Source organism: Bubalus kerabau, chromosome 23 (genome assembly GCF_029407905.1).
Source record: "Bubalus kerabau isolate K-KA32 ecotype Philippines breed swamp buffalo chromosome 23, PCC_UOA_SB_1v2, whole genome shotgun sequence".
In the NCBI taxonomy this organism is placed as follows: Eukaryota; Metazoa; Chordata; class Mammalia; order Artiodactyla; family Bovidae; genus Bubalus; species Bubalus kerabau.
In genome coordinates this window covers 8,878,253-8,950,341 of record NC_073646.1, presented here as the reverse complement: position 1 = coordinate 8,950,341, position 72,089 = coordinate 8,878,253, and the positions used below count along the sequence as shown (strand labels likewise).

The 72,089-nt window shown below is 46.0% G+C and overlaps 1 protein-coding gene and 1 non-coding gene across 2 annotated transcripts; one reads left to right on the top strand and one right to left on the bottom strand.

Moving 5' to 3' along the window:
* The first annotated feature begins 7,729 nt into the window (after positions 1–7,729).
* On the top strand, positions 7,730–7,802 carry TRNAR-CCU (transfer RNA arginine (anticodon CCU)). The gene has a single exon. It is a non-coding gene; the product is annotated as a tRNA-Arg (tRNA).
* Positions 7,803–45,173: 37,371 nt separating this feature from the next.
* Positions 45,174–70,972, bottom strand: HAPSTR1 (HUWE1 associated protein modifying stress responses). The gene is made up of 4 exons (XM_055562309.1): positions 70,294–70,972; positions 69,516–69,596; positions 59,416–59,691; positions 45,174–47,578 (listed from the first exon to the last, which is right to left on the bottom strand). The coding sequence occupies exons 1-4, from the start codon at positions 70,517–70,519 to the stop codon at positions 47,334–47,336; spliced, it is 828 nt and encodes a 275-aa protein (XP_055418284.1). The 5' UTR covers positions 70,520–70,972; the 3' UTR covers positions 45,174–47,333.
* Positions 70,973–72,089: the final 1,117 nt, after the last annotated feature.

Here is a 72,089-nt window from a genome sequence, read left to right as displayed (position 1 = left end):
ATGGGGGATTGGGTGGGTGATTCTGCAGAGCCCCACAGAGGACATGAGGAGGAATGGAAGAAAAAAAAAAGAAGGTGGTGAGATAAAAATAAAGAGCTTCTTATTTGTTTATTCATTAATCTATGGCTGCGCTGGGCCTTTGTAGTGCGCTTTGTGGCAAGCGGGGGCTACTCTTCACTGCGGGGCTCGAGCTTCTCAAGGCACTGGCTTCTCTCGTTGCGGAGCACGGGCTCCAGGCGCTCGGGCTTCAGGAGTTGCAGCATGTGGGCTCAGCAGTTGTGACTCATGGGTTTAGTTGCCCCACGGCATGTGGGATTCTCCCCAGACCAGGGATGGAGCCCGTATCCCCTGCATTGGCAGACAGATTCTTAGCTCCTGGACCACCAGGGAAGTCCTTAAAGAGCTTCTTAGACAGGGGGCACTGACTGGCCGGAAAGAGGCATCTGAGATGCGATGTGACCACAGGAAGTGATCCTCATGCCAAGGCAGTCCTGAACTGGTGACAGAGGGGAGCCCATCCTGATATCTGCAGCTGACACCTCCTAGCATTCTGGGAGAAGGAGCCCCAGGCCCACAGTTAGAGCATGAAAAGGAGGGGCCCTGAGCTCCACTCTTGGCTCAGGGGCAAATGCCCTGTAGATCACTTGGTTTTTGATGCTCAGTCATTAGGTCGTGTCCAAATCTTTGCAGTCTCATGGACGGCAGCACACCAGGCTTTCCTATCCTTCAATATCTTATGGAGTTTGCTCAAATTCATGATTTTTGTGTCAGTGATGCTATCCAACCATCTTATCCTCTGTCGACCCCTTCTCCTCTTGCCCTCAATCTTTCCCAGCATTGGGGTCTTTTCCAATGAATCAGCTCTTTGCATCAAAAGTGGCCAAAGTATTTATTGGAGCTTTGGTTCCAGCATCAGTCCTCCCAATGAATATTCAAGACTGATTTCCTTTAGAATTGACTGGTTTGATCTCCTTACTGTCCAAGGGACTCTCAAGAGTCTTCTCGAACACCACAGTTCAAAAGCATCAATTCTTTGGTGCTCAGCCTTCTTTATGGTCCAACTCTCACATCTGTACATGACTACTGGAAAATCACAGCTTTGACTATATGGACCTTTGTCAGCAAAGTGATGTCTCTGCTTTTTAGTTCACTGTCTAGGTTTGTCATAGTTTTTCAAGTCCTAACATTCCCAGACATCGCCTTTCTGGGTCTCGGTTTTCTTATCCCTGGAGTGAATCATAAAATATGCAACTGCCTGTATAGCAGACATGCTCCAGGGCTCAAGGGGGAAATGTGCAAAACCAATGTCTTTGTCATCCTCAAAGTGCCTTACAAATGGGGCCAAACGTCAGGGCCTTGTTATCAGGCACTCTGCTTTCCCCAGACTTTTCCTCAGGTTTGGAAATTTCCAGACACTTGACTCAACACTTCAAACGCAACTGTCTTTTCTGGGTACTGTCTCAAACGTGTAAATGCCCCAGAAACCATCTGCCCACTCTCGGTACTTTTACTTTCAGGCCACCTCTCAAGTCCACTTTTATGAATTAGGTCTTTCTGACACCTGGAATATTCATCAACCAGCCACCTAAAAATGGCATAAAGGAGTTAGCCACAGCTTAACTATGCGGCACTCAGCAGATGCCCAGGAAATATTGGATTAGCTGGACTGGTTCTCAAATACCCATCAAAATCCATTAGATTCCTTGACTGGCAAAATCAACAGGGGGGATTTATTTAAAAAAAAAAAAAATCATTGCATCTTGGGGCTTCCTGGTGGTCCAGTGTTATGACTGCACCCCCAGTGCAAGGGGCCCAGGTTCAATCCCTGGTCATGGAACTAGACCCCACAGGCTGGAGCTAAGACTGAGTGAAGCCAAAATAAATAAATACACTTTTTTAAAAACTCATTGCCTCTTGTAAAAACCTATAACGAAAAAGAATCTGAAAAAAAGATATATATGTGTATAACTGAATCACTTTGCTATACACCTGAAACTAACACAGCATTATAATCAACTATACTTCCACTTTCTTTAACAAAAAAAATCACTACAACAGCAACTGCTGCTGCTGCTGCTGCTGCTGCTAAGTCGCTTCAGTCGTGTCCGACTCTGTGCGACCCCATAGATGGCAGCTCACCAGGCTCCCCCATCCCTGGGATTCTCCAGGCAAGAACACTGGAGTGGGTTGCCATTGCCTTCTCCAATGCATCAAAGTAAAAAGTGAAAGTGAAGTCGCTCAGTCGTGTCCGACTCTTAGCGACCCCATGGACTGCAGCCTACCAGTACCAGGCTCTTCCATCCATGGGATTTTCCAGGCAAGAGTACTGGAGTGGGGTGCCATTGCCTTCTCTGCAACAGCAACTAAACTTCAATTTAAAAAAAAAATGGAAAACCAAAACAAGAACTCATGCACTTGAAACTTAGAAGAACAACAAATGTCTCCCTGTGTCTACAAACTAGAATGGTGACTTTTAGTTTTGGCCACGCCTCATGGGATCTTAATTCAAACCCATGACTTGGCCCTAACCACTGGACCACCAGGGAATTCCCAGAGTGGTGACATTTATAGCAGAATAGAAACACAATTTATAAAATACATGCATGCATGTTAACATACATCCATACATATGTGCTTGTGTGTGTGCTCTGTCATGTCCGACTCTTTTGACTCCATGGACTATAGCACACCAGGCTCCTCTGTCCATGGGATTATGCTTATATACACAAACATACATACCCAGGGGATGGATAAGAGCATCCTGGGAAAAAATCCTTGCACTCTTAAGAGTCACTGCTGATATCATTAGTTATATTCGGTTCAGTTCAGTTCACTCACTCAGTCGTGCCTGACTCTTTGTGACCCCATGGACTGCAGCACACCAGGCCTCCCTGTCCATCACCAACTCCTGGAGCTTGCTCAAACTCACATTCATCAAGTCGGTGATGCCATCCAACCATCTCATCCTCTGTCGTCCCCTTCTCCTCCTGCCTTTAATCTATCCCAGCATCAGGGTCTTTTCCAATGAGTCAGGTTCTTCGCATCAGGTGGCCAAAGTATTGGAGTTTCAGCTTCAACATCAGTTCTTCCAATGAATATTCAGGACTGATCTCCTTTAGGATGGACTGGTTGGATCTCCTTGCAGTCCAAAGGACTCTCAAGAGTCTTCTCCAAAACCACAGTTCAAAAGCATCAATTCTTTGGCACTCAGCTTTCTTTATAGTCCAACTCTCACATCCATACATGCTGCTGCTGCTGCTAAGTTGCTTCAATCGAGTCCAACTCTGTGCGACCCCATAGATGGCAGCCCACCAGGCTCCCCCGTCCCTGGGATTCTCCAGGCAAGAACACTGGCGTGGGTTGCCATTTCCTCCTCCAATGCATGAAAGTGAAAAGTGAAAGTGAAGTCACTCAGTCGTGTCCGACTCTAGCGACCCCATGGACTGCAGCCTACCAGGCTCCTCCGTCCATGGGATTTTCTAGGCAAAAGTACTGGAGTGGGGTGCCATTGCCTTCTCTGTCATCCATACATAACTACTGGAAAAACCATAGCTTTGACTAGACAGGCCTTTTTTGGCAAAGTAATGTCTCTGCTTTTTAATATGCTGTCTAGGTTGGTCATAACTTTTCTTCCAAGGAGCAAGTGTCTTTTAATTTCATGGCTGCAGTCTTTTAATTCCACCATCTGCAGTGATTCTGGAGACCACTCCCAAAAAAAGTCTCTGACTGTTTCCACTGTTTCCCCATCTATTTGCCATGAAGTGATGGGACTAGATGCCATGATCTTAGTTTTTGAATGTTGAATTTTAAGCCAACTTTTTCTCTCTTCTCTTACACTTTCATCAAGAGGCTCTTTAGTTCTTCTTCACTTTCTGTGAAGTTATATTAAGATGAGGTCATTCTGGAGGAGGGTGGGCCCTTAATCCAATATGACTGGGGTCCTCATAAGAAGAGGAGAAGGGATACAGAGACACACAGGGACAGGGTGGCAAGGTGATAACAGAGGCAGAGACTGGAGTGAAGCAGCTACCAGACAAGGAACGCCGAGGATCCCTGGTGGGGAAGAGTAACGAGGGGTTCTCCTAGCAGAATGCCCAAGGCCTGCTGACACCTTCCCTTTGGACTTCTAGCTTCCAGAACTGAGACTATAAATTTCTGTCGCTTTAAGCTACTGGCTTTGTGGTGCTTTGTTACGGACGCTGTAGGAAACAGATGCAACATCCCACAGTCCAAAAGATCAGGAGAAATTTCAGGCGGAAGTTACGCAGAATCTGAATAGCATACACCCCGTTCACACACCCTTTCCCACCTCCCGGCCTTTGCATATGCTGTTCCCTCCACCTGGAAAGCCTATTTCTCCAAATCCACGGCAACAAAATCCTACTAAAGTTTTCAAGGCATAGCCCAGATGTCTGACCTCTGACACCCGCGCTCCCCAACGCCACCAGCGCTCTTGCGTCTTCCACGCGGGATACTTGTCTGTTCATGGGGTGTGCCTTCCCCACGGGTCCGTGAGCCCACAGAAGCCAGGGAGCTCTCTTACTCCTATCAGCGTCCCCACTATCCACAAAGAGACCTAGCACAGAAATACCCATCGGAACCAGAATTCAACTGCATCCGTGATTAAATAGCTTCATCTCAGCTGTACCTCTAATATTTTCCCCACCTGTAAAGAAGGATGTGGAGCAAATATGACAAAATGTTAACATCTGTCAGCTCCAGAGGGTGAGCACACAGTGTCAGGTTATTTCCTGTACTTTTCGGAAGATTTGAAATAGTTCGTTACGAAAAGGTTTCCAACCTGAAAAACCAGAGGTAACGGGCTGTACTGGGACAGGACCAGTCCATTGGAACATGGTTTACACTGGGAAAGGCATTTCTAGTTCAAAACACGTCATTTGAACACATTTTTTAGAACTCAGCCCACTCATGTGTTCGGGGCAGAGTAAAACGTCTTAAGGACCCACCTCGAGCTCCGTTAATTATGCTAGTCTTGTTTTCATCATTACCAAAGTCTTAGGGGATTATGTGATTATTTCTTCTTTTCAGAAGAGGGAACTGAAATTCTGGGATTTGCCCAAGGTTGTACAGCTAATACACTTTGGATCTAGGATTGAAACCAAGTTTATGTTGTTCCAAACCTATGTAATAGTAGCAGTAATTTTGTCGCTGTTTAGTTTCAAAGTTATGTCTAACTCCTTTGCAACCTCATGAACTCTAACCCGCCAGGCTCCTCTGTCCATGGGATTTTCCAGGAAAGAATACTGGAATGGGTTGGCATTTCTTTCTCCAGGGGATCTTCCCGACCCAGGGATCAAACCTGCTTCTCCTGCATTGGCAGGTGAATTCTTTTCTTTACCACTGAGCCACCAGGGAAGCAGTAATTTACACAACCTTAACTCTGTACTGGGACATATTAGCTCATTTCAGCCTCAGAACAACCCTGTGAGAACCCCTGTACACTCTCAGTGGGACTGTAAAAACTGGTGCAGCCACTATGGAAACCAGTATGGAGATTCTCTCAGAAAACTAAAAATAGAACTACCATATCACTCAACAATTCCAGTCTTGGGAATATTAAAAAAAAAAAAAAAACTCAAACAATAACTCAAATAGATACATTTGCATCTCAATGTTCACAGCAGCACTATTTACAATAGCCAAGATATGGAAGCAACCTAAGTGTCTATCTCAGATAAATGGATAAAGAAAATGTGGTGTAAACATACAATGGAAATATTCAGTTCAGTGCAGTTCAGTCGCTCAGTCGTGCCCGACTCTTTGCGACCCCATGAATCGCAGCACACCAGGCCTCCCTGTCCATCACCAACTCCCGGAGTTCACTCAGACTCACATCCATCGAGTCAGTGATGCCATCCAGCCATCTCATCCTCTGCCGTCCCCTTCTCCTCCTGCCCCCAATCCCTCCCAGCATCAGAGTCTTTTCCAATGAGTCAACTCTTCCCATGAGGTGGCCAAAGTACTGGAGTTTCAGCTTTAGCATCATTCCTTCCAAAGAAATCCCAGGGCTGATCTCCTTCAGAATGGACTGGTTGGATCTCCTTGCAGTCCAAGGGACTCTCAAGAGTCTTCTCCAACACCACAGTATATTACTCAGCCATAAAAAGAACAAAATAATGCCATCTGCAGCATCATGGATGGACTTGGAGGGTATTATGCTAAGTGAAAAAAGCCAGATAGATATAGCCACAAATACCATATGATATCACTTGTATGCATACAGCCAACTCGTTGGAAAAGACCCTGATGCCTGGAAAGATTGAAAGCAGAAGGTGAAGGGGGCGACAGAAGATGAGACAGTTGGATGGCCTCACAGATTCAATGGATACAAACTTGGGCAAACTCTGGGAGATAGTGAAGGACAGGGAAGCCTGGCGTGCTGCAGTCCATGGGGTTGCAAAGAGTCAGACACGACTTGAAGACTGAACAACAACAACAACATCACTTATATGTGGAATCTAAAAAAATACAACTTGTGAATATAACCAAAAAAAGAAGAAGAAGCAGATTCATAGATACAGAGAACAAACCAGTGGTTATCATTGTGGAGGAAAACCAGTTGGGGGTGGGACAATGGAAGGTACAAATTATTGGGTATGAATTAGGCTACAAGAATATATTGTACAACACAGGGAACACAGCCAATAGTTTGCAATAACTGTTAACAGAGTGCAGCCTTTAAAAATCATATAAAAATTTTAAAACAAAAAAGAACAACCTTGTGAGACAAAGCCTGTTCATATTGTCATCCCATTTTTATGGATGAGAAATATGAGGACAGAAGGGTTGAGGCAGTTCCTGATGGCATTTCCAATCCTGGAGCCAGGATTGAACTTGAGCTGTCTCGTGCCAGGCGCCTGCATGCCTAGCCCCATGGCTGTACTCCTTCTCCCTGGGGTCTCTCCCACCATGGAAGAACAGGTTGCTTCCTTCAAGAAAGACCCCCAACACCAGAGATGACAGCCCCACACTCCTGGAGAGCTCCAGAGGTCATGGTTCTGCCTCCAAACCCAAGAGGAACAGGCCGAGAGCAGGTCTGGATAGGGGGCAGGGGAGTAGATGGGCAGTGATTATGCAGGGTGGATGTTTATAGAGCAAAACCATCTGATAAAGAACTATCAGACTTCCTCTCCCAGTTATAGATCCCCCTGTGAACACATTTCCAAAAAATAAAGAAAAAAAAGGGCGGGAGAGACTCTCCAAGGATCTTTCTCACCTTCCTGCTTACCTTCCTACAAGCCTTCTTTTCACAAACCTCATAGTGAGCACGGGGCTGGGTTTCACGTCCCACCATGTCCAAAGGCTGAAAACGGTGTTAAAGTGATAGGAGCCTGGGACTTCCCTAGTGGTACAGTGGATGAGAGTGCGCCTGCCAATCCCTGGTCCGGGAGGTTCCCACACGCCACAGAGCAACTGAGTCGTGCATCACAACTACAGAAGTCCGCATGCCTAGAGCCCACGCTCGGGACCAAGAGAAGCCATCGCTATGAGAAGCCCTCACGCCACAAGCAGAGAGCAGCCCCGCTTGCCGCAATTAGAGAAAAGCAGCAACGAAGACCCAGCACAGCCAAAAGTAAATAAATAAATTTTAAAATATAAATAAAGAAAACAGCGGTAGTGGGGGGTGGGGGGGCGGTGGCAGAGATGGAGAACCACTACACCCCCTGCAGAATGGCTGGAATAAACAATAAAAAAAAAACGACGGACTTCCCTGGTGGTCCAGTGGCTAAGACTCTGCACTCCTGATGCAGGGGGCCCAGGTTCGATCCCAGGTCAGGGAACTAAGAGCTTGCATGCTGCAACCAAGACCTGGTGCAAGCAAATCGTTTTTTTAAAATACAATACTCTTTAAAAAGAAAGAGAAAGATTATCGATGCCAAGGGCTTGCAAAAAGGCGGAGTGACTGGACACTCCCCATTCTGATTGGGGCTGCGGTTGCACAAGGATGAGTGCGGGCTGGTTCTTTATGACCAGTGCAACCTGGGAAGCCCCTACACAGGTGCACACATATATAAACACTCAGCAGGCTACATACTAAGGGGTACACATTTCGTACACACTGCATGGATGTTACACCTCAATTATTTTTACATTTTTTATGCAAAGTTTTAAAAAAGGAAGATGAGTAATATGCCTCAGGCAAAGTTCATAAAAGGCTAGAGGATGAGAACATCCCCAGGACATTCTCAGAGCTATTATAGACACACTTGCATGGTGCCGAAATGAGGTAACCAAGAATGAAGGGGGCAGACACGAGGGTGGACAGCAAACGGGGGCCATGCCCGAAGAAGCCCCAGTTGTCACGATTTGGGATTTCTCTAGGGCTTTTCACAAACTGCAAGCTCCTCATCTCTGAGAGCTGCCAATCAGAAAGGGCCTGTCGGGTCTCCGTCCATCCAAGCCACAAGGAAATAATGGCAGGATTTGGGGTCAGTGGCATGAATAGAAGAATGCTGGAGCTGAGGACAGTTGGATGAATGTGGAGGCGGAACCGGGAAGACGGGCAATTCTCTCTGTAGGTTTATCCAATGAGGGTGTCCATCGTGATGCCAAGGGAGGGGAGAACGGGAGAGAGGATGACTCCCACGGACCAGGCCGGAGGCAGAGGAGCTCCAGGAAGAGCTAATGAACGTCCCTTCCTTCCCATTAAACCAGGGACTTTTACATAGCACGTAAAAACCCCACCAGCACCTCCTGGATGGTAACTCTGCTCTGCCTGGTTCATCTCTTCCAAACTGAAGCAGCAGAGCACCCTTTTTAATTAACAAGCCGTGTCCCTCTTCCGTCATATGTGTATTTAACTGCTCTACGCACCCTCCAGATGCCTTCAGGAAAGGATGAAAATTTTAAGAAGGTGGGAAGTGGGGCGGGGGGAGAAGCAGATAAAGGATGTCAAATGAACAGGTGCAGGCTTGTTAGTCACAGGGAATGCATAAATCTTTGAAATTAATTTCACTGATGGTTCATTTTTCATTAACGTTTTCCTGACCATAAAAAAAAAAAAAGAAGAACTTTATTCTTCCTGCACCCCAGGGAATGAAGGCATATTCTTGGAGAGAGGATCAGACTCGAACACTTCACACAGGTTCTCAGAGATGGTGCCCCAGCATCAGGTCAGCGAGGCCCAGAACCCACCGAGAAGGGAGCTGGCTGCAGGAAGACCCTGGACCACAAGCTGGAGATAACAGACGTGGCTCCTTCACGCCCCCTGCTGGTAGACAGGCCACATGTCCTGGGCACATCTGGTCCTCAAGTCCTCCCAAGGAAGGGAAAGAAATCCTGCATCCCAGGACTGTTACAAACAGGAAATAAGTCAAAGGTGAAGGAGGAGAGCTTAGTCAACTGAGCACTGAACTCAGATATATTCATTAAGCTTTGGGTTTTTGTTTTTTTTTTTATTACATGCTTGATTCGGGCAGATCATAAAAATTAACTCCTACTAAAATTAGAGTAATCTTTCAAAAAGAAAGAAAGGAAATGTACCTGGAAGGAACCAAGGGCAGCCAAGGAACTGGGGCAACCTAAGCGCATTTATCCTTGCTTCCTTTCATTCATTCATCTTTCATTATTCAATACATGCTTTATGAGGTCCTGCCATGTGCCAGGTAGAATTTTAAGTGATGGGAACAAGATAAATATGATTGCTGCCCACTCTAAACACACAGCCTGTTGAAGATTTTGGAGAAGTACACATTTTTTTTTTTTTAAGAATCCGTTCAATTTCTGTTTAAATATGTGTTCATTTGGCTGTGTCGGGTCTTAGCTTTAGCACGCGGGATTTTACTGCGTTGTACTGGATATTTCACTGCAGGGCACAGACTCTCTAGCCGAGGCTCATGGGCTCAGTAGTTTCAGCTCACGGGCTTAGTTTCTCCACAGCATGTTGCATCTTAGTTCCCAACCAGGGGTCAAACCTGTGTCCCTTGCATTGCAGGGCAGATTCTTAACCACTAGACTAGCAGGGAAATCCCACACATCACATCTTTCTTAGTAATTGTGATAGTGGAGGAAAACATAGGTGAAATGCACACAGAAAAAGAAAAAAAAACTTGGTATCCATCAGCTATGGCTGTGTAACAAACCATCCCAAGAGGCACACCATAGTAAGTGATGATTCACATACTCCGCTGGAGCAGCTCTGCTTCTAGGTGCAGGCCTGCAAGGACCCCAGGGCCTAAGGTGACTCTGTTCCATGTCCCTCCTTCCTCGGGGACCAGCAGTGACCCAGGGCATGTTTCTTACAGCCACGCTGGAAGTGCGAGACAGTGAACCCAGCACAAACTTTTGCTCAAGCCGTGTTGGCTAACAAGCCTTTGGCCAATGCAAAGCCAAGTAAGTTTCAGATTCCACGGCCCCATCCCCGATGATGGAGGCCACCTCTCCAGGTGGGGCTCTAGAGTCTGCACGTCTGACAGAAGCCCCCTGAATCCTTACAACACACGAGTCCTCAGCACAGGGCTTGTCTGTTCCGTTCTGCACCTCATCGTTCTCCTCTGAGCTCCTCTGGCAGAATTTCCTGCAAGTCTACCATCCTCCAGAAATAATAAATAGGCAGTCTCTGAAACCATGTGCTTGGAGTCAGGACTTCTTGCATCCACCCCTAAACATCTCCAAGTCTGACCCATTTCTGAAGAGCCCCAGACATCTCTTCTGATGGTGGGCTGCTGCTGCTGCTAAGTCGCTTCAGTCGTGTCCAACTCTTCGCGACCGCATGGACTGCAGCCCATTAGGCTCCTCCGTCCATGGGATTTTCCAGGCAAGGGTACTGGAGTGGGGTGCCATTGCCTTCTCCACTGATGGTGGGCACACACACACGACTTAGAACAACCAGTTCTGCTATCTGCAAATACCACAGCACAGGACAGAAGCCAGGATACAGCCAAAGAGACACCCTCTCACATCCAGGTGACCCCCACCCAATACAGGCACCATTTTTCTCCATTAGGAAAATCTGGGAGGCATGAAAGTGAGAAAGGAAATGGAGTTGTACAACCTGAACCCCAAAGTTCAAGGTCACATTGCATTTTCACAACTCCAGGCACAAGTGTCAACTGTTGATCATTTCTATGGGGGCTGAACCTACAGGTAAAACAAAATCAAAAGCCCAAATATCTTGACTGTGAATTATTAGTGTGTAAAGATTTAACCCATGTTCCATTATGATTACCTGTGATTGATACAGGAAAACCCCCCGATTCCAAAATGGCCATGGTGGAAAGGAAAGTCTTGTATCTATCAGGGAAGTGTTAAAATATAAAGCACATGAAAGAAATACGGTTTGTTTTTACTTTCAAGTACAGGCACTAAAAAAGAAACAACGAAGCATCGCTGAGTGGAAGCCGGTTCAGACCTGCTTACTCCTAACCTATTTACATGTCACGCATCTGGCCCACTTCACCAGCTTAAAGTACAAAAGGAGGTCGGCGTCCCTTTTTATATTCAAATCCAATTACTCTGGGAGCAGAAATTGGTTCAACCTTTTTGGAGGGCAATTGGGGAAAGCAGCTCCCCAAATTTGAAACGTGCTTCCCTTTGAACTCAAGAATTCTCCCTCCAGGAATCCCTCCTACATAAAGATCTAAGAGTTTGTTAAAGTGTGGTTTGTGGCAGCATTTTCCGGGGGAGAAGCGGGAGCGACTTGACTGCCAGCTCACAGGGGATTGGCTGAAAAGAAGGAGGTGGGTAGACGTGTTCTCGGTCTGGAAAACTTTCTAGACAATCGTTGAGGGGTAAGAGAAAGTCACGAAACCACCCAGACAGCACAATGGCATTCAAAAATACACTCGCCGTATCTATTTATACCTATAGATACGTCTATACCTTTATGTCTGTGTCTTGATCCAAATCTGTATCTACATATATAGAGAAGTGCCTACATCTGAGCCATAGCGATCTATCTATATCTACATCTGTTTATATCTATCTGTGCCTAAATCTATATTCGTATTTATATAATAGTCTGAGAAAGAAATTATCATCGAGGGATAAGGAGAAAGGAAACATTTCACGGATCACACCAAATACCGGGTTGGCCAAAAAGTTTATAAGATCTTGCAGAAAAGCCTGAATGAACTTTTTGGCCAACCCCATGGTGGCGCTAAGTAGTAAAGAACCCACCTGTCAACGCAGGAGACTTAAGAGACGCGGGTTCCATCCCTGGGTTGGGAAGATCCCCTGGAGGAGGAAAGGGCAACCGCTCCAATATTCTTGCTTGGAGAATCCCATGGAGAGAGGAGCCTGGCGGGTTGCAGAACATGGGGTCGCAAAAAGTTGGACACGACTCAAGCGACTTAGCATGCAGTATTTCCCAGGCTGTCAGAGTGTTTTCATCTATTTGCGTGTTTTACATATGCATGAACATGTGTATGCATGTAATTCTCAAATTCACATGGCCCTGGGTCAAGCCCGGTATCCCAGGGAGAAGGTCTTTCTTCCTGCTGCAGGGTTCCCCAGGAACCATGATCGCACCAGGAATGCCAGTCCCCGTGGCTCTCCTGCCATTCCAGGAATGTCATTCCAAGAATGCCAGGAGTGTGTCACAGGAGAGAGACACAGGGCCATGCAGTGGCCCATGGAGGGATCCTTCTGGGCGCACACTGACCCAAGGCCAGCCGCCCGCAGGTCCATCCTGAAGGAAGATGCCCACTACGGGGCACAGGGCATGTGTTGGCTTTGCTCCCACTCCTGGAAGGAGTTCAGAGGTGGGGGGATCCCTTCGGAGGGCGGCTAGCCTCTCTGCGCAGCGGTGGAGCAGTTGAGGTTGACCTCTCCAGTGGCCGAGCCAGAGGTGAACCTGAAAGATGAGGCCACCTTGACCTGCATGAGCCAAACCGCAGGGCAAGAGCATCCTCTCAGCTCAGAGAGGTGGTGGTGCTCAGCTGTGACCCCATGGGGTCTGGGTTTACAGAAGCCTCAACCCTGGCGGGGAGGAGAAGGTGAGGACCCTGCAGACGAAGGTAATGGCTGGTCCATGGGGCCAGGGGCTGAGGGCTCAACTCAGACAGGAAGTTACTTTGCCTGCACAGTGGAAACTGTGAGCCAAGGCCTTTACAGTACACAGTGTGCACACATGTGCACACACACACACACACGCACACACACACGCACTCATGTTCACATGCACATACCAGCAGTCAGGGCTTGCCAAGCCCTGTCTCAGAAGCAGACCCTGGGGACTTCCCTTGTGGTCCAGTGGTGAAGAATCCGCCTGCCAGGACAGGGAACCTGGGTTTGATCCCTGGTCCGGGAAGATCCCACATGCCTCAGAGCAACTAAGCCCGGGAGTCATGACTACTGAAGCCCACGTGCGCTAGAGCCCGGGTTCCGCAGCAAGAAAAGCCCCTGCAACAAGAAGTCCCATGCAGCAAAGAAGACCCAGCGCTGCCAAACATCAATCAATAAAAACCATATATCGGATGAGGGCCCACCCTAATGACCTCATCTTAACTTGATCACCCGCTGAGTCCCTGCTTCCTAACAAGGTCATAGCCACAGGTACGGGGCTGGGACTTCAACACGATCTAACTTGTAAGATACCCACCCCAGCTTGTCCAGCCAAGCACAGGCCAGCGAGGGAAGCCCCAGGCAGGGTCCCAGGTGTCACAGGCACTCAAAGATCGGAGGCCCTGGGACCGAGGGGATGTGGCACGACACCAAGAGCGTCTGCTCCAGCCTCTGAGCTTGTGAAACGACTTCTCTTGGCCGTGCTTTCAAAGTCGAGCAAATTGGTTTAGGGCTGAAAAGGCCATCAAGCCCTCAAGCATGACTAAAAGATTAAGCGCTGTGCCTTAAAACCAAAACCCAAGTGTTTCCTCGGCTCAACTGCCAAGCGGTTATCTGCCAAGTGACAGGAAGTGCCTCCCTAATGGCCCTTCACATCATTTTATTAAAAGTTGCAGTGATGTCTACAGCTGAACCCGAGTCGTGCTGGGAAGGCCATTAGGTTAATTAAAATATGAGGACAGCTCACCATCTACTCTTAATTAACAAATGAGGTCCCACTGCCAACTCAGCAAAACAGAGAGCCGGCCCACGACCCTCTGGGGCAGTTGAGGTGCTCAGAGCATCCTTCCACCGCTGACAGCTGGGCAGAACGTAAAGGGGGACCTCGGGGCCTGGGCAGGAGGATAATTCTTACTGCATGCAAGTTGGAGGACCTCCAAGACAGGTCTTTTTATCACCAAATATCTATCATTCTGTAATATCTCTTCATCTGTCTTCCCCAAGCTCACATGCATGCTCCAGGACTTCCCTGGCAGTCCTGTGGTTAAGAATCCACCTGCCACATGGACACACTGCAGTATTTAAGATGGATAACCAGGGCCTTCCCTAGTGGTCCAGGGGTTAGAACTTCACCTTCCAATTCTGGGCTTCCCTTGTGGCTGATAAAGAATCTGCCTGCAGTGTGGGAGACCTGGGTTCAGTCCCTGGGTTGGGAAGATCCCCTGGAGAAGGGAATGGCTACCCACTCCAGTATTCTGGCTCGTAGAATTCCCTGGACTGTGTAGTCCATGGGGTCACAAAGTGTCGGACACGACTTAGTAACTTTCACTTCACTTCCAATGCAGGGGGTGCCGGTTCAATCCCTGGTCGGGGAGCCAGGCTCCCATAAGCCTCAGGGCCAAAAATCCAAAAAACATAAAACAAACGACTATGGTAACAAATTTAATAAAGTCTTAAAAAAAAAAAGCTTTTTGGAGAAGGAAATGGCAACCCACTCCAGTATTCTTGCCTGGAGAGAGGAACCTGGTGGGCTACAGTGCGTGGGGTTGCAAAAGGGTAAAACACAACTCAGCAACTCAACAACAATGGAGCCACGATCTCATGAGCAAGGGCACACCCACATTGGAACCTTATGTTTTGCAAGATTCATCTCTTGAGAAATGTACAAGTTAATCTTTTCTGAGCTTTTTTTTTTCCATTGACTCTTTATCCTGGTGTTTAATAAGATTTTGTTTTTATAAAATCTAACTTGAAGGCTAAAAAAAAAAAAAAAGGCTTTTAAAAAATAAATAAATAAAATGGATAACTAACAAGGACCTACTAGCACAGAGAACTCTGCTCAACGCTATAGGGCAGCCTGGATGGGAGGGGAGTTTGGGAGACATTGGATACGTGTTTATGGATGGCTGAGTCTTTTTGCTCTCCATCTGAAACTATCACAACATTTTGAATACAAATAGAAAATTAAAAAAAAAAGAAGAAGAAGCCGTCTGCCAATGCAGGGGACACGCAGGATCCCTAGTCCGGGAAGATCTCACATGCCACGGGGCAACTAAGCCATGAGCCACGACTGAGCCTGTGTTCTAGGGCCCATGCTTCATGACAAGAGAAACCTGTACCCCGCAACTAGAGGGTAACCCCGACTCGCGGCAACTAGGAAAAGCCTGTGCACAGCAACAAAGGCCCAGCCCTGCCAAAAATAAAATAAGTAAATGTTAATAAATGCAAAATGCGTGCTCCAGAGGGTGGCCACTCAGGCTACTGTGCTCAGGATCTCGTTCCTGCGAGGACAGAACCGCAGCACTGAAACGGGGTGGTGCACGCACGCACGGGACAGGTGGCGCGTCCAGCTGCGGAAAAGCAGCGATCTGGTCTGCTGTGTTCGCGGCCGTATCCCCAGGGCTACCGTGCCCGACACACAGCAGACCCTGAATCAATATTAACTGAAAACATGAATGAGCACAGGAATGAATGAGGTGATGAATGAATGAGTTCCTCCCGATCTCTAATCCCACAAAGAAAGCAATGCAAGAGCCTGGTTTCATGCTTGGTTTTTCCTTTATGCAGACACACACATATGAGCACACATATATTAATAACAGTAGTATTAAGGAACTGTTGATTGAAACCATCTGCCTTGGCCAGGCCCACTTGCCTGAGCTGTCTCAACAAAGAACGTGGTGTTGCAGCCAAAAACTAACCAGGAGAAGTCAAGAGGGGCCAAAAGAGGGAGGAGACAACCAACCTCCCAGAGTCCTTCTTGCCGGAACCGATCTTGGCTGAGAGATGCGCCACCAGGAAGGACCCTGAGTCAGACTATGGGCCAAGCAAGGCGATTGGCCAGAGACAACCCAGAAACTAACGCCATCTCCATAAACCCTGAGTCTGCGAGCCATGAGGCAGAGCAGTTCTGGGTTTCCTTACCCTCCTGCCCTCCACCCAGGTGCCCCTTCCCAGTAAAGTCTCTTGCTCTGTCAGCACGTGTGTCTCCTCGGACAGTTCGTTTCTGAGTGTTAGCCCCCGGCAGGGGTCTTCAAAAAAAAAAAAAATCACAGGCACAAATCAGCAATTTGCTTTTTCACTTAATAATATATAGTACATCTCTCTCCAGATCAATACATATAGATCCACCTACTTCTTTTCAATGGTTTGTGATGTTCCATAATATTGAATGTGCCGTAATTTATTCTATTATTCAGTTATTGGAAAAGTTATGTTTCCAATTTTTTTGCAGGCAAACAACGCACCAGTAAATATCTTTGTGCACATATCCTGGTTTCCCAGGTGGCTCAGTGGTATAAAGAATCCGCTTGACAATGCAGGAGATGCAGGAGACTCGGGTTCGATTCCTGGGCCGGGAAAATCCCACATCCAGTGTTCTTGCCTGGAAAAATCCTATGGACAGAGGAGCCTGGTGGGCAGCAGTTCATGGGGTCGCAGAGAGTCAGACATGACTGAGCACACATGCACACAACACACACACACGTCTTACGTGAAAGTGAAAGTTGCTCAGTTGTGTCCGACTCTTTGCAATCCCTTGGACTGCAGTCCATGGAATTCTCCAGGCCAGAATACTGGAGTGGGTAGCCTTTCCCTTCTTCCAGGGATTTTCCCAACCCAGGGATCGAACCCAGGTCTCCCACATTGCAGGCAGGTTCTTTACCAACTGAGCCATCAGGGAAGCCTCAACACGCTGGCTATATATATATATATATATATATATATTGGTATCATGATAGATTCCTAAAGGTCAAGGGGACCTTTAAATTTAAACAGACATCAGGGATGACCTGGGTTAAGACAAAGCAGAGAAAGGTCACCCCAGTCTGGCCCCAGCAAGACTGTGAGATAAGAAACCCAGTAAGTAAACCTCTTAGATGTTCACTTCCGCAGCTCTCACTCAGGGCTGAGGTATGTGTAAGGCACTGATAATGACCTGTTGTCGTTGTTTGTTGTTTAGTTGCTCAGTCGTGTCCGACTCTTTGTGACCCCATGGACTGTAGCCCGCCAGACTCCTCTGTCCACGAGATTCTCCAGGCAAGAATACTGGAGCGGGTTGCCATGCTCTCCTCCCAGGAATCTTCCCGACCCAGGGATCGAACCCACGTCTCTTATGTCTCCTGCACCGGGAGGCGGGTTCTTTACCAGGAGCGCCACCTGGGAAGCCTGTGCATCAGCTTACACTTCAACAAAATTGTTTTTTAAAAACCCACAGGTGCTGGTTTCAACCCTAGAGGGCCTGATGTCATGGGTCTGGGCTGTGGTTCCCACTTGCTGCTGCTGCTGCTGCTGCTAAGTCGCTTTAATCCTGTCCGACTCTGTGTGACTCCATAGACGGCAGCCCACCAGGCTCCGCCGTCCCTGGGATTCTCCAGGCAAGAACACTGGAGTGGGTTGCCATTTCCTTCTCCAATGCATGAAAGTGAAAAGTGAAAGTGAAGTCGCTCAGTTGTGTCCGACTCTTCATGAATCCATGGACTGTAGCCTACCAGGCTCCTCCTTCCATGGGACTTTCCAGGCAAGAGTACTGGAGCGGGTTGCCATTGCCTTCTCCGGGGTCCCACTTGAAGGCTTTTCAAAGTCAGGTGATTGATTCCAACCTGCGGCCAAGGCTGAAAACAGCTACAGGACGCCAGTGGTTTGCACACTGGTGGGGCGTGCATCACACCCATCAGAGGGCTGGTTAGAGGCCAAATGCAGCCCCAGAATATGCATTTCTTAGAAGCTCCCAGGTGATGCTGCTAGCCTGAGGCCCATGGTTGGAAACACTGCCCTCCACCATGAACCAATCTGTGATGTTTCTCCATCCCAACTTCACAGATGGAATCACCACCGACCAGGACACCACAGGCAGCCGTTGGGGGCTGTCATACGGTCTCACCTCGAAGCTTTCTTTGAGATTTTAAAGGCTAAGAGAGTGTCATTTGTAGGTCCTTGGTGCCCAGTTCCGGCTCAATCTTAACCATTTTCCTTCTGCCTAGTGTTTGTCATGTGCTTAATGAGTCCGCTTTTAATTAAAGAGAGCCCTGACTTCTTTTGCCATTAACTCCTCTATAGGCGCATACTTTCTAACCAAAAGGAATGATAAAGAGAGCACGCTGAGACTCCAGGATGACAGCCACGGGCAACAAGAGGAAGATTTTCCTTTTATTCCATCTCCAGGGAAAGGGGGCTGCTGCCAGCTAGTTCCAGGCAGCTCATCTTTAAATGTCTCCCTCTGCAAAAAAAAAAAAAAAGAGCTTGAGATTCGCCGGGCAGAAAAGATGCTCGGAGATCATCCGGTCCGTCTCTGGTCCATCTCCCGCAGGCCTCCGCGGTACCGCCTCCCGCCACCCAGACACCCAGAGGAAAGCGGTCCCCTTGCGCCCCCTGCTGGCTAAGTTGGGAATGGATGAACAGCCGAATTCAACAGAGACTTTCAAGGGTCTCTGGTACCCACACTCCGGCTCCCACTTCCTTGCGCCTCCTCTGGTAGGATGCAAATTCCCCTTGAAGGGGCTTCATTCTTTCCAAATGTGACTCGAGTACCTGCAATATGCGTGCCTGATCACATACCTATTCACAGCCATTTCCCACAATTGTATCTCACTGCGGGCTGCACAGGTCCAGCCTTGAGTGAAGCACAGAGAACATAATGGAAACTACGTACCCTTTTGGAGACACTCACTGTCTAACACAGGGGTCGGCAAACCACAGCCAACTGGCCACATCCAGCCTGTTGTGTTTTTGTGCAATCCACAAGTAACAAAATTTTTCTATCTTAAATCTGTTTTGTTTTGTTTTGTTTTTAATCAAAAGCGTATTTTGTGACATGAAAATGATTGGAAACTCAGATTTCCCCGGTGGTCCAGCGGTTAAGAACCCACCTGCCAATGCATGGGACATGGGTTCGATCCCTGGTCCGGGAAGATTCCACGTGCCTCGGAGTAAGCCCACGCACGGCAACTAGAGAGTAGCCACCGCTCGCTCCAACTAGAGAAAGCCCATGCACAGCAATGAAGGCCCAGCCCAGCCAAAAACAAAATAAGAAAATGATCAGAATTTCAGCTCTCAAAGTACACAGTGTTGAATCGGACGAACACAGCACAACCATTTGTTTGCACACTGTCTGTGGCTGCCTGCCTGCTGCAGTGGCAGAGTTGGACAGTTACGAAAGAGACTATATGGCCTGCGGAGCCTACAATATTCATTCTCTGTCCCTTTCCAGAAAAAGTGTGCCGATCCCCAGCACACGAGAAGGAAAGGAGCGTTAAGAGAGAACCAGGTTTAGGTGAGCACCCGCTATATGCCAATTTCTGGACAAGGCGCTCTACAGACATGATCTTCTGAATCCCCAGTATAACCAAGCAGGACCCTAAGAGGCCCTCCAAGAATAGAACTCCACCCAAGTCCTCTGCTTGCTTTTTTGTCTGTAGCGAAACTTGACTTAAAGAATAAATTTAATCGGAGAAGAAAACATAGAAAGGAGAACAGTCAAGCAAGACAAAATAATAATACTTCAGCCATTAAACAAAGTCAAGTCAAAGTCTTCAGTTCCTCCTCAAGGACTGCAGATAATATTCGGAGCCATATCCTTGAGCGGCTTTGCAGATACTGAAACCCCCACCAGGTGGGAGAAGTTGATTGCATGCTGCCCACAAGCACATAGATCCCAGACAGACAACTGAAACCAGAAGGTTGATGATGCTGACTCCTGATTACCTCACCACCAACCAACCAGAAGCGTGTCCACCAGCTGATCACACCCTGAACATATAAGACGCCTCACTATCCCCTCCAGAGTTGGACACGCAGCCTTGAGGGCATGAGTCCGCTGTGGCCCCCTTTACCTGGCAAAGCAATAAAGCTATTTCTACTTCCCTCAGAATTCTGTCTCTGAGATTTAATCCGGCACCGTACAGAGGCTGGATTTCAGCCACACCAGGACAGGCCTGGAGGCTGCCTTGATTTCCCCCACATGTTACAGGTTTGGACTCTGAATCAAGCTCAGAGAGGCCACCCCAGGTACCCAGGACCACACAGCTAAGAGGCGGGTGCACACACAGGTCTGTCCGACCCCAGAACTCACATTTATTCCACTCTGCTAAGCTGCCTCCCAGCTCACAAATCTTAACACCGATTCCCATGTCGCAGATGACATTTCTGTGAGCAATGTCAGGAACTTATTCACAGGACATTCAGCTCTTGGTGGAGGAGGACCTTGAACCCCAACCTCTGACTACAATCCGGAGTTCCATCCTAGACTGCGTCTCTGAACACGTGATTGAGAATCCATGCAAGAGGCCGATTCTCTGTAATAATGAAACCTTGAAACATATGAGTAGTTTACCAAAGGACTTCCCTGGCGGCCCAGTGGCTAAGACTCCGTGCTCCCAATGTGGGGAGCCTGGGTTCGATCCCTGGTCAGGGAACTAGGTCCCACACGCGGCAACTAAGAGTTCCCACGCCGCAACTAAAGATCCCGAGTGCCGCAACTGAGACCCGGGGCAGCCAAATAAACAATAAATATTTTTTAAATAAAAAAATAAAGGGACAGATGGGATCACAAAGTGCGGGAAAGGCCCAGAGTGTCCATGCAGCGGCCGGGGCTGTGAATGGCCAGAGCCGGGTCCAGCGTGGATGCCCTGATGCTCCGCCTGCTGGGCGCCCAGACTTAGGTGAACGAGATTTATCACCACACTCACCAAGGTAATTGGAGAGAAGCAGGCTGTCAGAGGCAGGTCCCCAGGACAGTATTTCAGCCGCCACTCCCCTGCCCAAGTCCCTCCACACTCCATGAGTTATCGCCCCACACCCCGGCCCCCACCCTCCATCCGGCGTCGTGCAAAGGTGGGTGTTCATTTTTATGAAGGGTATTTCAAGGTCACATGTCTGAGCAGCCTGCCCTGGTCACTCTCTCCGGGGGACACTGCTGACGGAGGGGCCTCTGGCTCACCCACACCCCCGGCAGATCTGATTGAAAGGATCTGGGGGTGGGGCTAAGGGTAACACAGCTTTTCCCAGGACCCCAGCTCCAGATCTGTGCAAAGCACCGCCCAAGTTCCCTCTCCTCTCTCTCTCATGGCAAGCAGGAGCCACATGCAAAACTCTCCATCTCCCCTGCTAGGCTCCCACTGCACCCCGAACCCCCTCCCCATCCCCCTCCTCCGACCTCTCCCTTTTCTATCCTCTCCACTCTCCGGGGGAGAGCCCACCCGCTCAGGCCTCCGGTTTGCAGCCCTGGGTCCCGGGCATCACTGGACTTGGATGGCCCCTCTGAGAAGATACTTCATCTGGGCTCTTAGCCCTGATGGGCCACCGAGTCGTGAGGCGGGGATCAGGAAGGCAGGGGGGCCCTCACATCCACCTGGAACCTCAGAATCTGACCTTATTTGGAAACAACATCTTTACCGATGCGATAGTTAAAGATGGGGTCCTATCGGATTGGGGGAGGGGATGGCCCTCAACCCAAGGATTGGTTTCTTTATAAGAAGAAGGAAATGTGGACATGGAACCCAGGGAGAGAACCATGTGAAGACAGAGGCAGAAATGAAGCGAGACCGCTACCAGCCCAGGAGCACCCCAGGTAGCCGGCACCCCGGGACGCCAGACACTGCGAGTGATGAACCAACTCTACGTGCACCCCGATCAGGGTTTTCTGGCCTCCAGAACTGTAAGAGAATGAATTCTTGTTGTGTTACACCCCGAGCTGTGTGGTCTATTTCTTACAGCAGCCCCAGGAAACCGATACAGGGCCCAAGACCTCAAGCAAAGCCGACCTCAGTCTTTGACAACCGAGGGATGGGAAAGAGGCCTTGAAAAACTGCCTGCGTGGTACCAAGTGGGAGGTACTAGGGCCCCCCACCCATTCGAAGACATAATTCAGGGGAGTCCTGAGGTCCAAACGTGGGGCCCAGAAGGACGTGGCAGCTGAGGGGTTTGTGTGAGATCCAGACGCTCACTCAACCTCAGGTGTTCCTCCCTGAATCGCGGCGTGGGCATCGGCCCCCCCAGGCTCTGGAGAGGACGGCAGGCAGGTGAGTGCGAATCTGATGCCTGGCACCCCGATCATGATGTGAGGCGCAGCTCTGGGACTGGGGAGGAGGGGCTGAAAGGATGGTGTCAGAATTTCATTCAGTATTAAATTACTCCAGGACACGGGAGCCCTGTGCACCCAGGGCGTCACCCCCAGCCCATCTTTAAATATCCAGCGGTTCCATTACTGTCTGTAGCAGGCAGAGGTGGAATTTACTTTGAGGATTTTAATAAAAAGGGGATCTTACATGAGCTTCCACTGATATCCCCAAAGCAGAAGGCTCAGAGCAACATGGATTACTCGGAAAATTGCATAGAAAAAGAGCATGAAGTTTTGTCCTTCAGTCAGTCAGTCATGTCCGACTCTTTGTGACCCCATGGACTGCAGCACTCCAGGCTCCCTGTCCTTCACTGTCTCCCGGAGCTTGCTCAAACTCATGTCCATTGAGCCGATGATGCCATCCAACCATCTCATCCTCTTTCGTCCCCTTCTCCTCCCGCCTTCAGTCTTTCCCAGCATCAGGGTCTTTTCAAATGAGTCAGTTCTTTGCATCAGGGGGCCAAAGTATTGGAGTTCAGCTTCAGCATCAGTCCTTCCAATGAATATCCAGGACTGATTTCCTTTAGGATTGAAGTTTGATTGCTGACAATTCCATATTCCTTGGCCCCTTGGAGAAGAGTTTCGGAGGAGACACAGTAATTTATGCCTGAACAAGGTCCACGCCCAAGATTAGAAAAATTCCTAAGTGGGAGGAGGAGACCTGTCAGCAGAAAGAGCATCAGCCCGTATCGATCATCAGTTGGGGCGTAAGTTGGGTATCAGAGCCTGTGACGCAGGGTGAGCTGGAAAGGTGCTGGGTTCTTCCCACATTTGAACTCTAATCCTCATCCACAGCTCGGGGGGCGGTGGGAGCGGCCGCCCTGGAGCCGTCAGTAAGAGGCTCCATCTCATCAATACAGAACTGAAGCCAGGAATGAAATCGACCACAAGTTGGGCTGTTTTTTATCCTCACCATCAAAATACTCTCCCCCCAAAAGTATATTCCATTGGTCTAAGTTCTAAACTATTGCTGCAGGGACTTTCCTGGTGGTCCAGGGGTTAGGACTCCATGCATCCACTGCAGGAGACATGAGTTCACTCCCTGGTCAGGGAACTAAGATCCCACAAGTTGTACAGGACGGCCAAAAAAAAAAAAAATTTACCATTGAGTTTTCGTAATATATGGGCTTCTCAGATAGCACAGCAGGGAAGAATCTGCCTGCCATTGCAGGAGACCCAGGTTCGATCCCTGGGTCAGGAAGATCCCCTGGAGGCGGAAATGGCAACCCATTCCAGTGTTCTTCCCTGGAGAATCCCATGGACAGAGGAGCCTGGGGGTCACAAGGAGTCGGACACAACTGAGCACATACACTCTTTCATAATATACACATCAACTTCAAATCAGCACGTTTTTATTACTTATCCCTTAATAAAACATTGTGTTCTACACAGCAGTTCGTTCTGAGAACACCTGGCCTAACACCTGAGCCTAACAGACTCAGCTCCCCAGGTTTGTTTTTGGGGTAAATTCCTAGATGCTGGGCATCACCCTTGCCGGGTACTAGTCAGTCGCCCACTCTGGTGCTTAGCACCCCTGGGTGCAAACCGAGTCCATGCATCAAGGGGGAACTGTGACGAGGACAATGAGCTGGGTTACCACATACAATCCTGGCATTTTGATCTGTGTAGACAGCTGTGTTTTGTCTTCTTTTTGTTTTCGGCCGCGTGGAGCAGCAATGTGGGATCATAGCTCCCCGACCAGCGATGGAACCCAGGCCATTGGGAGCGCAGAGCCTTAACCACTGAACCACCAGGGAAGTCCCTGTGTGGACAGTTTAGGACAGTGAGGCAGAGAAATCCTCAAGATGTCCTATTTTTGTTCGAGTAAGTATAAATTCTGTTCACACATGAAACCTCTTCCTGAATTCGGATAACATATTTAAAAATGAAACATGCTTTTCTTTTACTCGTTAATTGCTTGTTTTAAAATGAAAACTTGACCCTGAAGATGATGATTGCTAACGACATCATAGAAGATCATTTTGTCATAAAGAGGAGGTGTTAATGTCATTAAGGCCACTTAAAAATGATGAAAATGGTGCATTTCATGCAATATATATTTTACCACAATTTTTAAAATTAATATGCCAAAAAACATTGAATTGTCCTTTCAGCTGGTGAGTTACATGGGATGTGAATTACATCCAAAATCTCACACACTAGTAAAGTAATGCTCAAAATTCTCCAAGCCAGGCTTCAGCAATACATGAACCGTGAACTTCCAGATGTTCAAGCTGGTTTTAGAAAAGGCAGAGGAACTAGAGATCAAATTGCCAACATCCACTGGAAACATCGAAAAAGCCAGAGAGTTCCAGAAAAACATCTATTTCTGCTTTATTGACTATGCCAAAGCCTTTGACTGTGTGGATCACAATAAACTGTGGGAAATTCTGAAAGAGATGGGAATACAGGACCACCTGATCTGCCTCTTGAGAAACCTGTATGCAGGTCAGGAAGCAACAGTTAGAACTGGACATGGAACAACAGACTGGTTCCAAATACGAAAAGGAGTACATCAAGGCTATATATTGTCACCCTGCTTATTTAACTTATATGCAGTGTACATCATGAGAAACGCTGGGCTGGAAGAAGCACAAGCTGGAATCAAGATTGCCAGGAGAAATATCAATAACCTCAGATATGCAGATGACACCACCCTTATGGCAGAAAGTGAAGAGGAACTCAAAAGCCTCTTGATGAAAGTGAAAGAGGAGAGTGGAAAAGTTGGCTTAAAGCTCAACATTCAGAAAACGAAGATCATGGCCTCTGGTCCCATCACTTCATGGGAAATAGATGGGGAAACAGTGGAAACAGAGATGGCTGGATGGCATCACCGACTCGATGCACATGAGTTTGAGTGAACTCTGAGAGTTGGTGATGGACAGGGAGGCCTGGCGTGCTGCGATTCATGGGGTCTCAAAGAGTCGGACACGACTGAGCGACTGAACTGAACTGTACTGAAGCGACTTACCACGCACAGCCATCATGTAAGCTAGATCTGCCACTAGGTGGCGCTATTGCTATTTTATTCAAGAGGAAACAGTGGCTCAGAGAGGTCAAGGGACTTGCTCAAAGACACAAAGCTACCGAGGTCCACAGCAGCCGGATTCTAGTGCAGGCAGGTGGCCAGAGGTTTTCCTTTACAACAAGGTGGCCTTGGAGCCTCCCAGGCAAAGCCAGGATCTTGCTCTGTCCCTGGACCTGGGCAGGTTCCTTGCCATGGGCCTGCTCACCTGGAAAGAGGGCTGTCTGGACTCTTCAAAGATCCTTTCACGAGGGGACTTTCCTGGTGGTCCAGTGGCTAAGACTCCACACTCCCAATGCAGGGGGCCCGAGTTCGATCCCTGGTGAGGGAACTAGGTCCCAAGTGTCACAACTGAGAGCTTGCATGCCACAAATAAAGATCCCAAGTGCCGCAACTAAGACGTGGAGCAACCAAATAAATAAATAAATGTACATAAATATGTTTTTAAAAAAGATGCAAGGCAAGGTGTCTGATCACAAGTGCCCTATAGATCATAACTTATTAGATTTTATTCTTGCCTCATCAAGCACATTAAAAGTATTTGGTACCTGTCCTTCAGGGAAGGGCCGCTAAATCCATAGATTGGCCTAAAGAAAAATAATCAGATATAATTTAACAAGAATAAGAGGGACGACAAATAGGAATGTTACTTCACGCAACTTAATTTTAAGAAAAGAATGGTTATCTCAATAAATGAAGCTAGATTTTCTTCTGGACCCCAGAACTCAATCCATGTTTATACGTATCAGCTATCCTTTAGGTTAAATGGACCTGTGGGCTAGCTTGGGAAATGTTATCTTTTTACTATTTTCTACAGAGAAAATAGCTTCAAATTTGCCTACCAAACAACTGATGAGCTGTTAAAGTACAACCAACCCTTTTTTAAGTTGAAATGAAATAAAATTATATAGCAGTTTCATTACACTTCTAAATGAAATATTTTCTCTTTCTGTAAAATTGAGTTAACATATAAAATACTGCTTTATGCCATTATAAAAATATTAGTACTTAATTTTTTTATTATATCAGTGTGAAGTAGTAACTGTAGTAAAGTAGAGAAGAGTAACACTGTAGAGTAGATAGTTAGATGGCATCACCAACTCAGTGGACATGAGTTTGAGCAAACTCCAGGAGATACTGAAGGACAGGGAAGTCTGTCGTGTTGCAGTCCATGGGGCTGCAGAGTCACACACGACTGAGCAACAGAACAACAACAGAGTGGTAACAGGCTTTATCTCACCCCTAAGTGTTATATTAAAATTTATATTTATTTATATTTAATAAGTCAATATAAAAATTAAATATAAATATTGACCTGTTAAATATAAATAGATTTTAATATAACATATATTTAATAAGTCAATATCGGAAAAGGCAATGGCAACCCACACCAGTACTCTTGCCTGGAAAATCCCATGGAAGGAGGAGCCTGGTGGGCTGCAGTCCATGGGGTGGCGAAGAGTTGGATACAACTGAGCGACCTCACTTTCACTTTTCACTTTCATACCCTGGAGAAGGCAATGGCAACCCACTCCAGTGTTCTTGCCTGAAGAATCCCAGGGACAGAGGAGCCTGGTAGGCTGCCGTCTATGGGGTCACACAGAGTCAGACATGACTGAAGCGACTTAGCAGCAATAAGTCAATATTGTTAATTTTGAGGGTTTTTTTTTTACATTAAAGAGCAACCATCTTGATATTTATCTTTTCTCTCCTTTCATCCATTGATAACAAACCTTGTAACAATTTTCTTTCTTCAATTTCGCTCTCCTTGAACTCTGTGATTCAGTGGTTAAGAATCCACCTGCCAATATAGGGGACACGGGTTCAGTCCCTGGTCTGAGAAGAGCCCGTATGCCTTGGGACAACTAAGCCTGTGGGCCAAAACTACTGAGTCCACGTGCTCTAGAGCCCATGCTCTGCAACTAGAGAGGCCACCGCAAGGAGAAGCCCAGGCACCGCAACCAGAGAAAGCCCGCTCGCCGCAACCAGAGAAACCCTGCTCACAGCAACCAGAGAAACCCTGCTCACAGCAACCAGAGAAAGCCCGCTCACTGCAACCAGAGAAAGCCCCCTCGCTGCAACCAGAGAAAGCCCCCACTCACTACAACCAGAGAAAGGCCCCTCACTGCAACCAGAGAAAGCCCGCTCACTACAACCAGAGAAAGCCCCCACTCACCGCAACCAGAGAAAGCCCGCTCACGGCAACCAGAGAAACCCATTCACTGCAACCAGAGAAGGCCCACTCACCGCAACCAGAGAAGGCCCCCTCACCGCAACCAGAGAAAGCCCGCTCGCCGCAACCAGAGAAAGCCCGCTCACTACAAGAAAGACACAGTGCAGTCAAAAATAAATAAATAAATAAAATTTTACTGTCCTTGTGCTTTTTCCCTTGGGATTCCTTAGGAATCACTATTTTGCAGAATCAAAGAATGTGAGAGCCAAAAGGTATCTCAGAAGCAACTAAGTCAAACAAATGCTCATTGGACACAGGAGTAGCTATCACTGAGTATTTGATACATAGGCCATCCATAGGTTACAAAGGACGAAGTTGAAATGGGGTCACTGACTCAGGGAAAGCATTCCAACACGTTGTCTAAAACAGAGAAAGCCAAGGAGAAGAATGCGTCTAAATTGTTTTGAAAGGCTGGGTTTCAAATGTGGGAACAATTGAGCTATGTGCTTGTAAACACAGCTATTTCAAAGAATGTATGACTTATCTTCCAACTGAAATGCCATGCAAAATAGTAAAGCTGAGCTTTGTCAGCTAGAACAGGTAAACAGAAGAGCTCAGCTGAAATCATTTCTAGTAGAATTCGTTGTTTATGATGATACTGTTGTTTTGGTTTCTGGTTTTTTTGGTGGATCTTAGTTCCCTCACCCAGGATCGAGAACAATAGTGAAAGTACAGTGTCCTAACCCCTGGACCATCAGGGAATTCCCAGATACTGTTTACTGTTTGGAACTAACACAATCTTGATCATGTTTCTTTCCAGAAGGACTCCCCTCTAGAGCTCTTGCTGGGACTAAGGGACTGCTATTATAGTTAGAAGCTAGAGAATCTACAATGCGAAGCAGACATTTACTGAGTGTTGGTAACGTGCTGCTGCTGCTACTGCCGCTAAGTCACTTCAGTCGTGTCCCCTTGAAATAGGTAAGTTGTACATAATAACGCATTCAGTCTCTCCAAGAACTCTACGTGGTCATGCATTTCTTAGGGCTAAGTTCAGTTACACGTAACAGAGATCCAGAATGTCAATGACCTAAATAAGATAGGAGTTAGAATCTGCCTGCAAGGCAGGAGACCCAGGTTTGATCCCTGAGTCGGGAAGATCCCCTGGAGAAGGAAATGGCAATCCACTCCATCATTCTTGCCTGAAAAATCCCATGGACAGAGGAGCCTGGGAGGCTACAGTTCATGAGGTAACAAGGAGTCTGACACTACAACTGAGTGACTATCACTAACACTTACTTTTCTGTGACGGAAAAATCTGTGATGAAGTGGTCCAGGGCTGAGGTGGCAATTCCACACCGTCAGAGAAACAATTTTCTTCTGTCTTGTCCATCTACTGAGCATGTTCTCCATTCTCCATTCCTAAAACGATCTCATGTTCCAGATGGCTGCTCCATCTCCAGCCATTACACCTGCACTCCAGCTCAGGGTAAGGAGAAAAGGGGCGGAGAAGGTCAACAGCCCCTCCCAGAAGTTCCCCACATCATTTTTATCTATGCCCTATTGGCCAGAACTCGGTCACATGACTACACATAGCTAAAGGAAGCTGGGGAAAGTAGCCTTCATTTGGCATTGCTGTTGTTTGTTCAGTCGATGAGTGTCTGACTCTTTTCAACCCCGCAGACTGTAGCCCACCAGGTTCCGTCCTTGGGATTTCCCAGGCAAGAATACTGGAGTGGTAGTCATTCCCTTCTCCAGGGGATCTTCCCAACCCAGGGATCAAACCCCTGTCTCCTGCATTGGCAGGCGGATTCTTTATCACTGAGCTGCCAAGGAAGCCCCTCATTTGGCACAGACCCAGCTAAAATTCAGGGGAGACAGGATCTTGAGGGGAAACGAGCAGTCTTTGCCACAGCTAAATACTACTGTTAATCCTCTTTCACAGAGGAGAAAGCTTAGAAGTTAGTATCTTGACCAAGGTCACAGCCTTAATAGGTGAGGAACTAGAATCTGCAAAATGCTATTTTGTGACACTTTTTCTCACGTACCTGGCAATGGTAAGGTGTTGGTTACTAATTCTACTACGTTGCTCAGAAGAGAAAAGTTATACAAAAACAGTATATTTAGAATTTACTCTGTTATACTCAAATCACTATTTTATCAACCAGAAATATTTCAGAGTGCAGCTATCCCTGTGACAGAGAATACTGAGTAGACGAACAGAAAATAGGGTTTCCCCTTCTCCAGAGGATGTGGGCAAATGAGCCAGCCCCACTCATGTCCCAGATGGCTTTGAGTAGCAGATCAGCCTTCTCCCTCTCCAGGGCTCACTGTGGCTATGGTTGTAGCATCTTACACCCTTCACAGAAATTAACCCAAAATGGATTACACCCCTAAATGTAAAATATGAAACTATAAAACTCCTAGAAAATAACACAGGAGAAAACCCAAGTACATGATGTTGGGCACAGTAATGACTTTCTAGATACAACACCAAAGGCACAATCCATTTAAGAAATACTTGATGAGCTGGACTGCGTTAAAATTTAAAAAAAAAAAAAAAGCTTCTGCTCTATGAAAGACAATGTCAAGAGAATCTAAAGACAAGCCACAGACTGGAAGAAGATATTGGCAAATGACACATCTGATAAACGTCCGTTACCCAAAATATACCAAGAACTCTTAAAACTCAACAGTAAGGATATAAACAACCTGATTTAAAAATGGGTCAAAGACCTTAAAAGACACCTCACCCAAGAAGATACACAGATGGCAAATAAGCATATGAAAACATGCTCTGTATCATATGTTATCAGGGAAATGCAAATTACAACAACAGTGAATAGCATTACATACTTATTTAAAAGGCCAAGATCTGAAACAGCATCATCAAATGCCGGTGAGGACGTGGAGCAACAGGAACACTCAGGCATTGTTGGTGGGAATGCAAAACGGTCCAGCTACTTTGGAAGACAGTCTGGTGGTTTCTTTTAATATTTTATTTATTTATGTACTTATTTGGCTGCACCAGGTCTTAGCTGCAGCCTGTGGGATCTAGTTCCCGGACTAGGGATGGAACCCGGTCCCCCTGCATTGGGAGCGTGGAGTCAGCCGCTGGACCACCAGGGAAGTCCTAGTCTGGTGGTTTCTTACAAAACTAAACACACTCTTACCATAGGATCCAGCAAGCTCGCTCCTTGGTGTTTACCCAGAGGAGTTGAACACTTTGGTCCCCTCAAAATATCTGCATGTGGATGTTTATAGTAGCTTTATTCATAAGCCATGGTATGTCCAGACAACAGAATGTTATTCAGCACTAAAAAGAAATGAGCTATCAAACCATGAAAAGGGTGGAGAAATCTTAAATGCACATTAGTAGGTGAAAAGAGCCAGTGTGAAAAAGCTATGTACTTTTCACACTATGTCGTGAGATGAGTCTAACTGTATGACATTTTAGAAAAATCAACAAACAGTAGAGTCACAGTAAGAAGATCAGTGGTTTCCAGGGGTTGGGGTTGTGCTCGGGGGATAAGAATCAGTAGGTGGAGCACAGGGGATTTGGGGGAGGGGGCAGCAAAACGCTGTGTGATACCTAATGATGGATCCATGTCATGACATTGATACTATGTCCAAACCCACAGCGTGTACACCACCAGATGAGCCTTGATGTGATTTGAGCCTTCAGGTGATTTAGGGTGTGTCAGGATAAGTCCCTCACATGTACCCCTTCTAGGGGGGATGTGGATCATGGGAAAGGCTCTGGTAGGAGATGGGGGCGGAAGGTATATGAGAAACCCCTGTACCTCCTCTCAATCTGGCTTTGAACCTAAAACTGCCTTTTTTGTCCTATTTAGCTTATTTATTTATTTATTTGCTGCACGGGTCTTAGCTGTCGCATGCAGGAGGTTTACTTATGGCATGTGAATTCTTCGTTCAGCATTCAGGATCTGGTTTCTCAACCAGGGATCGAGCCCAGGCCCGCTGCATTGGGAACGTGGAGTCTTACCTACTGGACCACCAGGGAAATCCCTAAAACTGTTCTTTAAAAAAAAAAAAATCTTACATTGGAGTCAAGGAACCTCCTAAAATAGATCTAGATGTAGGTTACTAGGGAAAAGGCTAAAGGCTGTATGCCAAGCCCCCCACTCCCATTAAATTATAAAATATTAGTGGTCTGGATCAATGGCTCTCAAACTCCAACGTGCATCAGAATCACCCAGGGAGCATGTTAAAATTCGAGATTTTCAGCAGCCTTGCTCACGCCACCGCCAGCAAAGTCTGATTCAGGGAAGTTGGGATGTACCCTGAATCTTTACTATTAAGTCTCCCAGCAGCGGCCAGCGATGCAGGTTCAAGAACCACAGTTTAAGAAACATGGGCCCAAAGGATCTCTGTAAAGATCTTGACATAAGGAGTCTTGCAGGGTCTTTTCCAGAGCTGACCAAGCAGCTCCCCCAGTAGACAAGGGAGCAGACAAGACACTAGAGCCCCGTTGTCGGGTGGCTGCGGCGGGTGGCGGTGAGCTGCACGGACAGCTGCGCTGTGAGTCAGGAGCCTCTAGATGGCAGTGCTTAGTCAGAAACAGAGCCCGCGGTTAGTCTGGGGCCCCGCCCAGCGGGAAGGCGCACGGGCCGCCCCCCACAACCTTCCCCAACTGGTTCACAGAGGGTGGGCCAGGCAAGGAGCCTTGGGAACACACACGTGTGCAACTGAGGCAGGAATGAATGCTCATTTGGGGCTTTGACATTATCAATAATGATAGTAGCTCACATCAGCTGCCAGGCAGTGTTCTAGCCAAATTAAGATCATGCTGTGTGTATTTCCCACTATATTATGAGCATTTCCTCATTTCTTGAACTAGTGTTCAAGAGCATGCTTTATAAAGGCTTCATAATTTTCTACCTAATTTAACTAATAAGATGCATTTAATCAGTGACCTACCACTAGGTTTTTAATGTCATTTCTTTGTGTCTTCTATTCCACATAATACTATACTTGATACTGTTGCCTAAGAAGGAGTTGCCACAATTCTAATTACTTCCCTCTTGGGGTAAATGTTTAGAAGTGGAATTATAGGATCAAAATCTAGGGCCATTTGTAAAGATCTTGATATATATGGCAAACTTATTTTTTGGAATATTGGAAGTTTGCCCTCAGGAGCAGCCTGTATGAACATACATCAGCCTGGATGTCCCAGCACTGAGTAGTATCCACTTATCTTTCCAAAACTGTATCCAAGGGAATCCCTGGCAGTCCAGTGGTTAGGACTCCATGGTCTCACTGCTAAGGGTCTGGGTTTGATCCCTGGTCAGGGAACTAAAATTCCACAAGCCAAACAGCACGACCAGGGGCAAGGGGAAAAAACTGTACCCAAAGTACAGTATCTCTTTTTAAAATGTGAATTTCACAAAGGCTGAACTTCCTATTTATATATTGATTGGTCATTTGTATGTCTGCCTCTGAATTCTCTGTTCATATCTTTTCATTTTTCCTTTCTGGTGTATTACTTGTCCCATTTTCCTTTCAATTTTGTTTATATTGGTGATGAACAAAAGTTTAAATTTATGCTATAGTCTTTTATTTTTAATAAAAATATTGCCCATTTTTATGCTTGTAAGGTTAAATATTCACAAATATTTTCCTTGTTTATGTTTTACATTTAACTTTCTAAACTTATTAAATATTAACTACTTATTCAAATATTTTTATTTTTTTAATATTTATTTATTTGACTGTACCAGGTCTTGGTTGCAGCATGTAGTTTCCTGACCAGGGAACAAATGTGGACCCTCTACATTGGGAACATGGAGTCTTAGCCACTGGAGCACCAAGGAAGTCCCTCACATGTTTTTAATATTTATTGTTACTTTTATTTTTTTTTATTTGGCTGCACTGGGTCTTAGTTGTGGCATGTGGATCTAGTTCCCTGTTGTGGTTGTCACTCAGTCGTGTGTGACATTTTGCAACCAATGGACTGCAGCATGCCAGGCCTCCCTGTCCATCAACAACTCCTGGAGCTTGCTCAAACTCAAATCCATTGAGTCGGTTATACCATCCAACCATCTCATCCTCTGTTGTCCCCTTCTCCTCCCTTCAATCTTTCCCAGCATCAGGGTCTTTTCTAATGAGTCAGCTCTTCGCATCAGCTGGCCAAAGTACTGGAGCTTCAGCTTCAGCATCAGTCCTTCCAATGAATATTCAGGATTGACTTCCTTTAGGATTGATTGGTTTGATCTCCTTGCAGTCCAAGGGATTCTCAAGAGTCCTCTCCAACACCACAGTTCACAAGGGTCAATTCTTTGGCACTCAGCTTTATGATCCAACTCTCATATCCATGGGCTTCCCTTGTGGCTCAGCTGGTAAAGAATCCACCTGCAATGCCAGAGACCTAGGTTTGATCTCTGGGTTGGGAAGATTCCCTGGAGAAGGGAAAGGCTAGCCACTGTAGTATTCTGGCCTGGAGAATTCCATGGACAGTATACTCCATGGGGTCACAAAGAGTCAGACACGACTGAGCGACTTTCACTTTCACTTTTCTCACATCCATAAATGACTACTGGACTACTAGACCCTGACCAGGGATCAAACCTGGGCCCCTTCATTGGGAGCTCAGAGTCTTAGCCATTGGACCACCAGCAAAGTTTCTTCGTTTAACTTTTTAATGTCTCAATATACCTGGGAGCATGAAATGTTGCTCTAACAATTTTCCCCCCAAATATTCAGCTTTCCCCATACCACTTATTGACTAACCCATCCCTTCCATCATTTGTGCTATTTTCTGATAGAATATCATGTATAGTTTCTGGAGTATCTATCCTGTTTCATTGTTCATGCCAACATCTAACTTTTAATTATTACCATTTTATATGTTTTAAAGTCTTTTATTTCCAAATTTCCTTAGCTAATCTCAGCTGGGAACTCTTTCAGCTGAACTAAAATTCTTCTGATCCATTTCCAAAAATCCCTCTGGACTTTTAATAAAACTATAAATTCAATTTTGAATGGTAAATTCAAAATTAATTTGGAAGGAGTTCCCTGATGGCCTAATGATTAGGATTCGGGGCATTCACTGCTCTGGCCCAGGTTCAATCCCTGGGAACTGGGATCTCACATGTCAAAAAAAAAGTTAACTTGGAAAGATTCAGCACTCAACTGTGAAGACAATATGGGGAAATGAGTGCTTGCAGACACTGCTGGAGGCGTATAAACTGGTCTTTCAGAAAGAGGATTTGAGTGTCTCCCAAATGGCATCCCACTCCAGTATTCTTACCTGGAGAATCCCATGGACAGAGGAGCCTGGTGGGCTACAGCCCACAGGGTCGCAAAGAGTCGGACACGGCTGAGCGACTTCACTTTCTTTATCAAACTCTTAAAAGTATCTGCGCTTTGACCCAGACCTTCTATGTCTTGGTCTCTAGAAATTTCACACATATGCACAAAACGTTCACTGCAGCACTTATTGCAATAGACTACAGGAGAGAAACTAAATGATATCCTAGAGCTTGGTTAATAAACTATGGTTAATAAACTCTGAAATACTACTAGCAGCAGGCTGGTCTGCACATACAGAGAAGGAGGTTCTTAATTTAACGTGAAGACAAGAAAAGCAAACTGCTAAACAAATGCCTACGGTAGAATTCCATTTATTATTTTTTATAATAATATAAACATATAAAAATACATAATGATAGGAAATAGTCTAGAGCAGGGGTCAGCCTTCTGTCAAGCACTAGACAGTAAACATTTTGGGCTTTGTGAACCACAAGGTCACAACTATTCAACTCTGCAAATGTAGCCCTAGACTGAATGTATGTATGTAAGCAAACAAGTGCAAATAAAACTTATTCACAAAACCAGGCAGGGGACAGAATTCGGCCCTCAGATTCTAGGCTATGCTTTGCCGACTCGTGGTTCAGAAAGATAGGTACCAAAATGATGTTAAAAATTATTGCTTCTGTGGTAAAAGTGGGAGGAGGTGGGAGGATTGTGAGATCTGACCACAGATTCCTCAGGCCCAAATCCTGACTCCAAGGTTGCTGGGCCTATTCATCAGCACCTACTCAGCATCAGGAATCCCCAGGACAAATCCTGCCCTGGGGGTTTGAGGGAGCAAGGAGGCTTTTAGCCCTATTATGGGCGAGGACACTTCCATATTATATTTATCCACTCTACCATATTAAATAAATGGCAAATGCTATTATAAGAACTTTATGATGTTAACTCATTAATATCTGTATTAATTTTTGCAGAAACTAACACCTGTGGCTGGTGATTTGTTCTGTAAATGATATTGATAATGACATTTAGGTAACAAAGGGAAGGTAGCCCAGCAATAAAATATCCACCTGCCAATGCAGAAGACTTGAGTTCCATTCCTGGAAGACCCCCTGAAGGAGGGAAGATCCTCTGGAGTAGGAAATGGCAACCCACTCCAGTATTCTTGCCTGGAGAATCTCATGGGTAGAAGAGCCTGGCAGGCTGCGTCCATGAGGCTGCAAAGAGTCGGACACAATTTAGTGACTAAGCACACACACACACACACACACACACACACACCAAAGACATATTAATACGCCTCTGGTCAATAATGTGTTAAGTCATCAAATTTACTTAAGCTTAGTAACAGCAACTCATCCACGCAGTAGATGAGGAAACTGAGGCACAGAACAGTTAAGTGGGTTTGCTCAAGGTCACACAGCTCATCAGTGATGGAGCCAGGTTATTCAAATCCAGGCAGCCTGTGTCCAGAGATTGCACATCAGCATTTCTTTTTTTTTTTCGTCCTGCTGTGTTGTTCTGTTTCTTTAAATAGTGTGCCAGCCATTCTAATAAAGAATTCCATTTTTATGCTAAAGAAAAGGCATGATTGAGGGGGATAGAAGCTATTCTCTCTCTTTATGCTGAGACCGTGAAACATCATCATTTAACTGGAGTGAATAAAAAGCAAAATTAAACACTTAAAATGATACCAAATGACACATTCCCGACTGGATCACAAGTTTCAGCGAAACGAAATTTGATCCAGTAAAGTCACAGAGAGAGAGTCTGGATTTTAGAGAGATGAAATTCCAAGTTTGAGTCCCAGCTGGGGATCCTCAGACAAGTCACTCAACCTCTCTGAGCACCAGCTTCTCCACCAATCAACAGGCACATAGGCATGCCTAAGGGGTTGCAGTAAACTTACAATGGAATATGCGCATGTAAAGTACCCTAGATGGCATCACTGACTCGATGGACAGGAGTGTGAGCAAACTCCGGGAGTTGGTGATGGACAGGGAAGCCTGGGGTGCTACAGTCCATGCGGTCACAAAGAGTCGGACACAACTAAGCTCCTGAATTGAACTGAACTGAGAGTACCCAAGAGACAGAGGAGAAACAGGGTTATCAGCACCACTGCCGTCCATCTCCCTGAGGGCATAGCACAAATTCCTGCAGGATTGGCGGACTTCCTGTTTGTTTTGGCGCATCCTCCCGCAGGCCGAGAAGCCCAAGCCTGCTCTGCCCACAGCCACGGGTCTGTCTCCTGCCAAAGGCTAATGGAAGGATTACAGCCACAACTAGAGTCTAGGAAGGACTTCAGAGGAAAAGCCCTGGAGGGCAGATCCGAGGCACCTTCAGTACCCTGGTGCAGCCTGGGGATGGGAAGGAGTTTGGGGGTGTCAGGTGGTCCGGGAACAGTAACTAAACCCTGAGAATAACTAACTGCGAGTTACGGTTCATAGATTCCTGAGTATACCAAGCCAGGACCTCAAATCCTGGGCCAGTGAGAGGGCCTATTTTAGAGGTGGGCAAGGTGAGGCCCAGGCTCCTGATAGCTCAGTTGATAAAGAAGCTGCCTGCAATGCAGGAGACCCCAGTTTGATTCCTGGGTTGGCAAGATCTGCTGGCGAAGAGATAGGCTACCCACTCCAGTATTCTTGGGCTTCCCTTGCGGCTCAGCTGGTAAAGAATCTGCCTGCAATGTAGGAAACCTGGGTTCAATACCTGGGTTGGGAAGATCCCCTGGAGAAGGGAAAGGCTACCCATTCCAGTATCCTGGACTGGAGAATTCCATAGACTGTATAGTCCATGGGGTTGCAAAGAGTCAGACACGACTGAGCGACTTTCACACACGAGGTGAGGCCCAGTAGGCTAGACGGCAGTTCCTGAAGGAGCCTGGAAAGATATCCACCCGTTCTCCCAGAGGCCCTGACTCAAGGGAGGCCACAGCCAGCCCCACCCACAAAAGGCGCTCAGTTGGGCCAACAGTGTGTGTTGAACTTAAGCTTCCTTAACCAGCTGTGCCCTCTACAATTCACCTTTGCCCTGGGGATGTCGGCATCACTCACGGATCTGATCTGAATGGACCACCCCCAACAAACAGGACTTCACGGAACTTTCACAGTCAGTCTAGGCTCCTGTTACCCAGTTTGACAGCAAAGGCCTAGACCAAGCAGCAAATTCAATAGAATTATTTAGGGGGTGAGGTCCGGAATGGTCCAGCAATGGGGTTGGGGCACCAGGAGGTGGTGCAGGGTGGGAGGGCATAGAGAGGTCCTTAGGGGAATGGAAAAGGACTGTGGCATCTGGCGACAGACTCTGCCGACTCAAACCCTGACGCCAGGGTCGCTGGGCCCATTCATCAAGCACCCACTCAGCACCGGGAATCACCTGGACAAGCCCTGCCCTAGGAGGACTGTCCCTTTAAGGCTCGGGTGGGCGGGCCCAGCCGTTTCCATGGAGCTGAGTCTAGGCTGTTTCTCAATGTCTTCCCCACTCCAGGCCCAGACAGAAAGTGAGTCCCCACAGGAGAATAAGGGGCGCTCAGCCTTAGAGGGATACTCAAGGCAGCCGAGGTCCCACCCCACCCTGTGCAGGTGAGGCCTTTGCGGGGTGCCTGGCTTTGCTGGCACAGGAATACGGTTTCAGCATCTGCTTGCATCAGTGAATGCTGCTCGCTGAGGGCAATTTTCAAACCCAATCCAAGTTCAGTTAGCTGACCAGGTCATTCAGGTCACACTGGCATCTTTCAATCCCCAACCAGGCCCCCAACCCCAGGAGGTAGTTAACCAGTGTCACCCCTACTTTGCATGAGGAAACTGAGGCTCAAGTCAAAAAACCTATCCAAGCTCCCAATTCTCTGGAATTTAAACCCAAGCTCTACCACAACAGGGAATGCTCACAAGCGTATCTTCTAGACATGACAGAGGTAGACAGATACGTGTTCAGATCCTGGTTTGGGCACCCCCTTAGCCTTTCAGTGCCTCTGTCTTCTCATCTGTAAAATGGGCATCCCTTCAGCCCATCAGGATGCGTTTACCCGATGTCCACTCAGTGACAGGCCAAGGAGCGTGAACACAAGTGGCCTCCAGGAAACGCAGGAGTTTCCCACGCAAAAGTAAAGCCGTAAATAAAATCAGGATAGGATAAGAAACAAGGAGCAGAGAGCATGACTTAGGAAGTGGGAGGTCCATGAGAGGACATGGAAGACGAACCCCAAAAAGAATAACGGGAGGGCTTTCTCAGAAGGGGCGAACCCCTCAGCACTGGCACCTGCTGAGGACCCAGAACGGTGCGGGGGGGCAGGGGGTGGACAACAGACCAGCCCCAGGCCCTGGTCCTCCCCAACCTGTTAGGACCACCCCCGCACACACGGCCTGGAAGTAACTCTCACGGCCTCCAAGCCCCCGACCCCCGCTGGCCGTGAGCCTGTGCCCACGCTGATCCCGCTGGCCGCCTACCGGAGCCAGGACATCTGGGAGAGCTCATGGTGTGGGGTTACTGGCAGCCGCCAGGGGAGCCAATTTAAACCGGGTTTCATTGAGTGGCTTCGTCTTCCGACGTCAGGGTCCCACAATGAGGGGGGTCTCCGGCGGCCCCGCTGAACTCAACAGCCGCGCTCCGCTCCTCGTGGGCTGAAGCCTAGAGAACGAACCCCCGGGCACAGCTGGCCCTTTCCCTTCCGGGCGGACCCATGGTGCTGGTGCCGCTCGCCGCCGACGGGAGACCCCCTGCTCCCCTAGAGACCTCCTGCGGCCTGGGGGGCCTCAATGCCCGCCTCTCACCACTTAACACCCTCAGGACGCTGCCTCCTCTCCTCTGGAGAAACGGATCCAGTCTTTCCTGCAGCCCCAGGGCCAGGATGAACAACTCAGTGCTCACCCGGAGGCGGGTACCCTTCCGTGTGAGACATCACCTCTCTAATCCTCGCAAACACCCTTCTTTACAGATGGGGAGAGGGAGGCAGGGTGGCTAACGCTTGCCGGGTGGATGGCGGTCTGTCCCCACAGGGCTCCACACCCTCTGAGCTCAGCAGGGCACAGTCACAAAGTCAGACAACCAAGCCTCACTCTCATCCAGAAAATTGACCTGATAGACCTGCCCCACGAGCTCGTAGGTATTCTCTCTTCATGACAATGTTCATTACTAAATACAAGGTACACATCTGGACAGGTTGGCAAAGGAAGAGTTCCATTATTTTATCTGTAAATAGTGCAGTTCAGTGTTATGTAACCCTTTTTGTATAGTTTTTCAGGAATACATTTATCAAGATCAAACCAGTTCAGTTCTGGAGGAAATCAACCCTGAATATTTATTGGACGGACTGATGCTGAAGCTGAAGCTCCAATCCTTTGGCCACCTGATTCGAAGAGTTGACTCATTGGAAAAGACCCTGATGCGAGCAAAGACTAAAGGCAGGAGGATAAGGGGGTGACAAGAGGATGAGATGGTTGGGTGGCATCACCGACTCAATGGACTTGAGTTTTGGACAAACTCCAGGATATAGTCAAGGACAGGGAAGCCTGGTGTGCTGCAGTCCATGGGGTCACAGAGCCAGACACTGCTTAGCAATTGAACAAATGTACCTCACCCCAGCCTTATCTTCTGGAGAAGGCAATGGCACCCCACTTCAGTACTCTCGCCTGGAAAATCCCATGGACGGAGGAGCCTGGTAGGCTGTAGTCCATGGTATCCCGAAGAGTCAGACATGACTGAGCGTCTTCACTTGCACTTTTCACTTTCATGCATTGGAGAAGGAAATGGCAACCCACTCCAGTGTTCTTGCCTGAGAATCCCAGGACGGGGGAGCCTGGTGGGCTGCCATCTATGGGGTCGCACAGAGTCGAACACAACTGAAGCTACTTAGCAGTCGCAGCAGCCTTATCTTCTGCTCCTTTTAACAGGATTCCAAGCCGAATGATCGCAATGGTTGGTGTGCCCCAGGACCAAGGTCCTTCGGTTCCTGCCATGTCCATCAGCCTGTCTTGGCCCATCTTCCCTCACAGTTCCAAGAAGCCACAGAACCCCGGGCTCAACTCCATACAGGACGACATCCAAGAGGAGACAGCTCACGGGGGCTTGTCACCTGAGCCTTTCCATACCATTTTCCCACGTGTATGTATTATCAATGAAAAATTTTAAAAACAAACAGAGGTAATAGGTGGTAGGACTCAGGACTTTATCTTTTAAAGGTAGAAACTCTGTCCTCTCCCCAGACCTTTGGAATCAATGTATATGGGTGGGAAGTCCAGGAATCTGTATTTTAAACCTCTCCCAAGGTGACACAGCCCTGCCAGGAGGGCTGTCTCCCAGAGCAGGGCTTCTGGTGAGCTCTGATTCACAGGGCCCTGGGACCTTGTGGGTGCAAATTTCCTCCTGCCAAGCCCAGTGAAACAGCCTGCCCCAGAGGAAGGCACTCGTTATGTCCAGACTTCCTGAAAGCTCAAGGGACCGAAGGTGGCTGGGCAAGCAGCCAAGGGGAGGAACAGGGTCATCTGACAGCACCAGCTGACCTCAGCCTCAGGCTGAGAAGCCCGGTGCCGCTGGCTTAATTAACAATCTGGAAAGGGCCCAAGCAACACCCCTCTGCATTCTCCTCAGAACGCACCGGAGGTGCTTCTCACTTGAGGAGCTTCAAAGATGCCCGTGCCTGGATCCCACCGCAAGGAGTCTCATCTGGTCTGTCTGGGGTACGCCCAAACACGCTGCTTCTAATGTGCAGGCTGGGTGAGAACCACAGGACTGGAGGGAGAAGAAACAGAGAGAGGAGCTGGAACCACTACAGAACCCAGCAAGAGATCCTTCTCCCACGCTGCAAGGGGATTTTTATCCAGCCACGTCGGCTCACACTGAACAGCACTTGGGTCGCTTCCCACGTGCCAGCTGTGGTCCAGGCCTCTTCACCTCACCCTGACCAAGCCATCCTCTTAACCACCGCACACTGGTTTCCATCAGACTGTGAAGGCCCATCATGAAAAAGAGGGACTTTTCATGAAAACCTGGAAAACCTCAAGTCACCTTTCATTTACTCATTCATTCAAGAACATGTCCAAGTTCTACACTTTGTGCCAGGCACTGACATGCAGACAGCCCGGGTTTTCAAACTGGCTGTGAAATCGTGGTAGTTCACATACAGCATCCTGTTTAGGGAAATACCCATGTGTGTGTCTCCACACTAGGTCTTGATGGGAAAGGTTATTTCTTACCGCTGATCACGGTCCAAAATGCTTGAGAAACACTTGAGAAGAAGCCCCAAATAGCCCCTCAGAACCTCACAGTAGTTACAAATGTCTATAGATTCACCTGGAAACCAACACTGCTTTTGTGGCCATGAGGCTCACCAAGGAGAGATGGATGAGAAAAGCCATCAACCTCCTCCATGGTTTAGTAAACATCCCCCCTTCACCCCAGAAATTTCAGCCCAGCACCACTGCCACCCCTAAATAAATACCAATGGTCCGAGACCCTTTCCTCAAATGCCAAAAATACAGAGGCACCTACCTTGGTGGACTTACGGAGGATATCTGGATCCTAAGTCCCCCAGGCCCCAAAAGGGGATGAGAGGAGCCCAGACACAGCAGTGGTGGCAAGCGGCCCAGCGCCCCCAAAGCCCTCTTCCCAGTCTGGCTGCACACCTGCTGAGCCCGCCTCGCAGCTGCACGCAAAGCCCAGGGCTCTTAAGTTTCCCGTGGCAGCTCTGAGCACACACCACCACAATGGCAGCAGGACTGTCTCAGTTCTCCCAAGTGCGGCACTGGCACCAGGGCCTGCACCCAAACGCGCAGACCTCACACCCACCAGCACCCCTCCCCCAGGCTCCAAAGGCCTGGCTCCCCAACCCGAGGATTAAACACTCATGAAGGAAGGTCACTTGGACTTGATGGCTGTGGCATCCCAGCAAGCATTCTACTTCAGTCTGGAAAGTAAGACCCTCACAAACACGTGGACTAGCTTTTACCCTGAAACTTTTACAGACTGCAGGCTTCACCCTGTTCTGAGTACCTATACCTCTGGTTTTAGACTAGCCCAGGATACAGTAAGACCCATCTTCAAGCCTGGAGCTTCCAAGTTCCAGTCTCTCACACCCCTCAAGAGTATGCCTCGTGTACGGCTCAATACTTACTGCTATACCGCCACCAGTCAAGCAGCATAGTTAGTGGCCACACACACGAAGGGACTCAGAAACCTACAGAAAATCATGTGGCAGGTTACTCTCCAAAACAGTTGTTTTTAACTTTGAAGCGTGAAAGAGAAGATAAGTTCAAAGGGCCTTTACGCTGTCATTTTTTTCTTTACAAAAATGCACATTAAAAAAAAGAGATACATTCCAGAGTTAAGGACTCCACTCATAGGAGGCAGATTGTAAGTGCAGATGTAAATGGTATCCATGGAATTCAAGTCACTAAGTTTCGCATCATTTTTTTTTCCATCCCATGTCACAAACGATGAAACAGAGCCCTGGCTGGTGAACTTACCCAGGCTCCCACACCTAGTAAGTGGCGAAGCTGGCTTTCAAATCCACGTGATTTCAAGCAAAGATTCTTCCTTCATACAAGGGGGCAAAAGGCAAATGAAAATTGTGAGATCATTTCCGTCTGCAAGTAGTACAAATATCCAGCAGCTAAGATGGAAAAAGTACTCTTACAATCATGTTGATGGAAGTTATTAACCATTCCTACTTTGGTAGGACCTATCAACATTTTAAGTATGAATTCCTTTGAACTAGCAATTTTACCTGCAGAAATTTATCCCAGAGGAACCTAAAAAAAAACTATTCACTGTTAACTATGATAAAACATGAGATCCCCATAAAGCCCCAGATGTGTACTGAATTGTTTAGTCATAAAATATCACCATATACATATAATCTTATGCAGAAAGATCTGCATACACTATATGCTACTGTATAGCTGGATTTTTGTAGCTTTTTTAAAAAATTAAGCATTAACTCAATACAAATAAAATGAGAGGCCATCAGAAATTTGGAGTAAAATCAGCAAAAAGCCCGTTTTACTGAGGGCCACAAAATTTGTGTTTGACTCTCAAAACCCTCTTGAGTCATGGGCTGGTGTGTGCTGGACTCCACAGAGAACACGCAGGTCCGTCACAGGAAGTAAAACCCTGTCAAATGCATTAACACAACACACACAGCGACCCCCACTAAAACATCACATGCCTCACCAACACTCCAGCGCGGGGTTTGGAAGCTAGACTAAGGCAGTGTAAGGCCACCAGAACTGATCCAAGTTGTAGCGGCTTCTAAGGAGAGTGCGGGGACCACAGAAGCATCTGCTCAGGATAACCTCCTACATTTAACGGAACGTATGAAATCTTAAAAGTTTCTTTTCACTTTGAAATACACCCAGATAATCTAATGGATGGAGTGGCAGGCTATACAAAATAAAGTGCAGTGAGATTCATCTGCTAATAGTCACTACACCTCTCAGAACATTCCGGTAGTAAGTAACGGTGCCTTGCACCTCCACCGCATCGAGGCTGGCTCATCCCCTCGGCTGGGTCTTGGTGACCCCCTTAATATTCAACAAGATGGGGAACTTAGCCCAGCTTTCAGTGCTGCATGGCAGTCTCTAAGGCCAAAAGCCAAAGTGACCTAAGTTTAATGAGCTCTGAGAGCCCTTGGGAAAAATATCTCAGCTAGTTATTTTGTAAGCCTGAACTTCCATTTTATGTCAAAGTTACTCAGATGTGATGACCAAAAACAAAACTGCAGACAAGCCCCGGGGTTTTTTGGTTTTTTTAATTATTTATTCATTGAATGATTTAAGGTGTGTACCACTACTCCAGTTGGGTAAACCGCATTGAAGAATTTGACTGCAGGTCTTTAGGTACAGCCAAATGCTTTCCATTAACTTTACTCTATAAAATACTAAACATATATAAGGTTTTAATGCTTCAGCCATGCTCGGAACACTGCAGAAGGGTAACTCAACCCACTCATGCCAAGTTAAGGTGACGGGAGCAGAACTCTTGAGCTGTGACGTCTAAAGGAATCCGAGAATCTAGCTTAAGATGAAAAGAGGTTCTGTTCCCCCAACGTAAACTGTTAAGTTTTAAAATTCTGCCTACACTGTTCTCAAAGAGACTGGAGGAAAAAAAAAAAATTCAATGTTATTAAAAAAGTATCACACAAATATGCAATCTTCCATGATTTGTTTTGCATCTGAAATGGCACAAAGAAAGGCTGCAAAAAATCTAGCACTCAGAACTAAATTTTCCTAGGAGAAATTACCTCCCTTTTAACCTCCTGGGTCTTCGGCAATGGGGTGGAGACAGGGAAGGAGTTAACCGGTCGGGTGACAAAGCGCATTTAGAATTGAATGCAATGGAAAAAGTAACAAATGTTAAAGTTTTTCAAAAGTTTAATGGAGCCAATATATAAACTGTGTTCCGGCAGACGTGAAGACCTGCTTTCTCTTACCAAAGAAAATGGCACGTTTTATCAAAATTTGACAATCCAGAGTAAAGGGTACTGAGATTCAGAGCACCAACTAAAACAAAAACCACCAAAAAAATTTTTTGTCACTAACTTGGAGCGAGGAACTACAACCAAGGCATAAAGGCGAGATTAAATATGTGTTCCTCAGTCTTAAAAACCTTTAGGAAGGAGTTCACCTCTTGTGAGCAATGCTTCACACCGTCAAACCCAATTCCAGAATCTAAATTTACAAAGATAGAAAAACAAAGATAACTCCAAATGCATTTCTTGGTATATTCCAAAAGGAAGTGTAAAGTATTGAGAATACACAGGCTTGTCCATTTCTGGTATAATGATAAACTGTTATAATTCTTCCTATCATATTAAAAAAAAATCCTTTTTTGCAAAAATTTAGAAATGCCTCACTTTCATTCCTAGGTTTAACATGGAACTGACTTTCTTTAAATAAGGGCTGTATCTATAGTGAATATAGAACTCCAGTTCACACATTTCCATTCACATCCCACCTGTCAATGAATATTACGGTGAACTTAGCAAAATTTCTTCAAAGATTATTAAATGGCCGGAGAAAATTGCAAACATTAACAAAGTGCTGTGAGTAATTACTGGAAAAACCCTTATACTGATTTGCAATAGTCTTTAAAGGATAAAAAACAGGAAGTAACTGATACTGAACTATAAGTTTGCAAGGAAACATTTTCACTGTCCTACTTGAGAGATATATATATATAATAATATGGTAGAATAAATTACAGTACCTGGCAGGCTGACATCAGTTCTTCATCTAAAAAAAGACTACCATTCAGTTCAAGATATTAAAAATGAAGATGAAACATGCTCTAAAACATTGTAGCTACAAGAGGTCTTACATTTACTCAAAAGAGGATCTATTGAGAACTTTTATTTAGGTCTAACCTAACATCTAGAGGACTTCCATGCGATTCCATCTTTTCCCAGAATGAGATTCCAAACTGCACTTTCTAGGAGAGGGATTTGGCGAGTTGGGTTTTGCTATTTAAATTGGGATCACATTAATTATTAGCAGACAAAAGACCTTTCTCTTTCACCCATTCCAACGGAAACTGCACAAAGCAGAACATTCATGAAAAACATAAAACAGGATATGAAAGACTACAGTGCCTAGCCTCCCCAACCACCCATCTCCCTCTCACTAATACTGAACCAAAAAGGAAGCCCGTTCTCAAGAATTCGTGACCTCTCTACTTCAGGTCACCATGAATGCGGTCAGCATGTTTGCATTTACCATTAGGATAGTGCCCTGCTTGGGAAGTAGTACTTGTCTTAAAAATGAATTATTTTAAGCCTATAGGGTTAATTGGGGGAGGGGGGCAATTTAATAATATTGCTACTTTTAGAGCACTAACACACACAAAGTGAATCCAATGAAGTTCTGTGTATTGATTCAGGATTAAGTATTAATTGCATGACCATCATAGCACCTCTTTACATCACACAATCACCAGAATTATAGACTGCTTCAAAAACTAAAAAAAGGGCACAGTTCAATAGTAATTCGAAGTTGCACGCTGTTACTAGAGAGAAACCAGGTGCGTGGTACAGTGTTGCTGCAAAAATGGAAGCCTGGAGATCTGACGAGGAAGCCAGATCGTGTGTTTTAGACAATTTTAGAAACCTGGCAATACTGGTGAAGCAAAATACTCAACACAGCAGGAAATGGACCCTCCCCCCACCCCAAAAAAACCATCCTATAACCAAATAAACATCTATTTCCTTTCCCTTTGAGAATAAATACAGTTAAGGTCACTTTTAGCCTTGAAACGGATATATGTTTGCCTATGAGGATCCTACTACACGGTATCTGATGTCCTCTGCTAGGATTATAGTTTTAAGAAAGCCATTGTTACAAGAGGCATCTACTATAAATACCTAGAACTTTCTTTTTATGGCAACCACTATAGGATTCACTTGTCTTAAACAGTGAACAATGGAAGATGGCCTCATATGTTTCCTTTGCAATAATAGTAATATGTTGAGGATCAAGTGGCTTTCAAGCAGCATGGTGGGTGTGAAAAATGTCTGCAGTTTAGATCATTCTGTTGCGTTTATGGGTTGGTGAGTCTGTAATGACATCGCCACACTGGGCTGAGGTACGCTTTCTAGTTCCACCATTGTCCAAGTGGAGTGCCATTTCTTCTGATATGAAAGTGTTCAAATCGACATCATGGAGTCCATTTCTCCTTCGACTAGCATTCGATCCACTGCTTACATGTGTAGGAGAGCCTGGGGTACTCGAACGCACGCTTATACTAGCCATTGCACCACTAAGACCTAGGAAGAAGAAAAAAGGTTTTAAGAGTTGCTCGATTATTCCACCCTCTTGAAAGCAACCCACTTTTACTTTCAACGTCGTCATCGCGTCAAAGGAGGTCTGCCTATTTTCCTCACAAAGGGGTTCACCGGGGGAGCGGTTTTTTCCCTGCAGGAACGAATCGTCTGACACAGGAGATGTTCATTGGTAATACTAATCAATATTTACAATCCAGGTAACTACCAATTACTGGAAGCTTATGATACATGGCAGGCACCCTGCTAGGTGTACAAATCCATCAGGAAATCCTGCCATCTACTCTATGAGGTAAGCTCTATCTGTAACTTAGGAGTTGAGGAAGGAGGAGCCGGTTTTAAACAGGACGTTTTCCTTGTCCTGTCTCCGTGCCAACAAATCCCTGTGCTGTGTGCGCACGCACAGGGGAGCCCACAGGCGTTTCCAGGCCTGAGTGGACTCAACTCTGACATCTCTATAAAGTGACTTTATAACTTAGCATCTAAAACAATACACTACTGAGCCTTAAAAGCGGTCCCTAGCTATTAAGAATAATCCTTGGACATCAGATACAAAGTGATTCTGCCCTGGACAAATCAACCTACATGCTCACCCCAAGGTCTGGACTGTACTTGGGACACCCTAACTCAACATCATCTCTAATCCTTCAGAGAAGGGGGGAGAGCAAGGGTAGTATAAAAATTCCTGCTGCCTTGTATTCAAGGTTAAGAGTTACTAAATCCAGAGCATTCCAGCACGCGTGGTTGGACACTCATTCCTTAGACCCCTGAACAGTTAAAGGGGGCAAATGTATGTTCTGCTTCTAAATGCTCGGGATACACCTGTGAAAGGCATGAGAGGGGCCAGGAGACACGCCACGGCATTGAATAAATAACCTGACTTCACTGGATTTTCCTTCTTATGAACAGCCCCCTTGGGCTATCTGAGTCTCGTAATGGATTTTTTTGTTGCTTGACTGAACTGATATGATCTAGTATAATCAACATTCACAAAGAACAGGACTCCTATCTTAACAAGTCAGCTTAGACATTGATTTCCTAGGGACCCATTCTAATTTACTCTGTAAATGTACTTTAAATTTGATCATTAGGGAGCAGAGAATCCTTTTTCCACTTACCATACCAAAGCGTTTAAATTCCCTTTGACACCGTTGTCACTCTACAAATAGCCCGTGAACGTCTGCCCATCTTTGGTAGGCCCCCACAGCCTCCCAGGTACTCTCTGCAGCCCATACCTCCCTTTCTAAGCTGCTCTTAACTCCTTCCTGCAGGAACCAACGAGTCCTCTCACTGCCCTCCGGGCAGCAGCAGCACCCTCTCGCCCTTCCGCTGGTGGCCAGGGCAAATCTGAGCTCATCTCTCATGGGCTCTAGGCCTTTACAAGGCCAGTGCCCATTAAAAATAAATAAATGCACTAATATTGGAGTACTTCCTAGGTCAGGCACTTTTTCGTTTCATCCTTGGAATAACCCTATGAGAACTGTATCCTCTCCCTTTTGCAGACGAAAAACCAAGGTTAAAAGGTTAATAAGTAAGCCACTCAAGGTCACACAGCTAGCAAGCAAAAGCCGGGACCCAAGACGCAAGCAGAATCTAAGTTCCTAACTCTATCCACCTCTTCAAGTCTCAATTCTTTCAGCACGCAAGTAGCCTCAGGAACTTAGGGTCCCAGCCTACCTCGTAGCATCTCTGCGGCTCCTCTCCCGTCTGCTCTCTTCAATCCCATCCTAACGCTCAATCCTTCACTCCCAGCATTAACTCATCTGCGGTTCCTAAAAACGGCCTGGTCTGCACCTGCCTTCCGACATCCGCTCCCCACTGCATGAAGCCCAGGTCCCTCCCACCTCCGCCTCCCGTCCTGGGCAACTTGCCCAGTTCTCCTATCTCTCCTGTGAAACTCTTTCCTGTTCTCAGCCTGCCCACTCCTTCCTCAGTGGCCTTCTCTTCTGTCTGTCTGTCTGACATCAGCCAGCTACGCGCCTTGGCCCCTGAAGCTTACCTACAGGAGTCATTTTCCACATCATTGCCACAGGAACAGACCTTTTTCCTGACCTCAAGGGCCCATCTGTATTTCTAACTGCCTGTTGGCCCTCCAAACCTAACACCTTTGGGGGAAAAACTCACACTGCTTCTTCCCTAGCTGACACAACGTGATTAAAATAAAGTAAAACAGGAAAGGAACACTCTGGGCTGCTGTCACCTAGCACAGTACCACTGCTCATCTCTTCCATAGACAGTACCTTTTCATCTGTATCTCGTGACCGTAACACAGTGTCTGGCACACAACAGAAAGCTTCAAGGCCTTACCCCTCACTCTGAAATCCAAAGCTGTTGATGTTTATTCACCTCTCCAATGTCAGGAAACACACCCACGTGACTCTCTTATTTTGTCTTTGTCATGAAGATAACACTCAATTATTTCCAACTTGCTGGATTTGGTCTTTTGTCTGTTTTTAAGTTCTCCATCAAGACTAAACCCCTTGAGGGGGACAGCTGTGCCTTTTTTCCTAATCTCGCATCCTGTAACGTATTACTGAAAAGTGTCCACATACTTGAGACAACCTTTTCATACCTGTTTTATAGCAGGAGGTTCTAAGGTAATTATGCTGCAAAATATAGGCCCTCGGCAATAAACTGGGCTATTTCAGTAATTAAACTTGGGATACCCTGAGCATTTGAGACCCCAGAAAGAACAAACTCCGCTCCAATGACCTTCCTGTTAATGTAGGAGCCACGTGGCTGTATGTTTAACATTCAAGGCTCATAAAACGCTCCATGAGAAGTGAAGAGTCACCTCAAACAAATGCTTCAACTGCTATCCTCCATGAAAAAAGAAGAGAGATTTTAAAACATCAATTCGGTCCTTTTCAAAATTCCCCCAGTAACTTCCAGAAAACCACAATCTTTTTTCTGTTGGGTGTATGACCCTGGGCTTAGTTTGACAGCTAAAGCAGAAGTCACAATGTGCAACATTACCTATTTTATTTTCTACTCTCAGCAGTGAAAATTCTTTTCAAGGTTTAACTTACAAATCTTCCCCAAAAGAAGACTTTTCATCATAAGGGTCAAACAAAAAAAATTAAGATTAACAACCAAAAATATATGTATTTTAAACAACCCAAATTTTATTTTATAAACCAATGACAGCTACTAGATGCTTTAGGAAACCTTAGCTAAGCCACATAAACAATCACAGGCCCATACAAGTACAGAGAATCTAAACATGCTTCAGAACTAAAAAAAAAACTAAGTTGTATGGCCCAAGGGCATACGACTTAATTTCTACCAAAACACACTTTTTCAAAAGGGCTATGGGAATATCAATTGACAAAAAGCAGTAGAACAAGCAGTATGATTAGACAGAAAAGTCTCCATTGCTTAATACAAGATAAACTTAATCATTTTAAAAACGTGTCTGCATTTCTTTTAAATGATTAGTGCAGGAGTAGGGGTAAAAAAAAAAAAACAATTAGGAGGATTTAATCATACTCTGAAAGCTCCCACGGGAGCAAAAACAAAAGTTACAGTCCAGGTTATAGGAATCTAGGTTACATGGCAAATTGTTAAAAGCACATAACTATAATTTTCATACCAAGGTCATGCTCAGGGTCATAAGAAAATCCTGTTTTCAGAATTAATTACATGTAATTCCAGTTTATCAGCACATAGTTAGGTCACATAGAGGCACAAAGAGCAAACGCAGAACCCAGCCAGCTTCCCTTCCTCCGACCCGCAGCCCCGGCAGTGGCCTCGAGGCAGCCTCTACCCTTTCCGCTGGCCGCCCAGCTTCCTGCAGCACCTGCGCGCCTCGCCCTGGAGGACAAGGCCGACCGTCCACTGTTTACCGCGGATCCACTCAGCGCAGCTCCAGGACCCTCGGGCAGGTCTGCGCGCCACCAGCTCTCTCATCTCGGGCAGAAGGGGGATGTGAAATCCCCACGACTTGGACCAACTGATTAACATCCTGACTGGAAGCCCTAAGAAGCTGGCATTCTTGCATTTGAAATGACTTGCACTATTCAAATGGAAACACTTCCTTTGCACAAAGTTATATTCTGAGGTTTTAGGTAAGCAATGTGTGTAAATGTCGTGTTTTAAGTGCACAGGGGGGAGAAGTTCAAGCATGAAAAAGTGCATTCTACTAGGAAGACTTAGGTAATTTGAAGTAGATACCACTCCCCACCCCAATCTGTGAATTGTAATTCTGAACTTTTATTGAAGTAAAGCACACTAAATCAAACCAATTACAAAGATACATGTGTCACACCAAGAAAACATTTTCAGTTATGCTGACAGCCCAAAATGCTTTCAATTTTTCAGACAGTTTTAATGCCATGGGAAAAATGCTCACGACGTTAAAATGAAAAAAGCAAGATACAGTACCATATATGCAGTATGAGCTCAGCTATGAAATAATTTTAATATTTATACATTGAAAAAAAAAAGACTGGAAGAAAATGCACCAAACATTTAACTGCAGTTATCTCTGTAAAGTGGGACAGCAAGATACTGAGTTTTTCACTTTTTGGAAATTTTCAAATCTTCCAAGAAATCAGTATTATTAAATCAGAAAACTAGTGAAAAAAATTAAATGTTAAAACTGTTTCACAACTACCAATGGATTATTAAGGAAGTACTAGGTGAGTAAACTGGCTTTAAGGCCTGGCTACATGGACTCCTTTTTCACCTCAATGAAAAAAGTGTCCAAGAAAATTTTACTGCAAAGTCTTAAGTTTTGTACCATTAATGCCAGCAGCTTTAGTTAAGCCCTATCTCCAAGAAACTTCAGTAGCTAATATCTAAATCTTAATAAACAGAAAATGCCAACTTTTCACCAAAAATTTAATGCTATCTTAATTGCCTTGTTTTTCTTCTCAGAGGCTGGTCTGAACAAAGGCTATAATTAAAAAAATTCCAGCCTTCAGAAGAGTTTCAATTAAAGAAGACTATTTTAAATAATCAATTTAAAGCAATTAAGAGATGAGATTTGCTTTTGGTGCATTAATCTCTTACATCTTAATTCCCAAGTAAGTTTTGCAAACATTTACTGTGAAGTAACTATTGACAGTTCTCTGTTATTTCAGGAAGATGCAGAATGTAACATTCAACAAGCATTTATTAGGAATCTACTGTGTTCCACACATTGTGCTAGGTGTGTGGGCAAGACGTGGAAAAGGGATTCTCAAAGACCGGATATAAATCCCCCTACAAGCCAGTTCTAATCTATTCTCTGCAACTGAAACTGCCAAGAAGCTTCTTTCATACTGTACCATCAGTTTAAAAGAACTTAATCTAAGTATTTGTGTGACTGTCAATGTTTGTTTCTATGTATTTAACTTTATCAGTGGAAGAAATAAAAAGTGACAGAAAAGGAGAGACAGGAACCAAGCATCAACACTCAAATTTCTTCTTAAATGTACAGATCTCAAGATTACCAGGAAGACACAGGCCAATGTTGTGACAAAAATAACAAAAGCAACAGAACCTGTGCTCAAAGGAGAAAGAAAATCCTACTGGTCTATACTGCCTAAAATCACAGCTTTCCAAAATACCAGAGGAAGCAGGGAACCATTTTATGACAAATTAGGAATCTGCCTTACTTTTTTTTTCTAGGTAAAGATGTCTACGTAACCTTATATCCCTGAATACGATTTCAAATGAATGTCTTTTTCTTCTAAGGCCCTACACTCAGTCTCTCCAGATCCAAGAATCCAGTCAAGCACCTTAATGATTTAAGAGACTAAGGATCACCACATACGCCAGAAAGACTTTGTTGGACATAAGAGGGAAGCCAGATATGGAGCCTATTAACTCCTCAAGTGACGGAACTGTGCCTCAATCTGATTGCCTGGGATTACATGCCTCAAACTGACTAATAATACAATTCTATTAGGCTAGAAACTCCTTGAGAGATTATGTGATTCATCTTTGTATCATCTGCTCCTATCACTAGCTTCTGAAAATCAGAATGCCTGGCTATTTACTGTGCTCAGTAAATGCTGGGCAATAGGAAAGACTACAGAATGACAATATACATTTTTAAATGACCACACCTTTCACAAAAGGATTTTAATTGCATAACACCACAGTCAGCCAGCCAAACACACACAAGCACAGGGGTTTCCAGACTAAAACTGCTTGACTTCAACCCTCACTGAATACTATGTCTTCTTTTTAAACGCACAACACATTACCTCAAAACAAAACAAAACACATAAAATTAAAAAACACCTTTCCCTTTTGGCAAGGGGGGGAATTCTCCAGTATCATATCAAAGGCCAGATTGCCTGCACTTGCCTAAGGCCCTTTCAGTAAACATAGTAGCCCACTGTCTTTTTTAAACTGATGTTGTTGAAACAACATGCAAGGAACTTAACTTGAGCAAGGAGGCATCTTAAAGCCAAATGTCAGTGACAGCAATGGTTCACCCACCAGCTACCCACTCTTTAACACCACACCCTGTGTGAGCTGAGTAACTTTACACAGAGTCAAATCCAGGCCCAATGGGATTAGTTCCCTGTACTGCAGTTAGTCATCAAAATGATTTCTGGAACTAAACCCAAGTGTCTCCGATTTCTATGGAACAGTCTGAACCAGGGCTAGAAACGTACAAAGACCACCTCTGAGATGATCTGAGCGAGAGCAAGGTTTTTAATAGAGTTAGCAAATGAGTGAGGTCTGACTTGCAGCATCCGCTCCCATCCAGGTCTCTTCCACACCTGGGCCCCATTCTAACTCTCGATCTTTTTCATCTAATCCCCATGATGACAAACAGACTACCCTTCAATCTAAGGCTTTCTAGACGCAACAGTAGCTTGAGCAAGTCAAGTCAGCTCAGAATCTTTCCACCACCAACCTCCCAGCTTATACCAACATGAAACAAGCTCAAGATCTTAGTAAGTAATAATATAAATAGGTAGTTAACACTAAATTTTAAATCATCCCTTCCTTTTGAGTAACTGCACATTTAAAAGGCCACCCTCACTAAAAGGAGAAGCAGAGTACCCTCTAAGGCCACCTGAGCTCCAGGCCTGTTTTTGGAGTATCGCCATCAGGGCACTCACAGGACTTGGAACTAACCGGAAGTCCTCTCCTCTGGAGGCAAAGAACACCTTACCTGTGTACAGGCTAGGTGCTGTGCTTGGCTTCTCACTCTATGTATCGCCTTACAAACAAAACACGTCATCTTTTCAGAGGTGACTGCCCTGGAGAGGCTGGCCACCCTGCCCAAGGTCATCCTGGGAATGCAGCCTAGGTACAAAGCCTGAATACTCTTCCTGCTAAAACCAACCAGAAATATAGGTCACAAGCCATCCATCTTCAAGCCTATCTACCCAGATTCACTTACGGGGAAAACCCCCAGGAAGAAATACCAAACTTATGTATGTTCTAATGTGTTTAGGGAAGAAAAATAAGCTTAGAGACCTGCCGGGGGGCAGGGGTATGAGGAACCCTAAATGTACAAATAGAGGTAACTGAACTTGGGAGCCAGACAGATCTGGAATATCTATTCAAACATTTACTGACCTGGTCTATTTTAGTCAAATAAGCCTTTCATCATCAATAAGATGGCAATAACCCTGGGTAAATGTGGACAGCCCTCCCCTAGCAGGACGCTGACATGACCTAACACTCAAAGGACTGCTCTAATGGTGCCTCATCCCCCTCAGCCCTGCTTCAAGTCTCAGCTGTTCGGGGTGAAGAGCTGACTGTCCAACAGTCCTGAGATACACCTGCTCTGTTCTCCCTTCTCCTCATTCTCATACTGCAGTCACCCAGGAAATCTGTGAGCCTCAACTCTGTAAAAGTTCTCTGCTCTGTTGACTTAACAGACCTCTGAACCCTGTGTTAGGCTCAGGACACATCTAGCCCAGGTTCTGTCACAACCAGCAGCTCTGAGACACAGCCCTGTCCCACCACACCCCTAGTCTATGGACAAGGAGAACAGATGCCCCACTCAGGGAAGACCAGAGAACAGGGAGACTGAAGACAAGCTTCGTCCCGGAGGAGACACTCCATCAGTCTGAAGGGCTCAACAGGCAGAAGAGAAAAAAAGCTTAGAAAAAACCATGAAGGTATTCAGATGATGACACGATACAGCTAAGAAACCTGACCCAAGGTCAGATCAACTGACAAGGGCCTTACAATGTCACACTGAGTTCTAACTTCATCCTACAGACCACAGGGAAACAAAGGTTATTTTTCAACGAAGCAACAAGATAGAGATCACTCCAGTGGTCCCAGGAAAGATGGACTGGAGAATGGGTCAACTCAGGACTGGGAAGCAAGAACAGGCAGGAGATGATTCCAAGAGCCCAGGGCTCCCCTCCTCCAGAAAAGCCTTCTCTGAACTTATCGCTACAGCACACTGGGGAACATTCTTTTCTGACCCCAGAACACCTTACATATGACATTAAAATGAATTATCCAAGTGTGCACTGGCCTCAACAGAAAAGGAAACACCCTATTCAATCGTATTTTCCCTAGAGACTATACAGTATCTGCCACATACCCATTTGCTGAGTGCAGAAATGAGGGAAAAAACATGGTTTTGCTTTAGTTGGGGATACCCTGGTGGAGATGTAGGCCAGGACATAACAGGGTATACATGTTTAAGCAGTCTGGAGAGAGAATGTAAACTGTAAGGACAAATTTTAGAAATTAAGACTAAAAATCCCTTAAAGGGATTGCAGGAGGTAGCTAACAGCTAAATCCAGGGGAATGTAACCTATTCCCCTAAGTCACTGAAAGGTCAGAGGTCAAAGAAGCCTAAGGAGAAGACCAGAAAAGGAAAATTTCTAGAAGAGAAAGGATGGCTAAGAGAGAGCTAATCAGAAGACAGGCAGGGAACCACAAAATGGTCCAGATGATCTTTGGTCTATCTGCAATCTGTTTACATAAAAACAAGGTGCCAGCTACGAATCCAGTTCCCAGTAAATTTTAGATAATATTCTTTTTTTAAGACAAGCATGATTAAGAAAAGGAGAAATCAACATAGCAAACGCATATGCATTTCTCTGATTTCCATGAGTTTAGCATCCAGATGAGGACATATCATGTACACAGAAAATGAACAACACATGCTGCAAACAAGTGCCAAAATAAAGCACTAGATTATATTCCTTAAATTTCAGTAACCATTAGCTGACAGTTTTGATTGAAATTGTTTGATAACTATTTTTGATAACTAGTAACTAATGTATTGGGTTGGCCAAAAGGTTCATTTAAAGAACCTATGGCCAACCCAATGCTTTTAATTGCAACCGCATATTTAAGTCTAAGGTTATGAGGAGTATTTATCAAAGGACCTTATCATTGGACCCTGTCTAACATGATATACTGTACAATTATGTCTCGGCCATTTTTATTCAAATAAAAAACATATTTTAAGCATATATGGGAGCACTGGTGGAAATGAGAGTTTAGAAGCTAATTTTAAAAAAAATACAAGAGTAACTGTCCTCTCTTGTGAGGACATGAGGTCGTCTGTGGATAAGAATAAACAAACATGACCTCCTACACGAATGTTTGCTTTGATTAGAAACTTAAAGTCGGACTCAATTCTTTTCCTACTTCCCCCGGGACCCCAAAACTTCATAAATGAAGCCTCTCCCTCCAAAGATCCCCAAGAACTTCAATCTGACCTCACACTTCATAGACCTGGCAATGAAAATTATGTGCAAAACCAAATTCTGACAAGCATGCACCCTAATTAGAATATTTCCAAATATATTTCAAAATATATGAATAGTTTTGACTTCAATTTACAAACTATTCAATAAATCAGCTCATCAGGACACCAGGTTACAAAGTTAGCCACTAAGCCAATTTACAATTTAGTTAATAATGCCCTATTATTAGAAATCATTTAAATTACTCAAAATACTCAATTCAGACTAGCATTCTCAATTCATGGATATCCTTTAAAACCAAAAGAGCACAAAACTCCTTGTTTCTGTATACTCTTTACAAGTTGCTCTATTACTGCACTGCAACTTCACGTTTTAACTATGTGAATTCAGTGCATGAACCCTAGGAATCCAATATATTCTGTATTGGCACTACTTCATAAGTCTATCAAAGTGGAAGGTTATTTTTTTAGATAGCTTTAAAATTAAACTTTTTAAAACCCTCACAATTCAAACACAAACCAAAATTATAAATAGTACCTTCCTAAAATTACACCATCACTAGAACTCCCAAAGTTCAGTAAAATAATAAATCACAAATTTGAACAAACTCAATTTAGAAAACGTAATGGGAGTTGGAGAATATAGTAGTTGTGGGGGGTGGGCTCCTGGCTTGTCCTTCTTACAATGTGTACAACTGCAGTAAAGGTTTTATAGCAAGAGTGGCATTTATGTTTCTCAAAACTGTTTCCTGTAAGAGCATAATTCAGGGGAAAAAAAGACTCTTAAAAGAAAAATATGGAATGAATCATAAATCCACTGGATGACAAAGAAAATCAAAATGTTTAAGGAAACACAACTACATCAAATACTAACATGCACTACAATTAATCTGACAAACTGTACATGTCTAGTAATTTTTTTCCAAACTTAATGGTAGAAGATGTGAAACTCTTAATTCAATAGAACAGATCAATCTCTATTTCGCCTGAGTTTCAAAAATTCCACTATGTTAGGAACAGCAAGCAGTCTTAAGTACTGCAACCACACATCACAGCCTTTCTTGCAATAGAACGTTTTTGTGTTTTTAACTGATCATAAAGTCACAATCAGGACAGGGAAAAATAACAACACTTTTCCCAAGTCCATGTTCTGAATGGGGTTTTAGGTATAAAGAAACAATGCTTGCCAAAAAGAAAAAGAATCTCTGTAAGCATTAAAGCTTCGATGATATAGAAGCTCTCTGTATGTATCCCACTTCTTATTACCAGGTTACTTTATTTTAGATGACTTCCACTGTGGCCCAGAAATGTTAACTTTTAACAAGGCTCATGACCTAACTCACTAATGACTGCTATCTGCATAGTCACTTGCACAATCCATGTTTTCATCTTGGCTTCAACACCAAGTCTTGTTATTCTGTGGTTGTATTTTTACAGCAGTATTGAATGACCTATAGAATACCTCTCCCACTTCTATCTGGAAGCCTGTATTAGATAACAAGCAACAACAGACCTACTGACTACATTTCCCAGGCTTCTCCAGTAGGACTTAAACCCTTCAGCCAAGAAGGCCATCTGACAACAGGTCTGGCCTGGGGAGATGGAGATGGACTTGGCCTCTGACAGTCCTTACTATCAAGCAAGGCCCTCTGGACAACAGATGTAAGGAAAGCCAACCTAACTATTCTCACATCTGTCCTCTCCTCCTCAGGCCCATCAACACTCACCCTCTTCAGGCACACTCAATAACCTAAGCTAACAAAGGGTGTTCCCAAGAGAACTCCCCCAACAGTTACCTGCCTTACTTGCCTGTCACTGACTAGGCTCTCCAGGCAATTATAAATGCGACAGAATTCGTAAGACACAGAACTTCCTCTTTGACTCAGAAGAGTAAGACAGTATGTACAACAGAAGTGTAAAGCAATAAATTCTAATTAATGTTGCAAAAGATGCAGTTATTATAACACCAATCAGCTCAAACTAACTTCCAAAAACAGTTTTTAGGATAGGCTGGCTAACATTCAAAAACTGCCCATGTAAGTTCTTAGCTTACATTCTATTTAAACATTTCTAGAGCAAGTAGGTACTATTATAGACAAGAAACAGTATATCTGGATCTAAACCTAAATGTGAAATTGGATCCACACACTCTTAACCATTTTTCCAAAGAAATATGTTTAAACGGCTTTACCATGCAGAGCTATGGCTTCCCGGAAGGGTTGCAAATCAGTCTCTACAGATGAGCTAGTTTCCGTTGAAGTAGCTCGGTTAGGGGACACTACAGTCAGTCTTGGGGGAGCTCTAGAATTTCGTGGCGGAGGAACCTTTCCACACAGGAAGCTGATCAAATCTTCTCTACGAATAGTTCTTCTGCGCTTTTTAACCCAAGCCAACACATCCTTATTGCGTCGTTGATAGCCAATCTGAATTCCAATATCAAAACTTCTCTGATGAGTATCCACGCTTTCTGTTAGAAAAAAAGAAAAAGATACATCATCATCAGTAGAGCCAAGGCGCCTTCCCTCCTACAGAAAACCATTTTACAAATTCACCAAAACGAGTATCATTAAGTAGGGGGCTCTGTAAGTCTATCAGTAATCTATCCCACTGAACTTCATTCATGTTTAAAATACTATACATGACATCTAATCACAACTGCCTAAATTCAGTAAACATATCACACAATCCTGGAAATTCTGTCTTGTTCTTTAAAAAAAAAAAATCAGATAAAAAGAGGGACTAATTATTAGCCAAATTATTACCATTTTAATAATGTTTCCTTAAAAAAGTAACTTAATCTAAGCAACCTAGCTTATTTAACAACGCTGCTGCTGCTGCCAAGTCACTTCAGTCGTGTCTGACTCTGTGCAACCCTATAGGCGGCAGCCCACCAAGTTCCCTGTCCCTGGGATTCTCCAGGCAAGAACACTGGAGTGGGTTGCCATTTCCTTCTCCAATGCATGAAAGTGAAAAGTGAAAGTGAAGTTGCTCAGTCGGGTCTGACTCCTAGTGACCCCATGGACTGCAGCCTACCAGGCTCCTCCGTCCATGGGATTTTCCAGGCAAGAGTACCAGAGTGGGGTGCCATTGCCTTCTCTGGTATTTAACAATGCTAACAATGGGTCAATCACTAAACCTTTATTGGTACTTTGCCCAGCTTCACCTGAGAAAAAATGTACATGAATACCTTGCACCACCGTCCCCTCAGTGCAACTGAGGAACCAGGCACTAGGTGACTACCACAGGATTCAAGAGCTGAATTTTTGGTCCAGAGTCTGTGGGTCTTAACCACTAAGCTATACTGTCTCTCAGAAAAACGAACTCTCAGGAATTCTATCCAGGAGTGTTCACATCCTTCAATAGATGACTGAACACTGCCACAAATCACTCAGGCTGTGCTCTCCTTGCAAGTACTGTGTCACTTCAGATATGTACTCCTACTGACAGGTTCAGCATCAAGAACTGGAAACACTAAAAGCAGGAGCAGGGCTTCCAGGTGGCGCAGTGGTCAAGAATCCATCTGCCAATGCAGGAGATGCAGAAGACGTGGGTTCAGTCCCTTAGTTAAAAGATCCCCTAGAGGAGGAAACGGTAACGGTAACCCACTCCAGCATTCTTGCCTGGGAAATCCCATGGATAGAGCCAGAGGAAATTCCACAAGACAGAGGACAGGGGCCACAAAGAGCCGGACATGACTGAACACACACACACACGCCATAGCAAATATTTTAAAAATTTAAGGGAAAACTAACACTGACTGACTAGTCACCAAAACCAAGAAGCACTGTGGGAACAAAAAGCCACACTCACTTCCCTAGGGATGTTTTATTCTGCTTACAGTTTCCAACAGTTTTCTGTAACTTCTAACCATTCCCAAAAGACCCCGTCCTAAAACCCCTCAGACTGGTCTCCTCACCTCCCGGTAGATACGGCCCCCTGTACACACTAAACCCCAATTTTCAGTAACATGAGGCCTGTCCCTAGACCAAAAATAAAAAACCATGATGCCTGCCCTTTAGTGGCTTTACAGTTGAAAGAAAAATACCTGGGAACTTAAGTTACTGCAATTTATTTTTAGGTGAGCTGTTATGTTAGCAGGAAAATCACTAATACATCTTTAACGACATTAGAGAAGATGGTTCCTTTCCCCAAGTACGAATTCTCATTTAACACACAGAACCATTCATTTTCCTGGCTTTGATTTTAATTCTATCTGCTACATCTAAAGTAGATGCTGAAGGATAAGCAAACCAGTGAATGAAGAGCTGTGTCCCGGAAAGGTAACAATCCAAACATCACAGAGGCTCCCAAGCTGCTTGAATTTGCATTATTAAAAAAGATGGGGACTTCCCTGGTGGTCCAGGGGGTCAATCCTCTGGGTTCCCAATGCAAGGGGCCTGGAGTTCAATCCCTGGTTGGAGAACTAGATAGATCCCACATGTCACAACTAAGACCCTACACAGCCAAATATTAAAAATAAATAAATAGCAACAGGGTAGCACAAACAGAACTTTATAATAAGGTCTATTCTTTAGCAGATGATCAGTTTTTGTTGCTAAAAAGGAAAGCGCAACAAGTTGGTCATGCGAGTACTCTAGAAAATAACAGATTCCATCACAGCTTTCTAATTTTACAGATGTAAACGCTACTCCTGAATGATTTCTCCAGTGTCTCACTACTAGTATGCCCAAGTTACACTGTGAATCAATGCGTTCTGATTTCTCATTTTATCGTCAACAAAACATGAACCCCATTTAAAAAGTGAATAGCATTTAAGAGGATAAATGCCTTCCCATCTCTTAATCTTAAAAAGACTTAGAGGAAGCCAACCTTAGATAAAGGGTGGATAATCTCTAAGATGACCTTGTAAGGCTCCATGTAGACCCTAAGTGATTCTGAAAGAGCTGGAAGCACTTTTAAGAGAAATTAAGTTATGGAGTAAACTAACCCCACCCCATGCAACCACAAAAATGAGGGTAGCTGTCCAGTGTGATGCATCTACAAGAAACCAGGTTTCTACAAACCTGCCCTACCTAAGAGCATCATTGTAATCAAGCTCTTAACCAGAGAAGTTTGTTTCCACAAAGAATGACCCAAGAAATTTTAATTTTTAGAGAACCAAATGGGGGTAAGCCCAGAACTGGAAATACATAGGGAAAAAGTTGAAAGCATGAAAGGGGTACAAGAAACAAGTCTGAAACAAGCACGGACAGTACAAAGTAAGATGAACCAGGCATGTAAATGTACACCTGACAAAACAGACAGCAAGGCTGAACTTGATACAAAACTCAAGAGCCAAAGGAAGGAACCACGTGAGGCGGCTTTAAAAAAAAAGAGAACAAAAACCTGACAATCCTGGGAATACAGAGCTGTGATTTGTTTTGATTTGAACACATGAGGAAATCCCAAAAGTCAGATCTGCAAAGGGCTGATGCTTTAATCACAGAGCTGAACAAAGCTGGAAAACTCAGTTTTCAAAATTTTAAAAGCAGTTATGCAACAGGCTGTGAACCTCTTATTAAAATACTGACCAATCATTTCATCTTCAAAAGTTCTACACAAATCTCAACATCAGAACCAACCTAGAACACACTAAGCACTTTGTAAACAGACTCTTACAGACTAAGAGGTACAGGAGGAGAAAAGCAGACTGAACATTAATGTCTTCAGGTGCATGCTTTTGCTCTGGGCATAAATTTGGTCTTATACCATTACAGCATATCCTGAAAGCCAAAGCCAAACACTGCCACATAAATTAACCCAATCTCAGTCATTTCCTTAAACCAAGAATATCATGCTGACACTATAGTTCTTTATAGTTCTCTAATACCATAAAGAAGGCTGAGCGCTAAAGAATTCGAACTGTGGTGCTGGAGAAGACACTTTCGAGTCCCATGGACTGCAAGAAGATCAAACCAGTCAATACTAAAGGAAATCAACCCTGAATATTCATTGGAAGGACTGATGTTGAAGCTACAATACTTGGGTCACCTAATGCAAAGAGCTGACTCACTGGAAAAGACCCCGATGCTGGGAAAGACTGAAGGCAAAAGGTGAGAAGAGGACAGCAGAGATGAGATAGTTGGATGGCATCACTGACTCAATGGACATGAATCTGCACAAACTTCAAGAATAGTGGCAGGAGAAAAGAGCCTGGATTGTTGCAGTCCATGGAAGAGTCAGACATGACTTAGCAACTGAACAAATGTTGAAGAATTTTGAAGAGTTACTTGGTTGAAAATGAAACCTTCCTATCACATTCTGAACTAAGCAGAAGAGATAAAATGCTTATTGGAGAATCTTAGGAATAACTAGACTAGATTTTTAATCACAGGTTACTTTAGGGTCTAGTAGGATAATAAACACTCAAAGATGGCCTCCAGAAAGCTCTTGGCCAAAGACTGCTTTGAATACATCTGAACTTTGTCAACTAGACCACCAAGTTCTAGAAGTGCAGAGCACAGAAAGCTGTGGGACAGTCTTGTGTCCAACACTATTTTACTGATGCCAAAGCCACTGTAGAAAACAGCCATAAGCGTGAAGGTTAGGAAAAGCCCAAGGGCATCAAAATGTCAATCTAACCTTTAATTACAACACATTCATTTCCTTTCTCAAGAAACAAACTGATTCATACAAGAAACAGTAGACATCTTTGCTTCGTACTGAAAAAAAAAAAAAAAAAGTTTTTATATTAAGTAGCTGAAGTAATAGCTAAAGTGATAGTGGAAGAGAGGGAAGCCTGTCATGCTATGGTCCATGGGGTCAGAAAGAGTCGGACACAACTTACTGACTGAACAACAACGTTAAGTAGCTAACAATGAACTCAAAGAATTTTTATTAGTCTCATTTTTCCACCACTGGCAAGGGATAGCAGGCAAAGGATCCATGATTTCTGAGACGAAGACCAAATGCAAAACTTTGTTACATGAAACAGACATAATCAGATTTCATGTATGAGTTAACCAAAGCCGATATCCCAATTTCATTAACAAGGAATTGGAACTGAGGCTCAAAGGGCCTTGCCCAAAGTTAGACAGCGAAAGCTCTTTCTACAACAGATTTCTTCCCCAACAACAGAGAAGCCATCTTCCATTTCTTTAGGGGACCTACAAACCAGAAAATCACAGACAGACCAAAGCGCATTTCCAAGAATACTAACTATTGAACATTTGAACTTGGAATTAAATCTGCACTAACCAATTACTCTGCTCTAGGAAAAAAAGTATATATATATATATATGTTTCATTAGAAATAATTTATGAGTCATGTCAAAAAAAGTTTTTCAATTGTTTTAAGGAAGTAGTTTCTATACATTCCGTAACATAGTATCCAAAATAAACAGCAACCTCTCTGTAACTTATATACTGACTTAAATCCTCGCCAGCATGAATGGCAGGACTCAGGCAGGATGCGAGCAGCCCCCCGCCTGCATCCAGTCTGTGTCCTCCCTCTCCTATTTTTCAGGCCAGGATACTGGAGTGGGCTGCCGTTTCCTTCTCCAGGAGCTAGCATACTGAAACTCGCCTACTGACAAAGCCCAGAGGGGCAGGCCCACACATGGGAGGAGAGCGCTGCAGAGGAGGGAGGCCTGAGCCACTGGGTCCAGTCGATCCCACCCTCAGGCTTCAAGCTAGAGAGCAGCCAATCCGTGTCCAGCCTGACTTTTATCTTCTGGTCTCTGCAGCCAAAACCTCCTTTTACAGAGAAGTTACACATAAGAAACCGACTTGTCTTCTGTAAAACTTCACAGGTAAACACTAAGGGTAATGACTGAGGCTGCTTCTTAACGAGACTCTGGGTATTCAACCTTGATCCATATTAGAACGTTTTGAACACTCTAAAAGTAAAAGGGAAGTCACTCAGTCCTGTCAGATTCCTTGCAATCCCATGGACTGTCATCTGGCAGGCTCCTCCATTAATGGGATTTTCCAGGCCAGAATACTGGAGTGGGTTGCCATTTCCTTCTCCAGGGGAGCTTCCTGATCCAGGGATCTAACCCAGGTCTCCCGCATTGCAGGCACTCTTGACCATCTGAGCCACCAGGGAAGTCCCAACAGTCTCAAAACTCAATGGTTTTCTGTAGCAGGAGAGTTACAAACCAACTCCAAGGTCAAAACATAAGCTAAAACTTCAGTATCTGCCTGCAGGTAGATTATACTTTCTCTGACCAGTTATTTAAACACCCCTCATCCACAAATTTTTAGTACGTTCTGCTCACTTTAGTTCACATACAAACCCAAGAGGGGCACACTGAAGTGAGAACAACATACTATAGAGGATCTGGCATCAAGATGTCTGAAAACTGAGGACTTTAAAGGGCATCCTACCATTTTTCTCCCCTGTCGATTCTATTTACATTTAGCCCTTTTAGGGAGAGATGAAGACACGCCACAGAAGTTATTCCAACAGAAGGAAATTTCTTCCCTTCATGGTAAGCACAGCCCACAGCCAGAAACATTATCTGAAAAACAGGACCAACACATAGTCTGTAACTACCAACACAGTCCTCGCTTGAAGACTCACTACATGCCATACTAAGAGCTTGGTTACTAAGCTGTGGGTACTTAAACCTACTTCCAGTTGAGAAAATGAAGGCACATTATAGTGAAATAGTTTTTGTTCCATTATCTGTCTCCAGAGTCATACAACTAAGTAGAAAGAACAATCTGAACTAGAGGCATCATGGGGAAGACTCCATGATAATGATGCTCCTGGCCTTCTGCAAGTGCTGCTCGATTCACACCTTGAGGACAAAAGCTGAGCAAAGAGAAAACCACAAACATCTTTAATATAAACAATATCATAAGATCTCAACATATATGGTAAAAGTTGATATGCAACTCAAGTTTCAGACACAGTTTTAAAATGTGGACAGCTTAACATAAGACAAAAATCAGAAAAGACATGACAAAGCTGAGAGCAATAACACAGAGAGAAGGGTGAGAAGCAGTGCAGGCAAGCACTGGCTCGCAGGCGGCTGCTGCAGAGCCAGCGGGGTGCAGTGCCCACCTCCGATGACCAGAAGGCTCCACAGGACAGCTCTGTTCTCGAGGAGATGGCCACTAGCGTCAGCCTCTACTGACATTAGAAGCAATTTCGAATTAATGAGTCAGGAGAGAGATCAAAACCAGTCAGCCAAGGAAACGGGAGATGGATTTAAGAGACAAACAGGCTTGACCAAGCAGTTCTCAAGTAAGCATCAACCTGGACTAAGTTAAAAACCTTAGTAACTTCACTCCCTTTAGTTGTAGATATCAAAAAATGTACTAAGCCAGAGACACAACCACACTGAATATTTAACAAACAGCACTTCCTTTAAATGTACCAAGTCAAAGTAAGAACCACCACCAGTCATCAGAATGTTCTTCCCCAAGGATGCCCATGTCTGGCCCAACTTAACATGTGAAGTGGAAGGAAGCATGCACTCCATCTCGCTGAGTTCCGTCCGCACTGAGGACGCCCCAACTCTCCTCCAAGTCTCCAGCCACATGTAACCAAACCAACTGAACGTTCCATGTTTCAAAACCCCACAGGCAATCAAAGGGGGCCCTCTGCTCGACTTTTACCTCATTCTGACTTTCCTAAGCACTCACTGTAGCTGTTATCAAGAAGCTAGTAAAAGTGCCAACCTCTCCCCAGGCTGGGTGAGGCAAAATGAGCCATTTTTAGCTTGTAAGATAAGTGCTTAATCTTACAAAGTACAAGAGCACTGTCCATTTACAGGGATCCCTCAAAACCAGCTCCCCACCCACCCCCCTCCTGGAAATTACATTTAGATATTGAATCAGAACTGTGACTAAATTTACCACTACTTACAGCTGCATGTACTGTGACACTACCTTGCTAATTTTATTGATTCTATTTAAAGTGCTCAATTATTAATACAGCTGCATTCTTTTCTCTGAAGACCACACCCTGAAAAGAAGGAAGAATGTGAGGATCTGCAGAGCTCATCCACATTTTCCTTGAATCAGCTAAACAAAGAATAATGCTGCTACACAACCAAATTCCACAAACCACAATTAACCACTCCTCAGGTAAAAGAGGATGGTAAAAGGGGATGTATTTCATTTTACAGAAATAGGATAAAAAATAAAACTAAGGCTGGACTGACAATCTAACATTTGCAATAATGCAAGAATTTCATGTTTGTTTAAAAAGGAACTCAATGTCTTTCATCAAGTTTTCTGAACAAAGAAAAACTAGTACACTGTTAAGAAACATTTTCAAATCAAGTAAATTAGGGATTATTTCAGAGTTCAGCTTCTGAGTCCATTTTTTTATAAGAATTAACACTAAAGAAAACTGCCAGCTATAGTCCTAAAGAGATATATTCCAGGAGCACACCAACAGCACCAAAATCATAGAACATTCATATCTGTGTATGCCCTAGTCAAAGAGCCTGGCACATAAAAAGGACTTAAACTAAAAAAGTAACTGCTAAAACTGAGTGGATACACTGTGACACCTCCACACAACAGAAAACTAGTCAGGAAGGAGTGGGGAGGGGGGAGTACTGAACTGTTTGTTAATATCAACAAGTGAACTCAAAGGAGCATCTCAGAAACATTATGGAAAGTGGAAGATGCCAGTCACAGAGGGCTCCATGCTATACGATTCTATTTGCTAAATTAAAGAAATGCAAAAACCATACTACAACAATCAAATCAGTACTTGCCAGGGGCAAGGGTGAGGGGATAGATACATCCTGTTTACTAACAAAGTGGTTGTCAAATTCAACTTTTACATTTTAAAAGAATGATCTTTACTGTATGTAAATCATACTCCCAGAAACTGGAATTTTCCAAGTATTATTTCAAAATTTCCTCTTTGGGTGAAACCTAGAGCAATTCCAGAGAACGTTCAAAACCCTCAAATAATAATGGATGCTAAAAGTCAAAATTTAAGCAAATCAGCTACATAAAATCAAAGTTGACCACTGGGACACCATTTAATCATTTCCCTTTTTTCAGTAAGCCTGGACTATTAGTTCATCATTCCCTGAAAATAACATTCCATTCACCAGTTTATTCTTACATTCTCTAATTACCATCCCAAAAAACTGCAAGATCAACCCAGGAAATGCAAAATAAAGGACGTTTTCCCCTAAAGAGTACTATCTTAATTTGCTCATTCTTACACAAGAATGAAAATCTGAGAATCAAGTCTGCTCCACAGCCAGTTTCAACCTATTTTGATAATTTTGAAATGCACAAAGTTTTATTGCAATTATCAGCAGTTTTTAGCCGTTTAAAAGCATTTAATTACATTTTTACTAAGATTAACACTCAAATTCGATTTCTTTTTCCACAGAAACCTTGCCAAAAATCAAAACCAAATTTCCAAATCTTCAAAAATCGAGTAATACACAAAATCTAAACCCACTGTTACTGAGAGTGCAATGGGCAAGAATATTCAGGCACGTATGGGGGGGGGGGGGGGGGATTAACTGCATAAAGGCACTACCAAAAAACACAAATCAACTCAAACTGATCAGATTTCCTACCTACAGTGAGATGTCAAATAGAAGGTAGCTTTGAAAGCAAATATTTGATGCAGTTGCCAGGGAATTACACCATGTTCACGTGAGCACAGATTATTCCAACTAGTTTCCAATGCACCTAAATGCAGGGCCTACAGGAAACTGCCTTCCATGAGATCCTTTTCCAAAAACAAGTGTCCCTCCCACCTCTGTCCTTGAGACAAACTCTTCTTCCCCAGATGCCCAAACAGCACGTCTGGCCGGCTGGAGCTGGGCCTCTCAACTTGGGCACTACTGCCATCTTGGTAGGCGGTCTCACGCGCAGCAAGCCTCCTATCAGAGATGACATTAGCGTGTCCCTTGCAGGCGTGCTTAGTCGTGTCCGACTCTCTGCGGCTCTATGGCTCCTGCCAGGGTCTTCTGTGCATGAGGATTTTCCGGGCAAGAATACTGGAGTGACTTGCCATTTCCTTCTCCAGATCTTCCTGACCCAGGAATTGAAGCCGAGTCTCCTACATCTAACCACTGAGCCATCGGGGAACCCCGTAGAGTACCCCAGACACCGACAAATGCGGGCGAGGGGACCAAACGACCCCAGATGAGACCCCGTTATCTGGAGGTGACATCACACCAGCAGAATCCTCCAGTTGCAAGCTACTGACACTTAAGTGGCTGGATTCCGGGGCGGGAAACACTCCGGCGATCGAGATCGAGGCGGCCCTTGCACTCAGAACACCCGACAGAAACCCGGACGCAGGCTACCCTCCTCCCGCCCCCAGCCAGCGGCAGGGCCGCAGGTTCTCTTTACCTTTGTAGAGGTTCGTGACTGCGGTGGCTGCGTTTTGGAAGGGAACCCACAGAGAAAGTCCTGGTTGCTGACACACCCGGTCTGAAAAACGACGAAAGGAAGAGGGAAGACAAAAAAAATAGACACACAGAGAAACACACAAAGACACAGAGAGAAAAAGAACAAGCGATGAAACTTGGGCGTCGATCATTCGGGAACGGCCATATTAGGTTTCGCCATTTTGTTCAAGTTTCGTGATCCCGCGCGGGGCGGTGGGCCCGAAGATTAGGGGGGTCGGCGGCGGGGCGGCCAGGGGAGCCGCCGGAGCTCGGGGCGGAGGGCGAGGGGGGCGCAGCCAGGGGCCGAGGCGCGGCCGAAGGAGGCGGCCCTTCGCAGTCCCCGCCCCGAGGCCGGCTGCGGCACAATAGGGCCCCGGGGCCTCCTCCCTTCGCCATTTTGTGACCGGGGGCTCCTCCCTCGCCCTCCCAGGCCCCGGGGAGGCGCCGGCGTCCCGGCCTCAGAAGGGAGAAGGGGACCCCCTAACCCGAGCCCCGCCGGGGGAGCGGCCCCCAAGCCGGGGCGCCCCCTCAACCCCGCCCCGAGCCGGGCCCCGGCCCCCCCCCCCTCAACCCCGAGCCCCTCCCGAGGGCCCGCCTCCCGCGGCGCCATCTTGCGGGGAGGGGGCGGCGGGGACGCGGCACGACGGCCGGAGCCCCAGACCCCAGGGCTGTCCCCCCGATGACGGCCGGCCAGCCCCGCGGGGGCGGGGGCGCAAGATGGCGGCGGCGGCGGCCCTCACCTTTGTAGAGCTGGGCCACGGCGGTGGCCGAGTTCTGGAAGAGGTGCCACAGCTTCTGTTGCTTGTGCTCGGGCTGCGCGGCGGCCGCCGCCTCCTCCTGCAGCTCCGGGGGCAGCTGCTCGTCCTGCTCGGCCTCGGCCAGGCACTGCCGCTCCCACTTGGAGAACCAGTGCTCGGGCCCGTGTTCCTGGATCTCGGCCTCGCCCTCCTCCTTCCGCTCCTCCATCCTCCGCGGCCTCCCGCGGCCTCGCCGCCGCCGCGGCCGCGTCCTCCTCAGGCGGGACCCCCGCGGGAGCGTCGTCGTCGAGCGGCCCTGCGACGGGGCCCAGCGACCGGCGGCGGCGACGGCTCCTCGCGGCGGCCCAGGCCTCCTGCACCCCGACGGCCTACGAGCCCCGCCCCGCGGCCCCGCGCTGCCCGGGACGACCCCCGCCCCGGGCCTCCCCACCCCCGGGCCCTGCCGAAGGTCGCCGCGGACCGGATCAACGCCGCTTCCCCTTGCCTCGCCGGCCCGAGCCCGTCTACCGCCCAGCCATGGCGCCGCGGCCTCCCTAGGGCCGCTGCCGCCGCAAACCGCCTAGCCCTGCGCGCAGACCGGCTTGCGCCGCCGAGCCCACCCCGAAGACTGAGGAACGTCGTCGTCGCCGCCGCCGTCGACGCCTCTGCGGCTGCTGGTCTCCGCCCTCCCCCGCCCACTTGCTGACTGGGAGAAGCCCCGCCTACTCGGCCCCCGGCTTCCCCGCCCGGTTGGGGCGCGCCCGCTCTAAAGGTCTCCATTGGTCCGATTCGACCGGTTCCGCGGGCCAGCCTAGGATTGTAGGGCCGTGATTGGCTAGTCGGCCTGTCTGCCTGACGTAACCAAAGGGCGGGGGGAAGGGAGTGAATGTCAGGAAGGATGAAGGAGGGGGAGGAGCTGACAGTGGTTGCGTCCGAGCCTACCAAAAAAAAAAGGGGGGGGGGGGGGGGGGATAAGTGCGCATGCGCACAGGCCTGCTGCCAGAAGCCAGCGGACAGGAGTCATGTGACCCGGCTCCACGACCGCACCCCGCGGGGGCTTTTCCGGCGTTTCCAGGCCCCAGGGGACGCAAAGTCAATTCTAGAGGTCGCGCCGCGGGGACTGAGGGGTGTGGTGGGGTGGTGGCCCGCTACTCCAGCCCCTTGGGCTTCCAAACGGAGGAGGGAAATGAAAGTGAATTCGACTCCCAGCTCGAGGCCAGATTTGCAAGTGCTTTGCCAGCTGTTTATTTCAAACACCCATTTCTTAGACAGACAAGCTGAGCCTCAGCGTCCAAAAGAAGAAAAAAAAAAAAACTTCCCGAGTCGCGAGGCCCACGGGCCCTCCCACCACCCTGCCGGGCGCCCACGAGGCCTGCGGCTCGCTCTGCGTAGCGCCTGGGGGACCCTCCGGGCCGCCCCCAACCAAGGTGGGCCCCCCTCCCCGAAGGCACCAGCCTCCATCCCACCCCCAGGGACACTGTCCCAAGACCAGACCGCAGCGGCCGGGAAGCCGAGAAGAACCCCGGGCGGGAGCCTGGGTGCCGAGCTGGCGGCCCCCGCACCTGTCCCGAGCGGCACACTCCTCGGCCACGTGTGGCCGCCTGCGTCACGCGACGGTCCCTCCGCCGCACCCGGCCGGAATCCGCGTAGCCGCGACGAGTGGCTGCGCAAAGTTCTGCGCAGACTTCTGGTTCAGCCGTGTGCCATGGCCCCAGGCACTCTCCGCCGAGCCAGGCTGCGCGCTGCGGTCACCGGGCCGGGGGTGGGGAGTGTCCCCGGGGGGCTCAGGATTTAAGGGA

Excerpts from the sequence above, each read along its gene's own strand:
- HAPSTR1 (XM_055562309.1), bottom strand. The coding sequence starts at position 70,519 with ATGGAGGAGCGGAAGGAGGAGGGCGAGGCCGAGATCCAGGAACACGGG. Across the intron at positions 59,692-69,515 it reads AGTCACGAACCTCTACAAAG|AAAGCGTGGATACTCATCAG; the intron begins GTAAAGAGAACC and ends TTTTTCTAACAG. Across the intron at positions 47,579-59,415 it reads GGAAGCCATAGCTCTGCATG|GTCTTAGTGGTGCAATGGCT; the intron begins GTAAAGCCGTTT and ends TCTTCTTCCTAG.